Source organism: Aethalodelphis obliquidens, unplaced genomic scaffold (genome assembly GCF_003676395.1).
Source record: "Aethalodelphis obliquidens isolate GAN/ISIS:26980383/991018 unplaced genomic scaffold, ASM367639v1 scaffold7, whole genome shotgun sequence".
Taxonomy (NCBI): Eukaryota; Metazoa; Chordata; class Mammalia; order Artiodactyla; family Delphinidae; genus Aethalodelphis; species Aethalodelphis obliquidens.
In genome coordinates, this window is record NW_020837951.1 from 56,118,706 (window position 1) to 56,190,794 (window position 72,089).

General features: G+C 39.9%; 1 protein-coding gene across 1 annotated transcript; it reads left to right on the forward strand.

Annotated features, from left to right (window-relative positions):
- Positions 1-35,724: 35,724 nt before the first annotated feature.
- TPD52L3 (TPD52 like 3) lies at positions 35,725-36,414 on the forward strand. The gene is given in 1 exon segment (XM_027105965.1): positions 35,725-36,414. A coding segment is annotated over 1 exon segment (690 nt).
- Positions 36,415-72,089: the final 35,675 nt, after the last annotated feature.

Here is a 72,089-nt window from a genome sequence, read left to right on the forward strand (position 1 = left end):
CACGAACCCACGTCCCCTGCATCGGTAGGCGGGCTCTCAACCACTGCGCCACCAGAGAAGCCCTGACCTGAATTTCTTTTAATTTAAATATAACCAAAAAACAAAAGTGCACCACAGGCTGTAGGAGTATTGTTTGAGGAAGTAAATAAATGTACACATACGTGTTCTATGAGTGTTCATGTATGTCTTTCCTGGAAGACAATATAAAATGTACCTGTTAATGTTGGTCACAGCCAGAAAAGCTGGCAAGACTCTAAGATTTCAATCAACTCCAAATTCATGTTCCTATGAATTGTGGTCATCAGTCCTCCCTCAGAGTCCTAATACACGGTTTGAGCCTGCTTACTTTATAGTTAGATTTCTGATAGACCTGTCTACTGACCAGTGATTTCTCTCTTACATTAACTCAAAAATACTCCAATCAGAATAGATATGAACATTTTCCTGGTTTTGTTTATGTGTTTTGTTTTATTTTCCTTCTCTAGAGACCACTACCAATTCTTCTAATGCAATGTTTCTCAAAATAATGGTCCAGGGACCAACAGTCTTGGATTCACCTGGGGTGTTGTTCGAAATATAAATTTTTGCTTCTCCTGTCCCACTGCTAGACCCACTGAATCAGAATCTCCAGGTATAGGGTCCAGCAATCTGCACTGTCATCAAGTACCCTAGGTGATTCTTACGTGTCCTAAAATTTGAGAAATACTAATTTAATTTAATTTTCAATGACATTTTCAAGGATAGAGCTCTTAGCAAGTAATTTTGTTGATCCCTGTCCATCTAACATCCTCTGTACTATCTCTGTCCTTTCTTCCATTTATTCCTCCCAAAAGGAGATGATTCTTGCTCATTCCAATCTCAGGAGGACAGATCTCTAATATCTAGAGAATTGGGCCAATGGAAACATCAGTAACTTTCATGTATAAATCTGTAATATACTACCTGAGACCAAATGTGATTTTTAATATATTAAGCTATACTGAACAAATATTAGCCAGCAATTGTTCATTTGCACACAATCATACTCGGTACTTTTAAACAGAGCCCAAATCCTTTCTCTCCCAAATTTCAAAATAAATACTTCTGAGAATTTGTGGTTATATATATCCTTACTACTCAAAGTGTGGTCCCTATACCACAACACCAGCATTTCCTGGGAGATTGTTAGAAGTAGACTCAAACTCTACCCCATAATTGGAATCATCTGCATTTTAATGTAATTCCCCAGGTGAACTGTATGTACAATAAAGTTTAAGAAGCACTGGTCTAAATCAAAACCACAGTGAGGTAGTACCTCATACCAGGCAGAATGGCTATCATCAAAAAGTCTACAAATAATAAATGCTGAAGAGGGTGTGGAGAAAAGGGAACCCTCCTACACTGTTTGTGGTAATGTAAGTTGGTACAGCCACTATGGAGAACAGTATGGAGGTTCCTTAAAAGACTAAAAATAGAACTACCATATGATACAGCATTCCCACTCCCAGGCATATATCTAGAAAAGATGAAAACTCTAATTCGAAAAGATACATGCACCCCAATACTCATAGCATCACTACTTACAATAGCCAAGACATGGAAACAACCCAAGCACCCATTAACAGATGATTGTTTTAAGAAGATGTGGTATATATTTCCAATAGATGATTACTCAGCCATAAAAAAGAATGAAATATTGCCATTTGCAGCCACATGGATGGACCTAGAGGATATCATAGTACATGAAGTAGGTCAGACAAAGACAAACATATATATCACTTATATGTGGAACCTAAAAATAATACAAATGAATCTATATACAAAACAGAAACAGACTCACAGGCATAGAAAATAAGCTTATGGTTACCAAAAGGGAAAGAGACTGAGGGGAGGGATAAATTAGGAGTATAGGATTAACAGATACAAGCTACTATACATAAAATAGATAAGCAGCATGGATTTACTATATAACACAGGGAACTATATTCAATATCTTATAATACCCTATAATGGAAAATAATCTGAAATATATATCTATATAACTGAATTACTTTGCTGTATACACCAAAATAACACAATACTGTAAATCAACTATACATCAATTTAAAAAAAAAGCACTGCTCTATAAATAGTGGATGTGAACCAGTCAATTAGTAAATGCACAAGTGACTGCAGCCAGGATTTTTGATGAAGCTCACAGAAAAAAAAAAAAAAAGTAATGTGATGGCTTATAGGCATTGTTATGGACCGAATGTTTGTGTCCCCTCCAAATTCATATGTTGAAGCCCTAACCTCCAAAGTGATGATATTTGGGAGGTAATTAGGTTTAGATGAGGTCATGAGGGTGGGGCCATATGATAGGATTGGCATCCTTATTAAGAAGAGACACCAGAGATTTTTCTCTCCGTGGAAGAGAGCCCTGAAAGCCAGGAAGAGAGCTCTCACCAAGAATCAAATCTGCTGGCACCCTGATCTTGGACTTTCCAGCCTCCAGAACTGTGAGAAATAAGTATCTATTGTTTAAGTCACCTGGTCTATGGTATTTTGTTATAGCAGCCCAAGCTAAGACAATGCTCTAAACAGTCTTTTTTTTTTTTTTTTTTTTTTTGCGGTATGCAGACCTCTCACTGTTGTGGCCTCTCCCATTGCGGAGCACAGGCTCTGGACGCGCAGGCTCAGCGGCCATGGCTCACGGGCCCAGCCGCTACGTGGCATGTGGGATCTTCCCGGACCGGGGCACGAACCCGTGTCCCCTGCATCGGCAGGCGGACTCTCAACCACTGTGCCACCAGGGAAGCCCTAAACAGTCATTTTTTAACTTGGAATCTGTTCTCTTTATTTTCAAAAAGTGGGCCCCTAATACTCCTCCTGCCTGTGTAGAAAATCTCAGAGGAACACACAGAAGAGAGGGTGAGAGAGATAGAGGTTGAGAGACAATTTTTTAGAGAGGACTATAAATCTCCATATAGTTATCGAAGGCTCTGTATTAAATGAAGTAGTTGTTCAGGTGGGAAGACTGAGAAATAGCTGGTATCAGTACCCTGATACAAGGAAATGAGCAAATCACCTCCAGGAGAGTCAGACACAGAAAAAGATCAAGGCCAACCTAAATCAGTAAGATGCTACAACAAGATTATAGTAGCATTTCTCTAAATGACAGTTGCAATAGAGATTCCATTACCTAGAGTCACCAAAGCAGATACTGTTGTCTGGATGTTCACAAGTTACATAAACCCCATAGTTACTATCACAATATTTTAGAAAAGCTGAGTCTGTTTGGGAGAACTACCTAGACAGAAGGGACACAATTTTGAGGCTTAAGGCCCAGGGGCTTGATAATTTTGGTCCTAATGGAAAGTGATAATAAAACCACAATTGTAATATCCTTGGCCACTTATTTCTCAAGGTCACTTCTTTCTTAAGAAATGAGGATGAGGGGCTTCCCTGGTGGCACAGTGGTTGAGAGTCCACCTGCCGATGCAGGGGACACGGGTTCATGCCCCGGTCCAGGAGGATCCCACATGCCGCGGAGTAGCTGGGCCCGTGAGCCATGGCCGGTGACCCTGTGCATCTGGAGCCTGTGCTCTGCAATAGGAGAGGCCACAACAGTGAGAGGCCCGCGTACCGCAAAAAAAAGAAAAAAAAAGAAATCAGGATGAAATAAGCTATACAGGAATAAAACATCAATAAATGCCCAATCAGACCATATATTCCATCTGGCTCTTGGAAACAGGGCATCCCCTTCCTATTATTAAGTAGTATCTCTCCTATGCGGATACTTCCTGCTCTGCTCTGCTCAATCTCCCAGGTCTGAATCCACTTTTGCCTTTATCTCTGGCCTAATTTTGTTTCCCTAGTTTGAATTAATCTCCAGCTCTTCACCAGTAGTGTGACTCTGACCTGAGACATTCATGTATATCAGCTAATCAATTACATCTTCTCAAAGAAGGCTCTTCCAGATCCTTCTGAGATGCTCCAATCTGGACTAGTTACCTTCAATGCCTTGGTGCATAACTCTCATTCTGGGATCGTCCCTCATCATCAATCCTGGGAATTCCTTGACCTCATCTGTATCACCTGTTTCAAGTACCCTATGTTTTCCTCTTCCTTATTTTGGTGGAGCATATCCTCCAGTAACTTCCTGGGGAAGGGTGCATGATAGATAAAATATGACACCTTGCATGTATTAAAATGTCTTTATTCTGCCTTCACAGATGATTGATAATTTGGATGGGTGTAGAATTCTAGGTTAAATCTTGAAGGCACTGCTCCACTGCCTTCTAGATTCCAGTATTGTGAAAAATCTGAAGCCACTCTGATTCCTAGCCTCTTGTATTTCACACCTCCCTCTCTCCTTCTTTCTCTCTCCCCAGTCTTCTCTCTGAGTTCTGAAATTTCACAATGAAGTACCTTATGAAATTAGATTGAAACTGATGCCTTTAGTTCTGGGGAATTTTCTTGACTTATTGACACATTTCTCCCCTCCATTTTCTCAGTTCTCTTTTTTGGAATCTAACATTCAGCTGTTAAATCTGCTAGAATGACACTCTAATGTTCTTTTCTTTTCTCTCTTATTTTTCATTTCCCTTATTTTTCGCTCTACATTCAAAGATGTTTTCAATTTCATTGCCTAACCTTTCTATTGAGTTTATCATTTTGGTGATCATATTTTTAGTTTTCAAGAGTTCTTTTTTATTCCTTAAATATTCCTTTTAAAGTGCTCTCTTATTTTAAGATTACAATATCTTCTCTTATCTCTATGAAAATTTAATGATAATTTTAAAACTATTTTTCTTCTTCCTATATTGTCTCTATTTCTTCCAAGTTATTACTTATGTTTGCATGCTTTGGTAGATTCCTTTTGTGTATGCAGCTTTCCTCAAATTTCTGATATTCCTAGGTTGTCTTCTCACAGTTAAGAGAGCAAAACTAAAAAGCTAATTGGGGCTTCCCTTGTGGCGCAGTGGTTAAGAATCTGCCTGCCAATGCAGGGGACATGGGTTTGAGCCCAGGTCCGGGAAGATCCCACATGCTGCGGAGCAACTAAGCCCATGCGCCACAACTACTGAGCCCACGTGCTACAACTACTGAAGCCCACGCACCTAGAGCACATGCTCTGCAACAAGAGAAGCCACTGCAATGAGAAGCTCGCACACTGCAATGAAGAGTAGCCCCCACTCACTGCAACTAGAGAAAGCCCACGCACAGCAACGAAGACCCAACACAGACAAAGATAAATATTTTTTTTAAAGCGCTAATTGGAAGCTCTGAGTACTTGGGTGGCATTTGCCCAGTGAGCTTCATCATTAGATATTTTGGAGGGAACCTCCAATGCCAATATGTGATATAATGTGCCAAAAGTTGTTTGATAGCTAACCTGTCGACCATTCTTCCCTCCACTGTTGCTAACAGAACACTATTTTTCTTTTCTTTAGGGTGGTAAATTTGATCAATTCAAGGCATGAAACATAGTCCCGTGGGAGCAGCTGGACAGTCTATAACATAGCTTCCAAAGGCACAGCAATACTTAGCCATGTGTTAGGCAAGCATCAATACCAAAGGAGTGCATCCAGGGGTAGAGAACAGAGCAGAAGTGGCAGGTATGCTCAAAGCCACATAGGTAGCTATATCATGATTCCAGGCTACATCTATCCATTTACAACAAGACTACAGAAAGTGACAGGGGAGAAGGGGGATTCAAAGGAAGTAGGATGCACCAAAACGTATCAGGTACCAAGCACACTGGGGAGGGAAACTGAGGTAAAAGCTCACCCTACAAATAAAGCCAAAATTAGGGGATGGAAGGGAAAACTACAACTCAGGGATTATCTAGACAGGCAGGGCTCTTGTTGGAAAGCAAGCACTAGGTCGCTGATATTGATTAGACTGCCATCAACTTCAGGACTGGCTCAGGAACTGGTGAGGGCCTGAGTCTAATACATAGGATCCATCATCTGTAGAGCTGGAAAAGATACTGAGTAACAAAAATAAGGCAGTGATAGACAACATAGATGAAAGTAAAATCTAGAGCATCCTAAAGAGGGTAAATAATTCACTAAGGACAACATGGTTAAAGCAAAAGGGAAAGGCTCAGGGCTGGTAATCAGTTATGTGTACCATTATGACCAAACCTACTGTAAAATATGAAAATACTTCCATGCTAGTTTGCAAACAGCAGCTGCAATGAGCCTTCAAAGTGTCCCCCTCCCCTCACCCCTCTCCCTCCCTGATGTCTCCAGTGTCCAGTTCATCTCATGACCCAGCATATAAACAGCCCAGCAGAAGGCCTTCTGGACCCTATTCCAACCACTCGCCATTCTGATTATCAGTGCTCATGCATCATCAGTTATTAAATATTTTGCTATGTTCCTGAGAGGCTTAACCTGAATTGTGAAAATAATAAATATGCACCTGTCTGATGTATTCGACTCCACACAAGTGAACAAGTTCATAAATGTTTCTGTATGAGCAACCAACTGTTTAGTACCTTTTGCATGTGAGTGCAAAGATATTCTAAGAAGTCATGGAAAGAATTTTCATCAATAGAGGCGCCTTCCTCACAGTGATATGGGGCAACTTCAAGGTTATCTGGTCTAAAGAGCTATCTTTTATAATCCTTCTGAGTCTATGAGACATCTGTAGTGTTTACCAACCTAACAAGGCCCAGTAAAACACCTTCAACTTTAAGATACAAATTTAACTCTGGACTTCTGTTAAAACTCCATGTTCTCCAATGATTTCACCAAAATGAGAATAGAAGGAATTACATACTTTTAAGGCATAATCCATAAGGACAAAGAGATGAGAAGAAGAGATAACCACCACAAAAATGAAGAAAGCAGAGGGAAGAGTAGTAACTTACTTGGAAGACCTGAGAAGTTTGAATCCTAAGCTGGTAGTGGAGAAAGTCAAGAATCAAAGCAAATTACATTGCATGACCACCAAAAGGCTCAGAAATTGGCAGGACAAGGTGTCTCTGGAAGTAGAAAAAGGAGGGTGGTCGTATGAAAATGGGACTAAAAACATGAAGACAGGTTGAAAATCCAGTTAAGGAGTTAGAAAACCCTACAACTCGTCTCCTAACTGTGGTCAAGCAACTATGGCAAAGATCATCAAAAAATACTGAAAGTTTACTGTCTAGAAAGGGTAAAACAGAGGATCTATGGATTGAAGGCACAAATGAGAGCAAGGATTTTGTACTAAAACAGGGAGATAATTTTGCAAAACAACAAAGCCACAGACTGACAATGAAGACCTTTTTTATTTTTAAGTTCAACTAGTAATCAAAGTAATATAAATTAAAACAGCAAGATGTAATTTTTTCCCTATTAAATTGGCAAAGACTAATGACATAACCTAGTGTTAATGAGAATGCAGAAAAATAAACTCTTTCACATTCTGCTAGTGGAGGGTAAATTATTATAAATTTTTCTGATAGTTATATATACTAGGTCACTTATTTGTTATTCTGCCTCAGTTATTCTGCTATTGATTCCTTCAAGTATATTTTTCATTTCAGATATTGCATTGCTCATCTCGTTTGTTCTCTAGTTATTCTAGGTCTTTGTTAAACATTTCTTGCATCCTCTTGATCTTTGCTTCCATTCTTTTTCCAAGATCCTGGATTGTCTTCACTATCATTATTCTGAATTATTTTTCCAGAAGGTTGCCTATCTCTACTTCACTTAGTTGTTCTTCTGGGGTTTTTAACTTGTTCCTTCATCTGGTACATATTCCTCTGCCATTTCATTTTGTCTATCTTCCTGTGATTGCGGTTTCCATTTTGCAGGCTACAGGATTGTAATTCTTGCTTCTGCTCTCCACCCTCTGATGGATGAAGCTATCTAAGAGGCTTGTGCAGGCTTCCTGATAGGAGGGACTGGTGGTGGGTGGAGCTAGGGTCTTGTCCCTCTTGTGGGCGGGGATGTGCTTAGTAAGACTTTAATCCGCTTGTCTGCTGATTGGTGAAGCTGTGTTCCCTCCCTGTTGGTTGTTTGGCCTGAGGCTTACCAGCACTGGAGTCTACAGGCCATTGGATGGCGATAATAGTGGCCTCTAGGAGGACTCACGCCAGTGAGTACTTCCCAGAACTGCTGCTGTCAGTGTCTTTGTCCCCACAGTGAGCCACAGCCACCCCCTGCCTCTGCAGGAGACCCTCCAATACCAGCAGGTACATCTGGCCCAGTTTCTTATTGGGTCACTGGTTTTCTCCCCTGGGTCCTGGTGCTCACAGGTCCTTGTGCATGCCCTCCAAAGGTGGAGTTTCTGTTTTCCCCAGTCCTGTGTAATTCCTGCAATCAAACCCTGCTTGCCTTCAAAGCCAGATTCTCTGGGGGCTCCTCCTTCTGTTGCCAGACTCCCAGGCTGAGAAGCCTAATGTGGGGCTCAGAACTTTCACTGCAGTGGGAAAACTTCTGTGGTATATTTGAAAAAGAATAGAAACATGTATATGTATAACTGAATCACTTTGCTGTACACCTGAAACTAACACAACATTGTTAATCAACTATACTCCAATATAAAATAAAAAGTTTTTTAAAAAAGGAAAATATCAATAGTAACACTGGATCCTGGGGTGGGGGGGAGCAGGTAGAGTAGGGTAAGGACAGGAGAATTCTCATTGCATATTTTTTTGTACCTTTTGAATTCTGTATCGTGTGAGTGCTTTACATATTCTCCCATCACCACACATAAAAAAATTTTTTAAACAAAAATGTTTTTAAAAGTATTTTAAATCGTTAAAGAATGTATATTTAATGACATGGAAAATGTTCATGATAAACTGTTAAGATAAAATAATAGGTTATAAAACAGAAATGTATATATAATTCAAAACTAGTAATCATGTATGCATAGGGGGAAAAAAGCCTGACAAGGTATAATCAAAAGCTTTTCTTTTGCAGCTAGAAAGAAATGTTCACTTTAAATGGATATTATACATAGCTATAAAAAAGACATAACAAAATAAACACATAACAACATAAATAAATCTCAGACATAATTTTAAATAAAAGAAGCCACACAAAAAAGTGTTTATTATATTCCATTTACAGGCTGTTCAAGAAGAGGCAAAATTTATGTTAATAGAGGCCAGATTGGTGACTACCTATGTGGGAAGAATGGCTATGATTGGAAAGGGACATGAGATAGTCTTCTAGAATGTCAGAAATATTCCATGTCTTGATCTAGGGGGTGGTTACATATGTGTATACATATGTACAATTACCTTGAGTTATACACTTAAGATTTGGCCACTTTATGTATGTTATATCTCAATTTTAAAAATTAAGTCTAGAAGGATATATTTCCAGACAAATACACACAAAGATACTATGAGAGTTATATATGCCATATCTCAAGAGAAAAATAATGAGGATGTTCCAGAGAACATGCAGTGGTAGAGTAAAGAGGATGGACTTTGGAGTCAGATAGACCTAGGTTTGAATTCCAGCTCTGCCACTTAGCAGCTCTGTGAATTTGGGCAAGTTATTCAACTTCCCTCTGTCTCAGATTCCTCACCTGTAAAAATGGGAACAATAAGAGTACTGACCTCAGAGGATTATTTGAAGAATCAAATGAGATAATGTAGGTGAAGTGCTTAAAAGAGTAAGTGGGTAATTGTAGGTATTCAGTAAAAATTTCTTCTGCTGCTAAAGGTAAATGTAGATATTCTTTTTTTTGATCCAACACAGGAGCATGCCCATGCATGAGCCCGCACTCGCACACACACATGCATGCATGTACACACACGCACAGACACATACACACACACAGATCCTCTACAAATGCCTCTATTCTATTGGACAAAATTACCAAGAAACAAAGCAAAAAGAAGAGAGACTAACAGCCAGGATTATACCATTTCCAGGAAAAATATAAAGTATTAGACAAAAATATTTTAAATTATGCATATTTCAATTTGCATAAAACGTTTTGTGCAGTTTCCAATGAAATTTTCAAAAATCCCAACAGCAAAAGAACATGTTTCAATATTCATCATCAGTATTCAAAATTATCACTTGGGGATGAATAACAAGGTCCTACTGTATAGCACAGAAGACTATATTCAGTATCCTATAATAAACTATAATGGAAAAGAATATTTTAAAAAGAATATATATATATATATACACACACAACTGTATCACTTTGCTGTACAGCAGAAATTAACACAACATTGTAAATCAACTATACTTCAATTTAAAAAAATTTTTTTAAATCATCACCTAAAAAGACGTCCCTGGTGGTCCAGTGGTAAAGAATCCACCTTCCAACACAGGGGACGTGGGTTCGATCCCTGGTCGGGGAACTAGGTTCCCACATGCCGCGGGGCAGCTAAGCCCGTGTGCCACAACTACTGAGCTCATGCGCCTCAACTAGAGAGCCCATGTGCCGTAAACTACAGAGCCCACATGCTCTGGAACCCACGTGCCACAACTACAGAGCCCACGTGCCCTGGAGCCTGCTCGCCACAACTAGAGAAGAGAAAACCCACACACCACAGCTAGAGAGAAGCCCACATGCCAGAATGAAAGATCCCGCGTGCCGCAACAAAGATCCTGCGTGCCACAACTAAGACCTGACGCAGCCAAATAAATAAATAAATAAATAAATAATCACTTAGAATTTCAAATAGAAAACTGAAAAATGCATCAGAAAAGAGACATACAAGTTTGTAAATGCAGTTGTCTTCCCTTATTGGAGCGGTTAAGATCAATCATTAACTATGCAGTGAAAAAAAATAAATCTTCATTTGTAATACTAATAAATGCTGAAACACACCCTGGGATTCTTTTGCCTGGGCCAAACGGAAGAAAACCATAATAACTCTTTTTCATAGATTATTAATCAGAATTGCACTCCTGGCCTGGGAACCAGAAATCTATCTGTGGATCAGTGGTTAAAAGAGCCAGCATTCTGAAGAGAATTTTCAAATTGTAAGTGCATGTAGCACAAGTTTAATAACTGAACTATGCAAACAAATTGATAATAAAATCCTTTGAAGGAGTCTCCTGTAAAGAATTTTCATTGGCAGACAATGAAAATTTTAAAGCAATGTACAATATTTTAGGGATAATTCAAACCCTAAGAAATAAGAAGACAAAGATCTTCCCATGTTCAAAGTTTAAAACCCAGGTTATTTGTGATTTTTGTTTTGTCACTAAACACCAATAGTTTAATTTTCTGAGGGAGAGAGAGACAAGAAGACACATTAATAGAGATGCACAAATCTCATGTTAGTCAATAATATCAATAATAGTCAAGGACTTTCCTGGTGGCACAGTGGTTAAGAATCTGCCTGCCAATGCAGGGGACATGGGTTCGACCACTGGTCTGAGAAGATCCCACATGCCTCAGAGCAACTAAGCCCATGCGCCACAACTGCTGAGCCTGCACTCTAGAGGCCACAAGCCACAACTACTGAGCCCACATGCTGCAACTACTAAAGCCTGCGCACCTAGAGCCAGTGCTCCATAGCAAGAGAAGCCACCGCAATGAGAGGCCCACGCACCACGACGAAGAGTAGCCCCTGCTCACCACAACTAGAGAAATCCCACACACAGCAATGAAGACCCAATGCAACCAAAAATAAATAAATAAAGTTATTAAAAAAAAAAATCAGAACCTACATCCTACTTCCTCTGTGCCAGACACTGCTCTAAGTGCTTTTCGTGTATCTACTAATTTAATAAGGTAGATAGTATCACTAGCCTCACTTTACAAAGATACAAGGAATAGAGGGAGTAAGCAACTTTACCAAGTCACACACTAAGAAATGACAGAACCATGATCTGAATTCAGTCTTCAGACTCCAATATCAACGGTCTCACCACTCAGCCATTTAACTAAAGATATTAAAAAGTATGTAAATTCAGTGATGTCAAGTACCCTTGATATAATGTGATGAGAATGGCACTCTCCTCTGTGGTCATCCTCCCCCAAACATCAGACAACCTCAAATTGATAGACATTCTACAAAACACTTGACTAACACTACTCAAAACTGTCAATGTCATCAAAAACAAGGTAAGTCCAAAAAACTGTCACAGGCCTAGCTAGGACGGCACTAGGACTAAATGTAATGTGGTATTGTGGGTGAAATTCTGGAATAGAAAATGGACATTAACCATAAACAAGACGAAAAGACAACTCTCAGAATGGGAGAAAATATTTGCAAATGAAGCAACTGACAAAGAATTAATCTCCAAAATTTACAAGCAGCTCATGCAGCTCAATATCAAAAAACCAAACAATCCAATCCAAAAATGGGCAGAAGACCTAAATAGACATTTCTCCAAAGAAGATATACAGATTGCCAACAAACACATGAAAGAATGCTCAACATCACTAATCATTAGAGAAATGCAAATCAAAACTACAATGAGATATCATCTCACACTGGTCAGAATGGCCATCATCAAAAAATCTACAAACCATAAATGCTGGAGAGGGTGTGGAGAGAAGGGAACCCTCCTACACTTTTGGTGGGAATGTAAATTGGTACAGCCACTATGGAGGACAATATGGAGGTTCCTTAAGAAACTAAAAATAGAGCTACTGTATGACCCAGCAATTCCACTCCTGAGCATATATCTGGAGAAAACCATGATTCAAAAAGACACATGCACACCAATGTTCACTGCAGCACTGTTTACAATAGCCAGGACATGGAAGCAACCCAAATGTCCATCAACAGAGGAATGGATAAAGAAGATGTGGTAGGGAGAAGGCGGAAGATGGCGGAAGAGTAAGACGCGGAGATCACCTTCCTCCCCACAGATACACCAGAAATACATCTACACGTGGAACAACTCCTACAGAACACCTACTGAAGGCTGGCAGAAGACCTCAGACCTCCCAAAAGGCAAGAAACTCCCCATGTACCTGGGTAGGGCAAAAGAAAAAACAGAGACAAAAGAATAGGGACGGCACCTGCACCAGTGGGAGGGAGCTGTGAAGGAGGAAAAGTTTCCACACTCTAGGAAGCCCCTTCGCGGGCGGAGACTGCGGGAGGTGGAGGGGGGAGCTTCGAAGCTGCGGAGGAGTGCACAGCAACGGGTGCGGAGGGCAAAGCGGGGAGATTCCCGCACAGAGGATCGGTGCCGACAGGCACTCACCAGCCCGAGAGGCTTGTCTGCTCACCCGCCGGGGCGGGCGGGGCTGCGAGCTGAGGCCGGAGCGCAGGGAGAGGACTGGGGTTGGCGGCTTGAACATAGCCTGAAGGGGTTAGTGCACCACAGCTAGCCGGGAGGGAGTCCGGGGAAAAGCCTGCACCTGCAGAAGAGGCAGGAGACTTTTCCTTCCCTCTTTGTTTCCTGGGGCGTGAGGAGAGGGGTTTAAGAACGCTGCTTAAAGGAACTCCAGAGACGGGCGCGAGCCGCGGCTGAAAGCGCGGAATCCAGAGACGGGCGCGAGCCGCGGCTGAAAGCACGGAATCCAGAGACGGGCGCGAGCCGCGGCTGAAAGCGCGGACCCGAGATGGGCGCGAGCCGCGGCTGAAAGCGCGGAATCCAGAGACGGGCGCGAGCCGCGGCTGAAAGCGCGGAATCCAGAGACGGGCGCGAGCCGCGGCTGAAAGCGCGGAATCCAGAGACGGGCGTGAGCCGCGGCTGAAAGCGCGGAATCCAGAGATGGGCGCGAGCCGCGGCTGAAAGCGCGGACCCCAGAGGCGGGCGGGAGAAGTTAAGGCTGCTGCTGCCGCCACCGAGGGGCCTGTGTGCGAGCACAGGTCACTCTCCACACCCCTCTTCCGCGGAGCCTGTGCAGCCCGCCACTGCCGGGTTCCCGGGATCCAGGGACAACTTCCCCGGGAGAGCGCACAGCGCGCCTCAGACTGGCGCAAAGTCACGCCGGCCTTTGCCACCGCAGGCCCGCCCCGCACTCTGTGCACCTCCGTCCCCGCCGGCCTGAGTGCGCCAGAGCCCCCAATCAGCGGCTCTTTTAACCCCATCCTGTCTGAGCAAAAGACAGACGCCCTCCAGCTATCTACACACAGAGGCAGGGCCAAATCCAAAGCTTAGCCCTGGAGCTGTGAGAACAAAGAAGAGAAAGGGAAACCTCTCCCAGCAGCCTCAGAAGCAGCGGATTAAAGCTCCACAATCAACTTGATGTACCCTGCATCTGTGGAATACCTGAATAGACAACCAATCATCCCAAATTAAGGAAGTGGACTTTAGGAGCAAGATCTATGATTTTTTCCCCTTTCCTCTTTTTGTGAATGTGTATGTGTATGCTTCTGTGTGAGATCTTGTCTGTATAGTCTTGCTTCCACCATTTGTCCTAGGGTTCTATCCGTCCATGTTTTTTTTTTTTAATTTTTTTTTTCTTAATAATTAATTTTAATAACCTTATTATACTTTACCTTCTTTCTTTCTTTCTTTCTTTCCGTCCTTCCTTCCCTCCTTTAGACAACGAATCATCCCAAATTGAGGAGGTGGTCTCTGACAGCAAGATTTAGGATTTTTCCCCATTTACCTCTTTTAGTGAGGGTGTATGTGTATGCTTCTGTGTAAGATTTTGTCTGTATAGCTTTGCTTCCAACATTTGTCCTAAGGTTCTTTCCGTCCCTTTTTTTTTTTCTTCTAAATAAGAATTTTTTAATTCAATAACTTTATTATACTTTATTTTATTTTTACTGTATCTTTTTTCTTTCTGTCTTTTTTCCTTCTTTCCCTCCTTCCTTCCTTCCTCCCTCCCTCCCTCCCTCCTTTCCTTCTTGCCTTCTTTCCTTCTTTGCTCCTTTCTTTCTTTCTTCCTTCCTTCCTACCCTCCTTTCCTTCTTTCTTTCCTCATACTTCTACTAATTCCCTCTACTTTTTCTCCCTTTTATCCTGAGCCTGTGGATGAAAAGCTTTTGGTGCTCCAGCCAGGAGGCAGGGCTCTGCCTCTGAGGTAGGACAGCCAACTTCAGGACACTGATCAACAAGAGACCTCCCAGCTCCACATAATATCAAACGGCGAAAATCTCCCAGAGACCTCGATCTTAACACCAGCACCCAGCTTCACTCAACGACCAGCAAGCCACAGTGCTGGAAAACCTATGCCAAACAACTAGCAAAACAGGAACACAACCCCACCCATTAGCAGAGAGGCTGCCTAAAATCATAATAAGGCCACAGACACCCCCAAACACACCACCAGACGTGAACCTGCCCACTAGAGAGACAAGATCCAGCCTCATCCACCACAACACAGCCACTAGTCCCCTCCACCAGGAAGCCTACACAACCCACTGAACCAACCTTAGCCACTGGAGACAGACATCAAAAACAGGAGGAACTACAAACCTGCAGCCTGCGAAAGGAGACCCCAAACACAGTAAGATAAGCAAAATGAGAAGACAGAAAAACACACAGCAGATAAAGGAGCAAGATAAAAATGCACCAGACCTAACAAATGAAGAGGAAATAGGCAGTCTACCTGAAAGAGAATTCAGAATAATGATAGTAAGGTTGATCCGAAATCTTGGAGATAGAATGGACAATAGATTGGACAAAATGCAAGAATCAGTTAACAAGGACCTACAAGAACTAAAGATGAAACAAGCAACGATGAACAACACAATAAATGAAATTAAAAGTACTCTAGATGGGATCAATAGCAGAATAAATGAGGCAGAAGAACGGATAAGTGACCTGGAAGATAAAATAGTGGAAATAACTACTGCAGAGCAGAATAAAGAAAAAAGAATGAAAAGAACTGAGGACAGTCTCAGAGACCTCTGGGACAACATTAAACGCACCAACATTCGAATTATAGGGGTTCCAGAAGAAGAAGAGAAAAAGAAAGGGACTGAGAAAATATTTGAAGAGATTATAGTTGAAAACTTCCCTAATATGGGAAAGGAAATAGTTAATCAAGTCCAGGAAGCACAGAGAGTCCCATACAAGATAAATACAAGGAGAAATACGCCAAGACACATATTAATCAAACTGTCAAAAATTAAATACAAAGAAAGCATATTAAAAGCAGCAAGGGAAAAACAACAAATAACACATAAGGGAATCCCCATAAGGTTAACAGCTGATCTCTCAGCAGAAACCCTACAAGCCAGAAGGGAGTGGCAGGACATACTGAAAGTGATGAAGGAGAAAAACATGCAGCCAAGACTACTCTACCCAGCAAGGATCTCATTCAGATTTGATGGAGAAATTAAAACCTTTACAGACAAGCAAAAGCTGAGAGAGTTCAGCACCACCAAACCAGCTTTACAACAAATGCTAAAGGATCTTCTCTAGGCAAGAAACACAAGAGAAGGAAAAGACCTATAATAACGAACCCAAAACAATTTAGAAAATGGGAATACGAACATACATATCGATAATTACCTTAAATGTAAATGGACTAAATGCTCCCACCAAAAGACACAGATTAGCTGAATGGATACAAAAACAAGACCCTTATATATGCTGTCTACAAGAGACCCACTTCAGACCTAGAGACACATACAGACTGAAAGTAAGGGGATGGAAAAAGATATTCCATGCAAATGGAAGCCAAAAGAAAGCTGGAGTAGCAATTCTCATATCAGACAAAATAGACTTTAAAATAAGGACTATTAAAAGAGACAAAGAAGGACACTACATAATGATCAAGGGATCGATCCAAGAAGAAGATATAACAATTGTAAATATTTATGCACCCAACATAGGAGCACCTCAATACATAAGGCAAATACTAACAGCCATAAAAGGGGAAATTGACAGTAACACACTCACAGTAGGGGACTTTAACACCCCACTTTCACCAATGGACAGATCATCCAAAATGAAAATAAATAAGGAAACACAAGCTTTAAATGATACATTAGGCAAGATGGACTTAATTGATATTTATAGGACACTCCATCCAAAAACAACAGAATACACATTTTTCTCAAGTGCTCATGGAACATTCTCCAGGATAGACCATATCTTAGGTCACAAATCAAGCCTTGGTAAATTTAAGAAAATTGAAATTGTATCAAGTATCTTTTCTGACCACAACGCCATGAGACTAGATATCAATTACAGGAAAAGATCTGTAAAAAATACAAACACATGGAGGCTAAACAATACACTACTTAATAATGAAGAGATCACTGAAGAAATCAAAGAGGAAATCAAAAAATACCTAGAAACAAATGACAATGGAGACACAACGACCCAAAACCTATGGGATGCAGCAAAAGCAGTTCTAAGGGGGAAGTTTATAGCAATACAAGCCCACCTTAAGAAGCAGGAAACATCTCGAATAAACAACCTAACCTTGCACCTCAAGCAATTAGAGAAAGAAGAACAAAAAAACCCCAAAGCTAGCAGAAGGAAAGAAATCATAAAAATCAGATCAGAAATAAATGAAAAAGAAATGAAGGAAACAATAGCAAAGATCAATAAAACTAAAAGCTGGTTCTTTGAGAAGATAAACAAAATAGATAAACCACTAGCCAGACTCATCAAGAAAAAAAGGGAGAAGACTCAAATCAATAGAATTAGAAATGAAAAAGGAGAGGTAACAACTGACACTGCAGAGATAAAAGAGATCATGAGAGATTACTACAAGCACCTCTATGCCAATAAAATGGACAATCTGGAAGAAATGGACAAATTCTTAGAAATGCACAACCTGCCAAGACTGAATCAGGAAGAAATAGAAAATATGAACAGACCAATCACAAGCACTGAAATTGAAACTGTGATTAAAAATCTTCCAACAAACAAAAGCCCAGGACCAGATGGCTTCACAGGCGAATTCTATCAAACATTTAGAGAAGAGCTAACACCTATTCTTCTCAAACTCTTCCAAAATATAGCAGAGGGAGGACCACTCCCTAACTCCTTCTACGAGGCCACCATCACCTTGATACCAAAACCAGACAAGGATGTCACAAAGAAAGAAAACTACAGGCCAATATCACTGATGAACATAGATGCAAAAATCCTCAACAAAATACTAGCAAACAGAATCCAACAGCACATGAAAAGGATCATACACCATGATCAAGTGGGGTTTATTCCAGGAATGCAAGGATTCTTCAATATACGCAAATCTATCAATGTGATAAACCATATTAACAAATTGAAGGAGAAAAACCATATGATCATCTCAATAGATGCAGAGAAAGCTTTTGACAAAATTCAACACCCATTTATGATAAAAACCCTGCAGAAAGTAGGCATAGAGGGAACTTTCCTCAACATAATAAAGGCTATATATGACAAGCCCACAGCAAACATCATCCTCAATGGTGAAAAACTGAAAGCATTTCCACTAAGATCAGGAACAAGACAAGGTTGCCCACTCTCACCACTATTATTCAACATTGTTTTGGAAGTTTTAGCCACAGCAATCAGAGAAGAAAAGGAAATAAAAGGAATCCAAATTGGAAAAGAAGAAGTAAAGCTGTCACTGTTTGCAGATGACATGATCCTATACATAGAGAACCCTAAAGATGCTACCAGAAAACTACTAGAGCTAATCAATGAATTTGGTAAAGTGGCAGGATACAAAATTAATGCACAGAAATCTCTGGCATTCCTATATACTAATGATGAAAAATCTGAAAGTGAAATCAAGAAAACACTCCCATTTACCATTGCAACAAAAAGAATAAAATATCTAGGAATAAACCTACCTAAGGAGACAAAAGACCTGTATGCAGAAAATTATAAGACACTAATGAAAGAAATTAAAGATGATATAAATAGATGGAGAGATATACCATGTTCTTGGATTGGAAGAATCAACATTGTGAAAATGACTCTACTACCGAAAGCAATCTATAGATTCAATGCAATCCCTATCAAACTACCACTGGCATTTTTCACAGAACTAGAACAAAAAATTTCACAATTTGTATGGAAACACAAAAGACCCCGAATAGCCAAAGCAATCTTGAGAACGAAAGAAGGAACTGGAGGAATCAGGCTCCCTGACTTCAGACTATACTACAAAGCTACAGTCATCAAGACGGTATGGTACTGGCACAAAAACAGAAAGATAGATCAATGGAACAGGATAGAAAGCCCAGAGATAAACCCATGCACATATGGACAACTTATCTTTGATAAAGGTGGCAGTAATGTACAATGGAGAAAGGACAGCCTCTTCAATAAGTGGTGCTGGGAAAACTGGACAGGTACATGTAAAAGTATGAGATTAGATCACTCCCTAACACCATACACAAAAATAAGCTCAAAATGGATTAAAGACCTAAATGTAAGGCCAGAAACTATCAAACTCTTAGAGGAAAACATAGGCAGAACACTCTATGACATAAATCAAAGCAAGATCCTTTCTGACCCACCTCCTAGAGTAATGGAAATAAAAACAAAAATAAACAAATGGGACCTAATGAAACTTCAAAGCTTTTGCACAGCAAAGGAAACCATAAACAAGACAAAAAGACAACCCTCAGAATGGGAGAAAATATTTGCAAATGAAGCAACCAACAAAGGATTAATCTCCAAAATTTACAAGCAGCTCATGCAGCTCAATAACAAGAAAACAAACAACCCAATCCAAAAATGGGCAGAAGACCTAAATAGACATTTCTCCAAAGAAGATATACAGACTGCCAACAAACACATGAAAGAATGCTCAACATCATTAATCATTAGAGAAATGCAAATCAAAACTACAATGAGATATCATCTCACACCAGTCAGAATGGCCATCATCAAAAAATCTAGAAACAATAAATGCTGGAGAGGGTGTGGAGAAAAGGGAACACTCTTGCACTGCTGGTGGGAATGTGAATTGGTACAGCCACTATGGAGAACAGTATGGAGGTTCCTTAAAAAACTACAAATAGAACTACCATATGACCCAGCAATCCCACTACTGGGCATATACCCTGAGGAAACCAAAATTCAAAAAGAGTCATGTACCAAAATGTTCATTGCAGCTCTATTTACAATAGCCCGGAGATGGAAACAACCTAAGTGCCCGTCATCGGATGAATGGATAAAGAAGATGTGGCACATATATACAATGGAATATTACTCAGCCATAAAAAGAAACGAAATAGAGCTATTTGTAATGAGGTGGATAGACCTAGAGTCTGTCATACAGAGTGAAGTAAGTCAGAAAGAAAAAGACAAATACCGTATGCTAACACATATATATGGAATTTAAGAAAAAAATGTCATGAAGAACCTAGAGGTAAAGCAGGAATAAAGACGCAGACCTCTTAGAGAATGGACTTGAGGTTATGGGGAGGGGGAAGGGTGAGCTGTGACAGGGCGAGAAAGAGTCATGGGCATATACACACTAACAAACGCAGTAAGGTAGATAGCTAGTGGGAAGCAGCCGCATGGCACAGGGATATTGGCTCGGTGCTTTGTGACAGCCTGGAGGGGTGGGATGGGGAGGGTGGGAGGGAGGGAGACGCAACAGGGAAGACATATGGGAACATATGTTTATGTATGACTGATTCACTTTGTTATAAAGCAGAAACTAACACACCATTGTAAAGCAATTATACCCCAATAAAGATGTTAAAAAAAAAATAAAAAATAAATAAAAAATAAAAAATAAAATAAAAAAAAAAAAAAAAAAGAAGATGTGGTAAAGGGACTTCCCTGGCAGTCCAGTGGTTAAGACTCTATGCTTCCACTGCAGGGGGCATGGGTTCGATCCCTGGTTGGGGAACTAAGATCCTGCATGCCGCACAGCACAGCAAAAATCACAAAACAAAAAGAAAAAAAGAAAAAAAAATGTGGTACATATTTACAATGGAATATTACTCAGCCATAAAAAAGAATGAAATAATGCCATTTGCAGCAACATGGGTAGACCTAGAGATTGCCATACTGAGTGAAGTAAGTCAGACAGAGAAAGACAAATATCATATGATATTGCTTATACATGGAATCTAAAAAAAAAGGGTACAAATGAACTTATCTACAAATCAGAAATAGAGTTACAGATGTAGGAAACAAACTTATGGTTACCAGGGGGTAAGGTGGGGAGGGATAAATTGGGAGATTGGGACTGACATATACATACTACTATATATAAAATAGATAACTATTAAGGACATACTGTACAGCACAGGGAACTCTACTCAGTACTCTGTAATGGCCTATATGGGAAAAAAATCTAAAAAAGAGTGGATATATGTATATGTATGACTGATTCACTTTACTGTACACCTGAAACTAACACAGCATTGTAACTCAACTATACTCCAATAAAAATTTTTGAAAAATTACAAAAACATTAAAAAATGTGTGTTACAAATAAAAACAGTCTGCATAAGCCCTTCTTTAAAAAATGTAAAACTAGTAAAAAATCAACAGGTTATTTCTTTAAAAGTATATAACCAAATATATGATTTTTACTTACCATCTCCACTCATCCCTTGAGGCACTTCTTGGTGAGATATCCAATAGATAAGCAGCTGTGCCAGAAAAACATAAAGAGGGAAAAAAATGAGAGGTTTTCTTTCCCATGCCAGAGAGCTAATTCCAGGCAAAGAGGGTGGCTTTTATCTTGTTGCCCTTGGAGAAAGTCCTCTGGAATCTAGCCAAAAGACCTGAAGGCAAATGAAAATAATCTTTATTTTTCCATCTCTCTTTCACCAACAAGGATGTGATTTGTGCCCTACCCCCAACCTAAGGACATTTTTTAACAATGGTTATTTCCATGTTTCCTGTTCATTGGAGTTACTAGTATAGAAAACAGACCTTTCATACAGTCTTTCCAGGCACCAAGTGCAATATGCAGTTTTATTCAGTAATATATTGGATACTCCAGAAAACCAACTCAGACTAAACCCTGAGATGACAGCAGGAAGTCCCCTCTGTTAACTCAAGGAGAAGGCCCAAACCAGAAGGTAATGGAAGAAGGCGTTTTAAAATTATTATTATTATTTTATTCTTGGCTGCATTGGGTCTTCGTTGCTGTGCGCAGGCTTTCTCTAGTTGTGGCAAGCAGGGGCTACTCTTCACTGCGGTGTGCGGGCTTCTCATTGCGGTGGCTTCTCTTTTGCGGAGCACGGGCTCTAGGCACGCGGGCTTCAGTAGTTGTGGCACGCAGGCTCAGTAGTTGGGGTTCATGGGCTTAGCTGCTCCACGTCATGTGGGATCTTCCTGGACCGGGGCTTGAACCCGTGTCCCCTGCATTGGCAGGAGGATTCTTAACCACTCTACCACCAGGGAAGCCCCTGGAAGAAGACTTTTGCAACCAGACGACTCCTGATAGGTGGGCAAGAGTTACCCATGAAATAAGCATTCCAGGCAGAAAGAGAAACATGTGCAAAGGCCTAGGGGCAAGCGGACACAGTGAATTTGAAGTTTTCAGAACTGCAGTAATTTAGCCCTGGAGTACAAAGTATATGATGAGAAGTGGAAGAAATGAGGCTGGAAAGATAACACATCAAATATGTTTCAGGATATATTTCAGGAAAGAAGAGTCTATTGTGAACAAATATGAAGTCACATGTGCAAGAAAACATTAAGTGTATATGCAGGAATAGACTTCAGACAGGTTTCTGGCCTGGGGTGGTATACCAGGGAAACTCACCTTCAAGTCACTCAGTGTCTTAGCAAAGAACTTTCATAGATAGAATGTTTAAATATGTTGTGTTATATACATACTAAGAACTACTATACAGCAGTGAAAATGAATAAATTATAGCAATACCACCAACATGGATGAATCTTAAAAACAGTGGGCAAGTCACAGAAGAATACATAAGGTATGATTCCATTTATACAACATTCAAAAATAGTGACAGATGTTAACTAGATTTATTATAGTGATCATTTCACAATAAAGTTGACCCTTGAACAACACAGGGGTTAGGGATGCCAATCCCCTCAGAGCTGAAAATCTACATATAATGTACAGTTGGCCCAATATATCCATGGTTCCACAACTATGGATTTAACCAACTGTGGATCATGTAGTACTAAAGTACGTATTTACTGAAAAAAATCCATGTATAAATGGACCTGTGCAGTCCAAACCTCTGTTGTTCAAGGGTCAACAAATATACAAATATCAAATCATTATAGTATACCCCCTAAACTATTATGTGTCAATTATACCTCAATAAAAATAAAGTTCAAAAACTGGCAAAACTAAATAATACATTATCTATAGACACAAAAGAGGTAAAAACTTATGAAGAAAAAAAGGAATGATCACCCCAAAATTTCGAATAGAGGTTAACTGGGTGGAAGGAAATAGAATGAGAAGGACACATATCATGCTTCAAAAACACTGGAAACACATTTTGTTAGTTGAGTGGTGAGTACATAGTTATTTACATTTATAATTTTTTAAAGTACATATATATACTTTTACATGCATATTTATATTTCAGAAGTAAGAAAGATAATAAAGAGTTTGAGTTTAAAAAAATGAAGCAGCCCTAGGTTTATACAGTAATAACCCAAATTTGCTACTTAATAACTGTGTGGCAAGTTATTTTCTGTGCATCTCAGTTTCTTGATCTGCAGAAATGGGAAACTGAGTCTCACAGAGATTAATAGTATTTCTAATACCTACCTCTCAAGATTATTATGAGGATTAAATGAAATAACATATGTGAAAGCACTTAGAACAATTCCTGGCACATAATAAGTAATCAATTAACATTAGGTATCTCCATTACTTTTATTATTTTTTTAACTTCTTTATTGGGGTGTAATTGCTTTACAATGGTGTGTTAGTTTCTGCTTTATAACAAAGTGAATCAGTTATACATATACATATGTTCCCATATCTCTTCCCTATTGCATCTCCCTCCCTCTCACCCTCCCTATCCCACCCCTCCAGGTGGTCACAAAGCACCGAGCTGATCTCCCTGTGCTATGAGGCTGCTTCCCACTAGCTATCTTACGTTTGGTCGTGTATGTATGTCCATGCCACTCTCTCACTTTGTCACAGCTTACCCTTCCTCCTCCCCATAACCTCAAGTCCATTCTCTAGTAGGTCTGTGTCTTTATTCCCGTCTTAGCCCTAGGTTCTTCATGACATTTTTTTTTCTTAGATTCCATAAATATGTGTTAGCATACGGTATTTGTCTTTCTCTTTCTGACTTACTTCACTCTGTATGACAGACTCTAGGTCCATCCACCTCACCACAAATAACTCAATTTCGTTTCTTTTTATGGCTGAGTAATATTCCATTGTATATATGTGCCACATCTTCTTTATCCATTCATCCGATGATGGATACTTAGGTTGTTTCCATCTCCTGGCTATTGTAAATAAAGCTGCAATGAACATTTTGGTACATGACTCTTTTTGAATTATGGTTTTCTCAGGGTATATGCCCAGTAGTGGGATTGCTGGGTCATATGGTAATTCTACTTTTGGTTTTTTAAGGAACCTCCATACTGTTCTCCATAGTGGCTGTACCAATTCACATTCCCACCACAGTGCAAGAGCGTTCCCTTTTCTCCACACCCTCTCCAGCATTTATTGTTTCTAGATTTTTGGATGATGGCCATTCTGACTGGTGTAACATGATATCTCATTGTAGTTTTGATTTGCATTTCTCTAATGATGTTGGGTATTCTTTCATGTGTTTGTTGGCAATCTGTATATCTTCCTTGGAGAAATGTCTATTTAGGTCTTCTGTCCATTTTTGGATTGGGTTGTTTGTTTTTTTGTTATTGAGCTGCATGAGCTGCTTGTAAATTTTGGAGATTAATCCTTTGTCAGTTGCTTCATTTGCAAATATTTTCTCCCATTCTGAGGGCTGTCTTTTGGTCCTGTTTATGGTTTCTTTCACTGTGCAAAAGCTTTTAAGTTTCATTAGGTCACATGGGTTTATTTTTGTTTTTATTTCCATTTCTCTAGGAGGTGGGTCAAAAAGGATCTTGCCGTGATTTATGTCATAGAGTATTCTGCCTATGTTTTCCTCTAAGAGTTTGAGAGTTCCTGGCTTTACATTTAGGTCTTTAATCCATTTTGAGCTTATTTTTGTGTATGGTGTTAGGGAGTATTCTAATCTCATATTTTACATGTACCTGCTCAGTTTTCCCAGGACCACTTACTGAAGAGGCTGTCCTTTCTCCACTGTACATTCCTGCCTCCTTTATCAAAGATAAGGTGACCATATGTGCGTGGGTTTATCTCTGGGCTTTCTATCCTGTTCCATTGATCTATAGTACTGTTTTTGTGCCAGTACCATACAGATTACTCTAGCTTCGTCATATAGTCTGAAGTCAGGGAGCCTGATTCCTCCAGCTCCGTTTTTTGTTCTCAAGATTGCTTTGGCTATTCGGGGTCTTTTGTGTTTCCATACAGATTGTGAAATTTTTTGTTCTAGTTCTGTGGAAAATGCCATTGGTAGTTTGAGAGAGATTGCAAGAATCTGTAGATTGCTTTGGGTAGTAGAGTCATTTTCACAATCTTGATTCTTCCAACCCAAGAAGATGGTATATCTCTCCATCTATTTGTATCATCCTTAATTTCTTTCATCAGTGTCTTATAATTTTCTGCATCCAGGTCTTTTGTCTCCTTAGGTAGGTTTATTCCTAGATATTTTTTCTTTTTGTTGCAGTGGTAAATGGGAGTGTTTTCTTGATTTCACTTTCCAATTTTTCATCATTAGTGTATAAGAATGCCAGAGATTTCTGTGCATTAATTTTCTATCCTGCTACTTTACCAAATTCATTGATTAGCTCTAGTAGTTTTCTGGTAGCTTCTTTAGGATTCTCTATGTATACTATCATGTCATCTGCAAACAGTGACAGCTTTACTTCTTCTTTTCAAATTTGGATTCCTTTTATTTCCTTTTCTTCTCTGATTGCTGTGGCTAAAACTTCCAAAACTATGTTGAATAAGAGTGGTGAGAGTGGGCAACCTTGTTTTGTTCCTGATCTTAGTGGAAATAGTTTCTGTTTTTCACCATTGAGGACAATGTTGGTTGTGGGTTTGTCATATATGGCCTTATTATGTTGAGGAAAGTTCCCTCTATGCCTACTTTCTGCAGGGTTTTTATCATAAATGGGTGTTGAATTTTGTCGAAAGCTTTCTCTGCATCTATTGAGATGATCATATGGTTTTTCTCTTTCAATTTGTTAATAGGGTGTATCACGTTGATTGATTTGCGTATATTGAAGAATCCTTGCATTCCTGGAATAAACCCCACTTGATCATGGTGTATGATCCTTTTCATGTGCTGTTGAATTCTGTTTTCTAGTATTTTGTAGAGGATTTTTGCATCTGTGTTCATCAGTGATATTGGCCTGTAATGTTCTTTCTTTGTGACATCTTTGTCTGGTTTTGGTATCAGGGTGATAGTGGCCTCGTAGAACGAGTTTGGGAGTGTTCCTTCCTCTGCTATATTTTGGAAGAGTTTGAGAAGGATAGGTGTTAGCTCTTCTCTAAATGTTTGTTAGAATTTCCCTGTGAAGCCATCTGGTCCTGGGCTTTTGTTTGTTGGAAGATTTTTAATCACAGTTTCAACTTCAGTGCTTGTGATTGGTCTGTTCATATTTTCTATTTCTTCCTGATTCAGTCTTGGCAGGTTGTGCATTTCTAAGAATTTGTCCACTTCTTGCAGGTTGTCCATTTTATCGTCATAGAGTTGCTTGTAGTAATCTCTCATGATTTTTTGTATTTCTGCAGTGTCAGTAGTTACTTCTCCTTTTTCATTTCTAATTCTATTGATTTGAGTCTTCTCCCTTTTTTTCTTGATGAGTCTGGCTAATGGTTTATCAATTTTGTTTATCTTCTCAAAGAACCAGCTTTTAGTTTTATTGATCTTTGCTATTGTTTCCTTCATTTCTTTTTCATTTATTGCTGATCAGATCTTTATGATTTCTTTCCTTCTGCTAACTTTCGGGTTTTTTTGTTCTTCTTTCTCTAATTGCTTTAGGTGCAAAGTTAGGTTGTTTATTCGAGATGTTTCCTGTTTCTTAAGGTAGGATTGTATTGCTATAAACTTCCCACTTAGAACTGCTTTTGGTGCATCCCATAGGTTTGGGGTCGTCGTGTCTCCATTGTCATTTGTTTCTAGGTATATTTTTATTTCCTCTTTGATTTCTTCAGTGATCACTTCGTTATTAAGTAGTGTATTGTTTAGCCTCCATGTGTTTGTATTTTTTACAGATTTTTCCTGTTACTGATATCTAGTCTCATAGCATTGTGGTCGGAAAAGATACTTGATAGAATTTCCATTTTCTTAAATTTACCAAGGCTTGATTTGTGACCCAAGATATGATCTATCCTGAAGAATGTTCCATGAGTACTTGAGAAAAATGCGTATTCTGTTATTTTTGGATGGAATGTCCTATAATTATCAATTAAGTCCATCTTGTTTAATGTATCATTTAAAGCTTGTGTTTCCTTATTTATTTTCATTTTGGATGATCTGTCCATTGGTGAAAGTGGGGTGTTAAAGTCCCCTACTGTGAGTGTGTTACTGTCAATTTCCCCTTTTATGGCTGTTAGTATTTGCCTTATGTATTGAGGTGCTCCTATGTTGGGTGCATAAATATTTACAATTGTTATATCTTCTTCTTGGATCGATCCCTTGATCATTATGTAGTGTCCTTCTTTGTCTCTTGTAATAATCTTTATTTTAAAGTCTACTTTGTCTGATATGAGAATTGCTACTCCAGCTTTCTTTTGGTTTCCATTTGCATGGAATATCTTTTTCCATCCCCTCACTTTCATTCTGTACATCTCCCTAGGTCTGAAGTGGGTCTCTTGTAGAGAGCATATATATGGGTGTTGTTTTTATATCCATTCAGCCAGTCTGTGTCTTTTGGTGGGAGCATTTAATCCATTTACATTTAAGGTAATTATCAATATGTATGTTCCTATTCCCATTTTCTTAATTGTTTTGGGTTTGTTATTGTAGGTCTTTTCCTTCTCTTGTATTTCTTGCCTAGAGAAGTTCCTTTAGCATTTGTTGTAAAGCTGGTTTGGTGGTGCTGAACCTTCTCAGCTTTTGCTTGTCTGTAAGGGTTTTAATTTCTCCATCAAATCTGAATGAGATCCTTGCTGGGTAGAGTATTCTTGGTTGTAGGTTTTTCTCCTTCATCACTTTAAATGTGTCCTGTCACTCCCTTCTGGCTTGCAGAGTTTCTGCTGAAAGATCAGCTGTTAACCTTATGGGGATTCCCTTGTATGTGTTTTTTTGATTTTCCCTTGCTGCTTGTAATGTTTTTTCTTTGTATTTAATTTTTGTTAGTTTGATTAATATGTGTCTTGGCGTGTTTCTCCTTGTATTTTTCCTGTATGGGACTCTGTGCTTCCTGGCCTTGATTGACTATTTCCTTTCCCATGTTAGGGAAGTTTTCAACTATAATCTCTTCAGTTATTTTCTCAGACCCTTTCTTTTTCTCTTCTTCTTCTGGGACCCCTATAATCTGAATGTTGGTGCATTTAGTGTTGTCCCAGAGGTCTCTGAGACTGTCCTGAATTCTTTTCATTCTTTTTTCTTTATTCTGCTCTGCAGTAGTTATTTCCACTATTTTATCTTCCAGGTCACTTCTCCGTTCTTCTGCCTCAGTTATTCTGCTATTGATCCCTTCTAGAGTATTTTTAATTTCATTTATTGTGTTGTTCATCATTGCTTGTTTCCTCTTTAAGTCTTCTGGGTCCATGTTACATGTTTCTTGCATTTTCTCTATTCTATTTCCAAGATTTTGGATCATCTTTACTATCATTATTCTTCACTATTTTTCAGGTAGACTGCCTATTTCCTCTTCATTTGTTAGGTCTGGTGGGTTTTTATCTTGCTCCTTCATCTGCTGTGTGTTTTTCTCTTCTCATTTTGCTTATCTTACTGTGTTTGGGGTCTCCTTTTTGCAGGCTGCAGGTTCGTAGTTCCCGTTGTTTTTGGTGTCTTCCCCCAGTGGCTACGGTTGGTTCAGTGGGTTGTGTAGGCTTCCTGGTGGAGGGGACTAGTGCCTGTGTTCTGGTGGATGAGCCTGGATCTTGTCTTTTTGGTGGGCAGGTCCACATCTGGTGGTGTGTTTTGGGGTGTCTGTGGCCTTATTATGATTTTAGGCAGCCTCTCTGCTAATGGGTGGGGTTGTGTTCCTGTATTGCTACTTGTTTGGCATAGGATGTCCAGCACTGTAGCTTGCTGGTCGTTGAGTGAAGCTGGGTGCTGGTGTTGAGATGGAGATCTCTGGGAGATTTTTGCCGTTTGATATTACGTGGAGCTGGGAGGTCTCTTGTGAACCAGTGTCCTGAAGTTGGCTCTCCCACCTCAGAGGCAGTGCACTGACTCCTGGTTGCAGCACCAAGAGCCTTTCAACCACACGGCTCAGAATAAAAGGGAGAAAAAGTAGAAAGAAAGAAAGAGGATAAAATAAAATAAAGTTATTAAAATAAAAAATAATTATTAGGAAAAAAAATTTTTTAAGTAAAAAAACAAACAAACAAAAAAGGGATGGACAGAACCCTAGGACAAATGGTGAAAGCAAAGCTATACAGACAAAATCTCACACAGAAGCATACACATACACACTCACAAAAAGAGGAAAAGGGGAAAAAATAATATATCTTGCTCTCAAAGTCCACCTCCGCAATTTGGGAAGATTCGTTGTCTATTCAGGTATTCCACAGTTGCAGGGTACGTCAAGTTGATTGTGGAGATTTAATCCGCTGCTCCTGAGTCTGCTGGGAGAAATTTCCCTTTCTCTTCTTTGTTCGCACAGCTCCCGGGGTTCAGCTTTGGATTTGGCCCCACCTCTGCATGTACGTCGCCGGAGGGTGTCTGTTCTTTGCTCAGACAGGACAGGGTTAAAGGAGCAGCTGATTCGGGGGATGTGGCTCACTCAGGCCGGGGGTGGGGGGTGGGGGGGGCCATTATTTTTATTATTGTAGCAGATATTTAATAAATGCTAATTTCCCTTCTGCCTTTTCTTTCAGAAAAAGAGGAACCAGTACAAATGAAGGTCCATTTTTAACCCCCGTAGAAGAATCAAGCAGAGCTATTAGTGTTTATAGTTTGCTGCATTACTACTGTATTTCTTCACTTCTAATATTCACATTTTATGGAGTTTTAATGTTTCTAAAATTGGGATTGCATGATTTAATCAGTGTGTGCTTTAATACAGGTTCTTCCTCCTAGAAACCTCTTATTAAAATGAAGATGTGTCTTACAATTGATTGTGTCTCAGAATCGAGGAAATAAAGTAATTATGCTGTTGCCATAGCACGCATGACAGATTTAAGACAAGAATAGCTAAGTAACTACAGAGTAGAGTCCAAGCCGTAGGTTTTATGTGTTACAACAAATTCACCACAATGGTCATAATCTTTAAAAGACTGTGAGTTTTCTATTAGCAGCTTGATTGCCCTCAGGTCTCTGCAGCCACCAGCTACAAGTGAGTCAAACTGCTTTGGCCCCCACATTTTGCTAGTTCTAAACCCTCAGAGCCAAGCTTCAGGGCTTAAGCACACCACCACCCCAAGCCACCAAGTCTCCCCAGTCACTTCTTGGAGTCCTCTATGCTCAGGACCAGCCCTTAAATGTGCTTCTAATCTGTTCTCTCTGTCGATGTCCAGTGTGTGCCCAGTCCCTTGAGGGAAAGTGTATCTCCTAGTACTCAAAATCTGAACATTCTCCAGATAAATTTTCCTGCTTAATTAAGGGTCAAGTAATCTGGGTCCCTTACAGACATTTTAAGAGCAGTCTACGCCTTTGTTGAAACTGCATGTAATTCAGGAAGTGTGTTGGCTGGGGAGGAGGGTGATAGTGAGAAGCAAGTGTCAAAATGTCTTTTTACAACCCCCTGTTCCCTTTTAAGGAATCCTCCTAATTTCTAGATCCTGACTAGAGAAACACACCGAACCCTGAGTTCCTTAGCAGAGCACAGACAACCTACTTCTATCAGCCCATAATTGACCAAGTCTTTACTGACTCATATGCCAGCTTCACCTACATTCTTCTCTTATATGACTCCCTACTGTTGTCCCCAGGACTTACCATCCAACCTGCTATCCTCCAACACGTAAGGAGAAAAAACAAAATCAAAACTTCTGGGAAGGGATAATCTGTTTCCCCCACTTTCCTCAGCCAAATGAGAAAGGGGAACGAGAACACCTTCTGTTGTGAAATTCCCCCTAAAGTCTCCTCATACTGCCCTTTATTTAGTTTAGTTCTTGGGCTTCTTTGCCATTCATCTTCAGCATTATGAGGGCAGTTTCTGGTTCAGAGTCTGAGAAAATTCTTGGAACCACTAGTGTTTCTGCAAGCATCAAAAGAAAAGTCCATTCTCTGGAACAAAGTAGTGTTTAAAGAGCCCTTACTACCCTTTGTAGGTCTTTATATATACAGCCTTCATGTTTCCAACAGGAAGAATCTTCATTTTTAATCTAGGGAAGTTCCTATATCTTTTGATCATTTTCTTTTCCCTTCTCTTCGCCCCTCCACTCCCCTGTCATTCCTCTTCTTCTACCTCTGAGGATCCATACGTAAAACTCCTCCTAACAAGCCCCTTCATCCCATACATATCATCTCATGCAAATGCGGAGAGGAGAACATTAGTTCTTCAGATTCAACCAGATTTTGAATTTTAATTTGATTGCCCCAAGGATTCCCGCTACAATTAAATACACCACCAAAGAGAGTGAATAACTCTCCAACTTAAAATAAGCTCCAATTTAATATCCTGATAGTATGTTTGGGCTTCATAGAAGAAAATCCTACACTATAATATACCTCACTATTTTTTTAAGTTAATTAGTTCATGTAGAAGGGCTGCTAAAAGGAAATGTCACCCTGGTTCTAAACGAAGACCAACTCAACTACTGAAATGTGAGGACTGTTACCCATAACCTGTGCATCTGTAAACCGCAGCAAATATTCCAGTTCATGCTGCAGAATATCTATGGGGAAGGTGACTCACTGCATATATTACAGATGGAGCTGGGCTATGATGTGAGACAGTTATGAAAATAACTTGCAAACTGAAATCAAATATAATATTATGGCTTTCCACAAGAAAAGCCTAACTACCAATTTTCTCCTCCTACTCTTGAAACATTCTTACTGGATTAGGTTTTCAACTATGTGCCTTATTTTCAGGCCCAATTAAACATTTAAACATTTTTCCTGTTTTTCAGCTAAAATGAACAAAATGTTCATGGTAGTAGGTCTGTCATCATAGAAATAAAGTCCTACAGATCTCACTATGGTTAAATCTAGCAGTGCAAATGACCGGACTACAGGGTGAGTTGTCAGTTCTTTAGAAGCAATCTGAACCACGAATGTGGATTATTTTACAAGAGCTGATATAATCAGGAAGCTCTGCATTGACGTTCCATAACAAAAGAAGTCAAGTGGTTAAAACTGCTGACACTGGTACAAGTCCCTAATCATTTCTAGACTCAAGTATCAATTACTACAATCTCGCTCCTTCCATCCCCAAACAACCCAGACCTGGTGAGTGGTATGACTTTGCTTTTACATTCAAGTTTCAATAATTTATTTCTAAAACATAACATACAGGCTTCTAAACATTAAGAGAAAAAAAACATTTTGTTGTATCATTTACCTTTACATTTACAAAGGATTGGTATAAATCCATCATCCTTACTAGAAAAATAATTCAAAGTTTATTCTTTGCTAAAAACGGGTCAATATGGGAATAAAGACACAGACCTACTAAAGAATGGACTTGAGGATATGGGGAGGGGGAAGGGTAAGCTGTGACAAAGCGAGAAAGTGGCATGGACATATATATACTACCAAACGTAAAATAGATAGCTAGTGGGAAGCAGCCGCATAACACAGGGAGATCAGCTCAGTGGTTTGTGACCACCTAGAGGGGTAGGATAGGGAGGGTGGGAGGGAGGGAGACGCAAGAGGGAAGAGATATGGGAACATATGTATATGTATAACTGATTCACTTTGTTATAAAGCAGAAACTAACACACCATTGTGGAGCAATTATACTCCAATAAAGATGTTAAAAAAAATGGGTCAATAACGTCTTCCTTGGGAAAAAAATATAGCAATCCATTGTGGGATTAAAAATAATTTTCAATCTCTTTCTTCAGAGGTTACTGAATCAAATATTTTGGCTGTTTTTAGTACACAAATAGCATCAAAAAGCTTTCAGTTTCAGATGAACAGGTTTGTGAGCCTTTCTGTGGAATACTGATTATTTCATTGTCTAATCTAGAGAGCTGAGGTTCTAAAATCATGGGGCAATAGTTTGGTATTTTACATCTTAAAAAGATAGTTTATTCAAACAGTTGGTTAGATTCACTATAAATTAAGTAAAATTTCATTTGATAGATCTACGTTTTCAAAACCTATGTGTTGTTTTGTATGTGGTTATGCATAAGCCTAATAAAATGGACTGTTCCACTGTGTAACTTATTTTTCCAGGCCTACTCAGGAGGTCAGAATATTACTAGCTAGGAGGCCCCTTTCCAGAGGCTATGTTTTTGTTTGTTTTGTTTTTTGGGTTTTTAAAAACATCTTTATTGGAGTACAATTGCTTTACAATGGTGTGTTAGTTTCTGCTTTATAACAAAGTGAATCAACTATACATATACATATATCCCCATATCTCCTCCCTCTTGCATCTCCCTCCCATCCTTCCTATCCCACCCCTCTAGATGGTCACAAAGCACCGAGCTGATCTCCCTATGCTATGCAGCTGCTTCCCACTAGCTAGTTATTTTACATTTGGTAGTGTATATATGTCCATGCCACACTCTCACTTCATCTCAGCTTACCCTTCCCCCTCCCCATGTCCTCAAGTCCATTCTCTATATCTGCGTCTTTATTCCTGTCCTGACCCTAGGTTCTTCAGAACCATTTTTTTTTTTAATCCCATATATACGTGTTAGCATATGGTATTTGTTTTTCTCTTTCTGACTTACTTTACTCTGTATGACAGACTCTAGGTCCATCCACCTCACTACAAATAACTCAATTTCATTTCTTTTTATGGACAATATTCAGAGGCCATGTTTTGATTTGGGATATGGAAACGAAGTTGCTCAGATAGGTCAGGTAAATTTTGCTATGAGGGAAATCATTACCCTACCAAAAAGAATCACAGCTTAACAAAAGATTTCATACTTTGAACTGAAGGGTGAGGAAACATAGAAATAAGAAAATAGGTAGTGAGGTTGGTGGCTGAAACAATTCAGAGAAGGAAAATCAAGTGCAAGCTCAAATCTGGTTATCTGGAATCTCAACTTGGAATAGACAAATGTATGCTCCGTGTAATTCAGGAGTTTCTTTACCCTTCATCCTCAGTTTTAAAAGAAGAGCACTGGTTCAGGGTCAGAACATTCCTGAAACCACTAGCGATTCTGCAGGCGACTGAGGAAGAGTTCAGCCTCTGGAACAAAACAGTTTCTAGGCAGTCCTTACTGCCCTTTTCAGGCCTTTATACACACAGCCAAATCCCTCATTAGCCTTCATGTTTCCAACAAGGACAATCCTCATTTTTTAATCCAAGGAGGCACATACTTCAAAGTAAGACAATAATAAACACTACTGAGCTATGTGAAAGGATTATTAAGTATAAATCCAAAAGTTTGAAGTTGGTTTGGATGCCCAGCTAGATGTTTCATTATAGCTACATAGACATGAGTATGGCAAACAGCTGAAATTTGCTGAGGATCATATCAGGTTCCACAAGATCATGCTTGCAAGAACTACCAGAATATCCAACAAAACCACTAGAAACTAAGACTTGCTCAAGGCCATTCCCTGGTAACGGGCAGCCAGGCAATGAGCTAAATGATACCTGACCACCTGCCGTTACTGGGTTGAAGTCCTGATTTTTCCACTGTATAAATTACCAGCTCTGAATAGAAGTAGGGGACATGGTACATCGGCATCCTAACAGAGCCTGTTCAACTACTACTACTTTTCTGTGCAGACCACCTCCCACAACTGATAACCATGTATATGGACACACATGCCTTCAGAAATGTAAGGGGATGCTTGGAAAAGAAAGAAAATGCAACTGCAACATTGAAAACCCATGCACTGTCTATTTGCATATATCTTATTTCTTCTCTCTTAAATTCTCATAGTACAGTAGCGTTTGCTTTACTTAAGCTTAAACTTGACACAACTATTATAGATTTACTCATTCTCCCTCCCTTTCCCTCCCCAAAATAACAGACAATTGTGACTGGTCAAACTCACTTTCTAAGTTCCACTATCCCAAGCCTTTGGCACTGTTGATACTTCATGCCATGGGAGCACTGTTGGACTTAAGAGTTTCGAGGGGCCTTCATATACACCTTATGAGTGGTGCCAGGAGTTTCTCAGGCCCCTTTGGGAACCTGGGAAGGGAAAATTGGGAGGGTACAAGACCAGGAGTCCTAGACTCCCTTCCCCACTTTGAGGCAGCTTTTATTTATTGTATGTATGAGGCTTTGTCATAAATTTCTGTTAGCACAAAAAGTTCAACTGATTTTCAAGGTTTTAAAAATGGCTGCTGTGGTGGAAAGAGGTCCGTAAGGGGAGTCAGACTTGGTTTGAAGGGCAGGACCAGTCACCTCTGAGGCAGGAGGGAAAATATTTCTCCTCCCTGACAACTGTGGAAGCACCTACCTCACAGGGACGTTGTGATTTCTAAACCACTATGAGCATTGGACGTACACAGACTGAGTCCAAGTTCTGTCCTCCGAGCCCTTCGGGCCAGAAGTCCCACCTCCGCCTCCACGACCCCAACCCAACCTACCCTAACCCCCAGCCACACTCCCAACCCCACCCGGAAGTGGACCTGGTAAACCAAGGCATCTATTCCGCAGCCAGGACACTGACCCACTGGCCACAGCGTCCATTCCACTGGCCAAGTTATGGATCCGTCCCACCCCACCCTACAGTCTGACCCCGAAGGCCTAGACTTCGACTCTGCTGGCCAAGACTACCTTTCCTCTGGCCATAAGTTCGACTATCTCTACCAAGAATTGGACCTGGACTCCCTTCATGAAGAACTTCTTTCTCAGTCTATGCCAGGCGCCATGATAGAGACCTCTGCGGCCACGTATGAATCCCACCAGACTGCCAAACCAGAGGATCTCACAGAGGCAGAGAAAAAGGGGCTCAAATCTGAGCTTGGTAAATTGCAGGCAGAAATCGTAACCCTACACTGTGCGCTGGCAGCCAAAGAGAGACGCTGCATGGAGCTCAAGAGGAAGTTGTACCTGACGGCCTTGGTGGGGCTGAGGCAGAATCTGTCCAAGAGCTGGCACGATGCTCAGGTCTCCAAAGCCTACATGAAACAAAAGACGTCAGCTGCCCTGTCCACCATGGGCTCTGCCATCTGCAGGAAGCTTGGAGACATGAAGAAATCGGCCACATTCAGATCCTTTGAAGGTCTTAAGGGAACAGTCAAGTCCAGAGTCGCAGATGGCAGAGAGCTAGGCAGTGACTGCCTTCCTTCTTCAGCGGGGAGTGGGGATGATCTGCTCTCAGTTTCAGGGAGTGGGAGTGATCCAGTTCTGTGAAGTAGGGATGACCTACTCCCCTTTCTGGAGTCAGAGTGAGCTCCTTGGTAAATTTGCCTGGCCACTTGATCAGTGCAAGAACTCCCTTCCCTCATCCCAATTGCACCTCTGCCCATCAAAAACAACAACCAAACAACAATGGTAAAGTTAATTCAGGAAATGGACAGAGTCTGGTTTTGAGAAAAGTAGCTCCCATTTGTACATACATATTTGCTGCTGTTGAGATAAAGAATCCAACGTTTTGTACACTAAGTTATTTTACACTAAAGTTTATATGTGAAATGTATCACTATACTAGCCTTCCTGGGGTTGCATTTAAATAGACAGGACAATGGTTCCAGAGGGATTTTAGGCCAAAGCCAAAACTCCTTTTTTGGAAAAACCAGTGCATCAAAAGGCCAAAGTAAGTTTCTATTTAGAACTGGTAAAAGGTATGAAATAATCTGCAATTTTATCCTCTCCCCATTTCCTTCCTTTCTTTCCTAAATCCTAGAAAGAAGCTTGAAAGCTCTACCTGGCCTACGATTTTTATCTTAAAAAGATGATCAAGAAAAATGTTGTTTTTCTCTGAGACCCTCAGAAAGAGGGAAAAATATTAATAGACTAACTGGTACATAATACTATGACTTTTATGAAATGATTTTTTTGACTCCTAATTAAGCAAAATAACTTTAGCTTCAATTTAGGAGATTGTCAACTACTTTGGACTCAAGCTGTAATTGCAACTTTATTTTGCCCTGTGCTTTGTTTGTAATCTTTTTATACATCAAAATGAGAGTTTTATAATTGAATCCTTGGGGCCATGTGTCTCTGCCACAGCAGCATGCTACCTAAAAGAAAGAAAATTGCTTCTCCGTTCTGCGGCAATTCCTAGTTAGTTATCACCTTCAGCTGGGGGACTGAAGGGAAAATAGGATAGCCAAATTCAAGAAAGATAAACCCCTGTCTTAAGTGACATTTAAAACAGAATGTCTATCCCCTGCAATTCTGGCCAGTATGCCTTTGAACGGACCTAACTGACTGTACATCACTGGTCACCTTGACTCCAAGTTTATCCTTGTTTATAGCTAACCCCAACGGAGAAGGAAACAGAACCCAACCCTCAGGGGATATCAAGATAGTAGGAGCCTGTAGGAACAGTAACCTGGTTTGGGTTTGTTTGAACTTTCTCATATCTGATTTTCACAGGAGCTATGTTTTGGATTTTTTGGGTTTTTGTTTTTTTCTATTTTCAACATGCCAGGACCTGGCAGCTTCTTTCGTTCCTCCAGTAACATGCAGGTTAAAAGTTTGTGTCTTATATTGGCTTTTAGCAGGGGGACTAGAATCTTTATTTTCTTGAGTATATATATTGATAATGTCTCACTATCTAAAGATAGTCCCTACAGCCTAAGAAAGTGATCCTGTTTTGTTGATTTTTGAACGCTCCCCCTATATTCCTTTGGTTTTCCTACAAGCAAAACCAAATACCACTATAAATGCAAAAGCACTTGGTAAACTATAAAGTCATTGATGTAAAGTCCACATATTTCTGAGGACAACGTTTTGCTTGGATTAAAATAAGATGTTCAACTATTTTACATGTTGTGTTTTAATTTGTTGTAGTTTTATGTGCTGAAGAACTAGAGAGAAACTTGCATCATTCATGAAGCCAAAGTAGCCCAACAGGCAAAGGCTTTGACTCCATATTGCAGAAAGCCTTGTGTTAGAGAAAATCTCCAGCTGATATGATGAGACAAACCCAGAATATGTTCTATTTTATGTAGTAATTCAAACAAATGCTGTAACAGTTTCCCCCAATAAATCCTCAACCCCCTGAGAGCAGTGAAGAACACAACTATTTTTGTTTATCATTGTATTCCCATGCCTGGCTTACAGTAGATGTTCAATAAACACTTGTTGAATTAATGAAGGAATCAATATCACATACTTCAGACATCAAACCTTGAATCCAAGAGATTATCAACAACATGAACTTGTTGACAAGTTTCTCCTGCTTTTAAAGCATTTCACTTCCCCATTCAGAGATAATTTGAGATCCTACTATGTGTCAGGCACTGTGCCAGGCTCTGAAACCACAGAAATCAATTAGACATGGCCCATGCTCTCTAGAAACAGATTTTCAATCATTACAACTCATTGCAGTAGGTGCTAAAATAGAAGACATCTGTAAAGAATGGGTGTTCAACTATGCCTTGGTAGTCAGAAAAGAATTCAGAGAGGCATAAAGTCTTAGAGGACTAGTAGGAATTTGCCAGACATACAAGAGTAGAACATTCCAGACAATATACAGAGGAACTAAGTCATGAAGGAATGTAATAGAATGGCATGTTCCAGGAAATATCAATAAGTCATTGTGGCTAGAGAGAGAGGGGAAGTGGTGAGAGACGAGGATGGAGAAATAAGCAGGGGCAAGATCATAAATAGTCTTCTTTATATGCTATCTGACATTAGTATTTAATCCTGTAGGAAATGAGGAGGCTTTGAAGGTACTTAAATCAAATTCATGTTTTAGATGTATCATTCTAGTCACCATAGACGTGGATTGAGAAGTATTGAAGAGATAGAATCTCCAAAACTTAGAAAGCAACTGCACAGGAGAGAGGGAAGGACAGATTTGCAAGTAGATAAAGATGTAAAATTGAAAAGACTTGATACTGACAATGCTGGAGCTGCACATTCATTTTGCTTTGGCTCTTCTATTGGATTCCAGCATACCTGCATCAACAGCCATGGATACCAAATAAAATGCCTTCATGAGCATGTGGACTTTGGGTCAAAGGTTTCCTCCAGATTTTCTTTCTTCCACTTGCTTCTACCCTTCGCATGCATTGCTGACCCTCATTCCCTAGCCTGTTCACCTTTATAATTTGATCACTTCTGCTCATCTAGCCCTATTTGGATTTTGTAGCCTAGCCTCAGTCTATTTTATTTTAACTAGGCCACTTCAGGATGCAATTTCCAATAGTTCTCAGAATATGTGAACCCTCAAAAATGCCCCATCTGGCTCAACCCCTGAGAACCACTGGTTGGGAGTAATGTTGGAACAAAATTCCCTGAGGCTCTCAGTTTTCTTGGTCTTCCATTGCTCATATGAGTGAAGGGGCTGGAGTGGAAGGTAGAGACAAGGTTGAAAGTTCCAACTCCCACAGATGACACTCTCCACACAGCTGGCAAGAATGCGAGTAGAGTACCAAGCCCTTGTTCGTTAGCATCATACATACCCCAGCATACTGCAAGCATCACTCCCAGAGAAATTCACCTGCACTTCTGGAAACTACTTCATTCTAACCTTCAGATTTGAGAGAAAATATATCACATACCTACTCTCATGAATTGCATGGACTGCAGAGAGCTGAGCAGTGATCCAGAATTGTGTAGGTCTTCTGATAGTGCTAGGCAATGTGCTTGATGGCCTTACCCATCAAGGGCACAATGATGCCATTTGTTGCTTCTGCTAAGGAATGAGGTCAGTCGCACCTGGGCCATGGAATTTCAGTTCTTGTCCATGAATTCCAATGTAAGAAAATTGATGAGTGCCCCTCTATCAAAATTACTGGGGCCGCAGTTACCATCTGAGACCATGTCCCACTCCTTCTGACCAGATCTATTGATAGGAGGCTTGATGATGCCACGACTTCCAGTGCCTAGAGCCTCATTCACATAAGGCAAGTGAAAAGTGGAAGAATGCCTTCAAAATGATGCACCTTGACCAGCTACTATGAGACACTACCATGGCACTTGGTCATCTCTCAGAAATTACTAAGCAAGTCCCTAAAACAGTCAGAAATGTCTGACAAATTCCTGAGAGTTCACCAGGTAATTTAAAAGTTCCTTCCCTGTTTATCTATACTATCACCCAAATAAATGACCACCTGGAAGCTGAAGGTTTGGGTCACCTCTACCCCAATCCTGGCTACCTTGCCTCAGACCCATGGCATTAAAACTTGCAGTTAATTGGAGAAAAAAATGTTACCTAAGTTAGAGGAATAATTCATAGACTTGGCTAAGCCAAACTTTCTTTCTAGAACATTATAACTAAGAGATTAAAAGTCTCAGTTGGGTTGAAACTGGTCTCTACAGTCATATAGATATAGATTTTTCATGTTTTAACTTCATGGTATGGCTTCAAATATCCTAATATTGACTTAGAAACTTGTATTGTAACTGAGGCCACCCACACTTCCAACCAACTAGCTACAAATCTTCAGGGTTCTTACTACTCCTTCAGACACCATAATTCACTGGAATGACTCACAGAACTCAGGAAAGCCCTGTACTTATGATTACAGTTTTATTATAAAGGATACAAATCAAGATTGACCAAATGACGAAGCACAAAGAATGAGATCTCAGAGGAAACCTGAAACTTCTATGTCCTCAGGATGCATCATCCTGCCAGCACATCAATGTATGATTACCAAACTAGCAAGCTCAGGTGTCCAGATTCAGGTGTCCAGAGTTTTTATTGGGGTTTCATTACATAGGTATGATTAATTGAATTATTGGCCAAATGATTGAACTCAGTCTCCAGCTGCCTTCTCCAGAGGTTGGGAGGTCAGGTTAATATAAAGTGACTCAAATCCCCAAACCTTAATCACATGGTTGGGTCTTTCCAGCACTGCCAGCCCCCATCCTGAAACTATCCAGGGACCCACCATGAATAACAAAGACACTCTTATCACTCAGGGAATTCCAAGGATTTAGAGTCTCCTTACAAGGAATCAGGGACAAAGACCACCCAACTTTTTTATTATACAGAAAAGCAAGCAACAGGAAGCTGCCCTACAAAATGGTCCCTCGATCTCCACAAACACAAGCAAAAGGCACTATGCCTCCATGCCAGCCTGTAAACACTTCTTACAGACAATTTGGCTGGTCAATGTTCCTTATCACCACAAAAATCTCATATAATAATTCATAGCATTGCTTCATTACCCAACATATACCATTCCATAACTCTTATAGCTTCCAGACTGTTATTTACCCCAAAATTCCTGATTATTAGTAACACCCTAGTGGTTGGTACCTAGAAAAGCCAGAGACTACCAATGGAGGTGTATAAAATACCTTCAAATCCAATGACTATTGGATTGAGGCTGTACTGGAGATGAAACATCTGCTCCAAGACAGATGAAACATATGTCTTCCTTAGCATATTCAAAATCTTTATCCACCCTATGGAAGCTGATATCTAATTATTCCCATCTCTGCATATTCATCCTGCCTTCCCTTGGTCCTTGCTGAGCCTAGTCCATCTAGACCTTTACCCACTTTTACATATTATCTCCCAGTCCCCAAAACAGAAATATTAGACACCTGCTGGTTGGCACCTTGGCTCCCTCTCCCATGGTACTTAATACCATGGAGATTTTATGGAGCTAGAAAAATGGTAGTGGGAATCAGCCTCCCACTGCAAAATTATCCTAGACCCTGGTCAGGGCCTTTCATGAAGCTTTCCTGAGTGGGTTGGGTGGGGAGTTTAGGGGAGTGGGGTGAGGCGTTGCAGCAGCCATACTGAACACCATCTCATTTCTTTCTGGCCTGCTGTCACACTGAACTCTCCTTCTTCCTCTGTACTCTGCCCTGCCTCTGTCTGACTCCAAACCTTTGGTTCTCTACACCCCAAACTTTGAACCTACCTCGGGCCCTGTGAATTTTTTATTCAAATCAAGTGTTCCCATCAAATGGCTCTTATCTTTTCCTAATGGACTTAGTTTGCCCTTTGATTTGTGACTCTACGCTGCTGTCTGTGAAAGCCTGATAAGCCCATCTGAACCTTACAGGAGAGGAGACAAGCAACCCACACATTTGGAGTTACCAAAGATTGGCTAGTTGGTAATGTATATAATTTCCAGGAAGGCAAACATTTATAATAATAAGAGCTAACATTTATCTGCTACTTACTATGGACCAGAAACTATTCTAACACATTTCAGGCTTTAATTCATTTAATCCTTACTATAGCTCTTTGAGGTAGATTCTTTATTATTCCAGTTTTACAGATTAGGAAACCAAGACTCAAAGAAGTAAAGTAACTTTCCAAAAGATACACAGCTAGTAAGTGCAGAGCCACATGCAAACTAGGAAGAGAAGTCTCACCAGAAATCAACCCTACCAGCACCTTGCTGTTGGACTTCCAGCCTCCAGAACTATGAGAAAACAAATGTCTGCTATTAAAGCCCCCCAGTCTGTAGTATTTTTTTTATGACAGCCCTACCAGACTAATATAATCTCCTTCAAATTTTTACTCAAAAGTCACCCCTTTTGGCCACCCTATGTACACTTTTAACCACCATCTCCTCATTTCTGGGTTTAGAACCATATATCACAGATTATATTTTTGCAATTTGTTTACTTTCTGCCTCTTCAACTAGAATGTAAATTCTATAAGTGCAGAGATTTTTGTCAGTTTTGTTCACTAGTATATCCCCAGCATCTAATGCAGTGTCTGACACATAGTAAGTGTTCAATAGATAAATGAAAGGAGGGAAGAAAGTCCAGGAGCTGACTGGCTTGGTCCTCCTCATATCCCACCAAACTCTATAGGACAGAATGGAGTCAGGGTTGGGACAATAAGTGAAACCTGGTCTGTATGTAGAATTGGGTCAGCATGATTGGCAAATATCAACTTCAACAAACAATCAGAGTAACCAGAGTCAGAAAATCAAACTAGGTCCAAACCAAGGAGATGTCTGAAGTCATTAAAAACTTAAGGGTATCTAGGCAGCCAGTGACTAACTCTGCCCTATACCTGGTTGTTAAGGCTTGTGGCTTTTACTTCTGATTATTTCACCTGTTCAGATACCTGCATTCAAAGGCTTCTCACTCTTATTTTACCACTCTTGTCCTTAGCTCAGGCAGAATTGGTGGTGATCTGAGGAATGATATGCAAGTTTACTCAGTGCCTTCAAAAGTTTCCTTCCCTGGGCTTCCCTGGTGGCGCAGTGGTTGAGAGTCCATCTGCCAATGCAGGGGACGCAGGTTCGTGCTCCGGTCCAGGAAGATCCCATATGCCGCAGAGTGGCTGGGCCCGTGAGCCATGGCCGCTGAGCCTGCGCGTCAGGAGCCTGTGCTCCACAACGGAAGAGGCCACAGCAGTGAGAGGCCCGCGTACCACAAAAAAAAAAAAAAAAAAAGTTTCCTTCCCTTATAAAGCTTGAGAGTCCTAGAAAAGGAAATGCTTATAGTGTTCCCCCAGGTAGCAGCTAGGAGTCTCTCCAGGGTCCACCAGGGGTCCCTTGCTTCATCCTAGCTTCCTCCACTGTCTATCTTTCATTGCTGGCCACTTGGATTTCACCTCTCTCCTCGGTCTTTTTTGATGGCATCTTAGTTTTGTTTTCATCCCTGGATGCTGCCTCTTGAATTAATTTAAGCACTTTATTCAGAAGTCTCTTAACAGTTGAACCCAGGATCTCGGGATCCTACTCCTGCATGAGTGGATTGAGAGCAAAGCAATAAAGACAAACTCTGCGACACTCCCCTTCTCCCAGCCACCTCCCCTCTACTTACAGCTTCTTCTCAACACTAGGGGGTGCTACTCACACTGTCATTTTACCCTATTTTGTGCTACACAAACCCCACAGTCATGCTCTTCATCCCTAAACTTCCATCAGTCACATCTAGTGATGAAACATTTATCATTAAAGCCTAAATCTATGACTCCCACTGAAATATGGATAAACCTTGCACCAGTTCCTTATGTAGAAAAAGACTTACCATTAACTAGGGTTTTGACCTTAACCTATAGAACCTACTTGCAACACTGAGAAGAAGGTCGGGGGAAAATTTTTTTGTTAATGTCATAGAATATCTGACTCCATGTATTCTGTGTATTCACTTCAGGACCAGGCAAGTACAGGGGACTCCTTGTTCTGATCCAAAATGAGAAGAGAGATATCCTTCTCTGAAGGAAGAGGTTGTTTGTGGCAGTAGAGGGAGAAGGAAGAGGATCAATAATTGGGATCAGTGGATGAAAAGAAAGAAAAAAAGGAAGGTCACACATGCCGAGGACTGAGGGGGTGGAGGGAGTGCAGGCATGGTGGGATTTGAGGGCCACCTGCACCTAGGAGCCTTGGGTAGGTATCACTGGTCAGCTGGGGTGCTGTGGGCTGGGAGTGTGGCACGTTGTTCCGAGGTGGTGGTGGTTGTGGGAACAGAGGAGGAGCAAGCGCCTTGCTGAGTTCTTTGGGCCAAGCGGCTGTGGTGGTTGTTGCCATGGAGACATCGAGCAGTCAGAACAAGTCTGTTTTGGTTTGTATTGTAAATACCTGGGGGCGGAGACAAGATGGTGGAATAGAAGGATGTGACCTCACCGCCTCTTAAGAAAACACCAAAATCACAACTAACTGCTGATCAACCATTGACAAAAAAACGCTGGAACCTACCAAAAAAGGTATCCTACAACCAAAGACAAAGAAGAAGCCAAAATGAGACAGGGGCAAACAGCAGAAGCAAGAACTACAACGCTGCAACCCATGGAATGGAAACTGCAATCACAGAAAGCTAGACAAAACAAGATGGCAGAGGAATATGTCCCAGATTAAGGAACAAGATAAAAGCCCAGAAAAACAACTAAGTGAAGTGGAGATAGGCAATCTACCTGAAAAAGAATTCAGAGTAATGATAGTAAAGATGTTCCAAGATCTCAGAAAAAGAATGGAGGCACAAATTAAGAAGTTACAAGAAATGTTTAACAAAGACCTAGAAGAACTAAAGAACAAACAGAGATGAACAGTACAATAACTGAAATGAAAAATTCGCTAAAAGTAATCAATAGCAGAATTAGTGAGGCAGAAGAACAGACAAGTGAGCCAGAAGACAGAATGGTGGAAATGACTGCCATGGAACAGAACAAAGAAAATGAATGAAAATAAATAAGGACTTCCCTGGGTGGTGCAATGGTTAAGAATATGCCTGCCAATGCAGGGGATACAGGTTCGAGCCCTGGTCCAGGAAGATCCCACACGCTGTGGAGCAACTAAGCCCGTGCACCACAACTACTGAGCCTGCAATCTAGAGCCCACAAGCCACAATTACTGAGCTCAAGTGCCACAACTACTGAAGCCCATGCACCTAGAGCACGTGCTCCAGAGCAAGAGAAGCCACCGCAATGAGAAGCCTGCACACTGCAACAAAGAGTAGCCCCCACTCACCGCAACTAGAGAAAGCCCGCACACAACAACAAAGACCAAACACAGCCAAAAATAAGATATAAATTAATTAATTAATTTTTAAAAAAGAGATTCAAATTTTTTAAAAAAGAGAAGAAAGACAGTCTGAGTGACCTCTAGGACAACACTAAACACACCAACATTCGCATTATAGAGGTCCCAGAAGGAGAATATATAGAGAGAAAGGACCTGAGAAAATATTTGAAGAGATAATAGCTGAAAACTTCCCTAACATGAGAAAGGAAATAGTCACTCAAATCCAGGAGGCACAGAGTCCCAGGCAGGATACACCTAAGGAGGAACACACTGAGACACACAGTAATCAAACTGACAAAAATTAAAGACAAAGAAAAAATAAAAAGCAACAAGAGAAAGGCAACAAATAATGTACAAGGGAACTCCCATAAGATTATCAGCTGATTTCTCAACAAAAACTCTGCAGGCCAGAAGCGAGTGGCACAATATATTTAAAATGGTGAAAGGGAAGAACCTACAACAAAGAATACTCTACCCAGCAAGGCTCTCATTCAGATTTGACAGAGAAATCAAAAGCATTACAGACAAGCAAAAGCTAGGTGAATTCAGCACCACAAGACCAGCTTTGTGACAAATACTAAAGGAACTTCTCTAGGCTGAAAAGAAAAGGCCACAACTAGCAACAAGAAGATGACAAATGGAAAGCTCACTGGTAAAGGCAAACATACAGTAGAGGTAGGAAATCATCCACACACAAATATGATATCAAAACCAGCAATCATAGCTGTATTTACAATAGCCAGGACATGGAAGAAACCTAAGTGTCCATCGACAGATGAATGGATAAAGAAGATGTGGTACATGCATACAATGGAATATTACTCAGCCATTAAAAGAAATTAAATTGAGTTATTTGTAATGAGGTGCATGGACCTAGAGTCTGTCATACAGAGTGAAGTAAGTCAGAAAGAGAAAAACAAATACCACATGCTAACACATATATATGGATACTAAAAAAAAAAAAAAAAAGGGTTCTTCAGAACCTAGGGGCAGGACAGGAATAAAGACACAGACATAGAGAATGGACTTGAGGATATGGGTAGGGGGAAGGGTAAGCTGGGACGAAGTGAGAGAGTGGCATGGACATATATACACTACAAACTGTAAAATACAAAGCTAGTGGGAAGCAGCTGCATAGCACAGGGAGATCAGCTCAGTGCTTTGTGACCACCTAGAGGGGTGGGATGGGGAGGGTGGGAGGGAGACCCAAGAGGAAGGAGATATGGGGATGTGTGTATATGTATAGCTGATTCACTTTGTTATAAAGCAGAAGCTAACACACCATTGTGGAGCAATTATACTCCAATAAAGATGTTTAAAAAAGAAAAAAGAAAACAGCAATCATGAGGAGAGTACAAATGCAAGATATTGGAAATGCATTTGAAATTAAAAGACTAACAACTTAAAACAATCTTATCTATATATAGACTGCTATATCAAAACCTCATGGTAACCACAAATCAAAAATCTATAATATATATACACACAAAATAGAAAAAGGAATCTGAACATAACACTAAATATGGTCACCAAACCACAAGAGAAGAGAACAAAAGAGGAAGGGAAGAAATAACACCTACAAAAACAAATCCAAAACAGTTAACAAAGTGGCAATAAGAATATACATATCAATAATTACCTTAAATGTAAATGGATTAAATGCTCCAACCAAAAGATATAGACTGGCTGAATGGATACAAAAACAAGACCTGTTTATATGCCGCCTACAAGAGCGCCATTTCAGATCTAGAGATACTTACAGACTGAAAGTGAGGGGATGGAAAAAGTTATTCCATGCAAATAGAAATCAAAAGAAAGCTGGAGTAGTAATACTCATATGAGACAAAATAGATTTTAAACTAAAGATTGTTACAAGAGACAAGAAAGGACACTACCTAATGATGAAGTGATCAACCCAAGAAGAAGGTACAACAGTTGTAAATATACATGGACCTAACATAGGAGCAACTCAATATATAAGGCAAATACTAACAGCCATAAAAGGAGAAATTAACAGTAACACAGTAATAGTGGGGGACTTTAACACCCCACTTTCATCAATGAACAGATCATCCAGACAGAAAATCAATAAGGAAACACAGGCCTTAAATGACACATTAGATCAGATGTACTTAATTGATATTTATAGAGCATTCCATCCAAAAGGAGCAGAATATACATTCTTCTCAGTGCACATAGAACATTTTCCAGGATTGATCTGGGCCACAAAATGAGGCTCAGAATATTTAAGAAAACTGAAATCATATCAAGCATCTTTTCTGACTACAACATTATGAGATTAGAAATCAACTACAAGAAAAAAAACTAAAAAACACAAACATGTGGAGGCTAAACAATATGCTACTAAAAAACCAATGGATCACTGAAGTAATCAAAGAGAAAATCAAAAAATACCTAGAGACAAATGAAAATGAAAGCATGATGATCCAAAACCTATGGAATGCAGCAAATGCAGTTCTAAGAGGGAAGTAGCAGTATAGCAATACAATCTGACCTCAGGAAACAAGAAAAATTCTCATATAAAGAACCTAACCTTACACCTAAAGCAACTAGAGAAAGAAGAACAAAGAAAACCCAAAGTTAGTAGAAGGAAAGAAATCATAAGGATCAGAGCAGAAATAAATAAAATAGAGATGAAGAAAACAATAGAAAAGATCAATGAAACTAAAATCTGGTTCTTTGAAAAGATAAACAAAATTGATAAACCTTTAGCCATACTCATCAAGAAAAAAATGGAGAGGGCTCAAATCAATAAAATTAGAAATAAAAAAGGAGAAGTTACGGGCTTCCCTGGTGGCGCAGTGGTTGAAAGTCCGCCTGCCGATGCAGGGGACGCGGGTTCATGCGCCGGTCTGGGAAGATCCCACATGCCGCAGAGCAGCTAGGCCCGTGAGCCATGGCCGCTCGGCCTGCGCGTCCGGAGCCTGTGCTCCGCAACGGGAGAGGCCACAACAGTGAGAGGCCTGCGTACCGCAAAAAAAAAAAAAAAAAAAAGGAGAAGTTACAACGGACACTATAGAAATATTTATAAAGGATCATAAGAGACTACTACAAGTAACTATATGCCAATAAAAGGGACAACCTGAAGAAATGGACAAATTCTTAGAAAGGTACATTCTCCCAAGACTGAACCAGGAAGAAATAGAAATTATGAACAGACCATTCACAAGTACTGAAATTGAAACTGTGATTTTAAAACTCCCAACAAACAAAAGTTCAGGACCAGGGAATTCCCTGATGGCACAGTGGTTGAGAGTCCACCTGCCAATGCAGAGGACACAGGTTCAATCCCTGGTCCGGCAGGATCCCATATGCCGTGGAGCAGCCAGGCCCGTGCATCACAACTACCGAGCCTGTGCTCTAGAGCCTGCAAGCCACAACTACTGAGCCCACGCACCACAACTACTGAAGAACACGTGCCCTAGAGCCTACACGCCGCAACTACTGCAGCCTGCGCACTCCAGGGCCCATGTGTCACAACTACTGAGTCCACATGCTGCAACTACTGAAGCCCGTGCACCTAGAGCATGTGATTTGCAACAAGAGAAGCTACCACAATGAGAAGCCCATGCACTGCAACAAAGAGTAGCCCCCGCTCGCCGCAACTAGAGAAAGCCCGCACACAGCAATGAAGACCCAACACAGCCAAAAAAAAAAGTCCAGGACCAGATGGCTTCAAAGGCAAATTTTATCAAATATTTAGAGAAGAGTTAACACCTATCCTTCTGAAACTATTCCAAAACATGGCAGTGGAAGGAACACTCCCAAACTCATTCTGTGAGGCCACCATCACCCTGATAGCAAAACCAGATAAAGATACCACAAAAAAACAAAAAATACAGGCCAATAACACTGAGGAACATAGACACAAAAATCCTCAACAAAATGCCAGCAAACCAAATCCAACAATATATTAAAAGGATCATACACTATGATCAAGTGGGATTGATACCAGGGACTCAAGGTTTTTTCAATATCTGCAAATCAGTCAGTGTGATACACCACATCAACAAATTGAAGAATAAAATATGATCATCTCAATAGATGCAGAAAAAGCTTTTAACAAAATTCAACACCCATTTATGATTAAAAACTCTCCAGGGGACTTCCCTGGTGGCGCAGTGGTTGAGAGTCCACCTGCCGATGCAGGGGACACGGGTTCGTGCCCCAGTCCGGGAAGATCCCACATGCCGCAGAGCGGCTGGGCCCGTGAGCCATGGCCGCTGAGTCTGCACGTCCGGAGTCTGTGCTCCACAACGGGAGAAGCCACAACAGTGAGAGGCCCGCGTAACGCAAAAAACAAACAAACAAACAAAACTCTCCAGGAAGTGCGCATAGAGGGAACATACCTCAACATAATAAAACCCATTTATGAAAAACCTACAGCTAACATCATACTCAATGGTGAAAAGCTGAAAGCATTTCCTCTAAGATCAGGAACAAGACAAGGGTGTCCATTCTCACCACTTTTATTCAACATAGTTTTGGAATTCCTAGCTACAGCAGTCAGAGAAGCAAGAGAAAAAAAAGGAATCCAAATTGGAAAAGAAGTCAAACTATCACTGTTTGCAGATGACATGATACTATACATAGAAAATCCTAAAGATGCTACCAGAAATCTACTAGATCTCATCAATGAATTCGGTAAAGTTGCAAGTTACAAAATTAATACACAGAAATCTGTTGAATTTCTATACACTAACAAGGAAAGATCAGAAAGAAAAATTCAAGAAACAATCCCATTCACCATTGCATCAAAAAGAAAAAAATACCTAGGAATAAACCTACCTAAGAAGGCAAATACCTGTACTCCAAAAACTAAGAGACACTGATGAAAGAAATTGAAGATGACACAAACAGATGGAAAGATATACCATGTTCTTGGATTGGAAGAATGAATATTGTCAAAATGACTATACCACCCAAGGCAATCTACAGATTCAATGCAATCCCTATCAAGTGGCATATTTCACAAAACTAGAAAAAAAAAACCTTAAAATTTGTATGGAGACACAAAAGACCTCAAATAGGCACAGCAATTTTGAGAAAGAAAAATCGAGCTGGAGGAATCAGGCTCCCCTGACTTCAGACTATATTACAAAGCTACAGTCATCAAAACAGTATCATACCGGCACAAAAACAGAAATATAGATCAATGGAACAGGATAGAAAGCCCAGAAATAAACCCACACACCTATGGTCAATTAATCTATGACAAAGGGGGCAAGAACATACAATGGAGAAAAGACAGTCTCTTCAATAAATGGTGTTGGGAAAACTGGATAGCTACATGTAAAAAAATGAAATTAGAACATTCTTTAACATCATACACAAAAAAACCCACAAAATGTTTAATCCATTTTGACCTAAATGTAAGACCTGATACTATAAAACTCTTAGAGGAAAACATAGGAAGAACACTCTTTGACATAAATCACAGCAATATCTTTTTCAATCCATCTCCCAGAGTAATGGAAATAAAAACAAAAATAAACAAATGGGACCTAATTAAGCTCAAAAGCTTTTTCACAGCAAAGGAAACCACAAACAAAACGAAAAGACAAATCTCAAAATGGGAGAAAATATTTGCAAATGATGCAACCTACAAGGGATTAATCTCCAAAATATACAAATAACTCATGCAGCTCAATATCAAAAAAACAAATAACCCAACCAAAAAAATGGGCAGAAGACCTAGACATTTTTCCAAGGAAGACCAACAGATGGCCAAGAGGCACATGAAAGGATGCTCGCATTGACATCACATTATTAGAGAAATACTAATCAAACTACAATGACCTCACACTAGTCAGAATGGCTATCATCAAAAAGTCTACAAACAATAAATGCTGGAAAGGGTGTGGAGAAAGGGGAACTCTCCTACACTGTTGTTGGGAAGGTAAATTGGTACAACCACTATGGAGAACAGTATGGAGGTTCCTCAAAAAACTAAAAATAGAGTGCCATATGATCCAGCAATCCCACTCCTGGACATATATCCGGAGAAAATGATGGTTTGAAAAGACACATGCACCCCAATGTTCACTGCAGTGCTGTCTACAATAGCCAAGACTTGGAAGCAACCTAAACATCCATCAACAGAGGAATGGATAAAGAAGATGTGATATATATATATACAACGGAATTTACTCAGCCATTAAAAAGAATGAAATAATGCCATTTGCAGCAAAATGGATGGACCTAGAAATTGTCATACTGAGTGAAGTGAGACAGAGGAAGAGAAATATCGTATGATATAGCTTATATGCGGAATCTAAAAGGAAATGATACAAATGAATGTATTTACAAAACAGAAATAGACTCACAGCCTTAGAGAATGAACTTATGGTTACCAGGAGGGTGGAGGGAAGGGATAGTTAGGGAGTTCGGGACTGACATGTACACACTGCTATATTTAAAAAGGATAACCAACAAGGACCTACTGTATAGCACAGGGAACTCTGCTCAATGTTATGTGGCAGCCTCAATGGGAGAGGAGTCTGGGGGAGAATGGATACATGTATATGTATGGCTGAGTCACTTTGCTGTGCACCTGAAACTATCACAGCATTGTTATTTGGCTATACTCCAATATAAAATAAAAGGTTAAAAAAAATAGATAACCAGCAAGGACCTACTGTACAGCATAGGGAACTCTGCTAAATATTCTGTAATAAACTAAATGGGAAAAGAATTCGAAAAAGAATAGATACACGTATGTGTATAACTGAATCACTTTGCTGTACACCTGAAACTAACACAACATTGTTAATCAACTATACTCCAATATAAAATAAAATTTTTTTAAAAAAAGAAAGTAAAAGAAAATTGTGTCAGGAGCTACTCTGAAGCTAAGCAAGGGAAAATTCTCAGCTTCTCACATCATTCTCTGGTCCCCAGACTCTGAAAGCCTCCAGCTCCACACCTCATTACCCTCCTCCCAATCATCTCTTAGGGAGATTCACTGCCCTAGGCAACAGAGGCTCAGAAATGGGGGATGGGAAGGAGGGAAGATGCTCCATTCCTGGCATGCTTAGTTGGACCCCTGAACATATTTCGCTGTAAAAATACTGCTTGTTGAATGGCCACGTCTTATAGTTCTGTTGGAACTCCACTTCAAAGCATTATAGGTTAAATATAGCTAACCACCATGTACAACATGGTTTCTATGGAGAATGCATTCTGAGTTCCACATAACTCACTTCTACAAACAAACCACTGGAATTCTGGCATTCCAACAGGGGGACTGCCTGTGCAACTCTCAAATGAGAGAGGAAGATATATTAATGTGTTTTGGGACTGTTGGCTTCATCAGACAAGGAAAGACTGTGTGTCTTTTTTGCTTGAGAGGCTTCTTATATTGCCTCCTGATCATTCTAGAGATAAAGAAATACAAGAGAACAAGTAAAATATAAGAGAACGAGTAAAAGTCGGAAGGAGGTATAATTTTAGCTTCTTTGGGCATTTTGATCATGAAAACTACTAAAGCAAATTGGATAAAAGTAAGCTCAGAAAATTAAGTTTACCTAAATTCAGATTATTAAACTGTACTTTAGCCACTTTAGTATAATTATGGGGGGGTGGAATTGGGGGAAAGTGGAGAAAATGACTCATGCAGTCTTCTTACTGAAGCTGAAAGTCTAGTAAACTCTGAAAAGATGCCATTGCTAAGTGAGCTATAGCTCACTGTTTATGTGCAAGCTTAGACACCAAATCATATTTATCCTTTTTGGGGGCCCTTAGCAAAACAAGACATTTAACTTCTAGTACCTGGAAATATTTCTACATTGCAAGTTTTTTTCTGGGAAAAAAAAAAAACATGATTTGAAAATAGCAAGAGACAAAACAGGCTTTTTAAAATGATTCTTAAGTAATTAACATTTTTACATATAAGATATGTCTGGCAAATATTTAAAGAGCATTCGTAAGTGTCTGGACAGTGATTTTTTTTAAAAGTCCAATAAACCTTGATATCATTCATCTGAGCACTTCCTATGTGCTAAGGACTTTACTTCTATTATGTTCTTTAATCCTCACTAAAGTCCTTTAAGGAAGAAAGTAACTCTCCCATTTCATAAATGAGAAACTTAAGGCGGAGAGACTAAAGAACTTGCCCAAGTCTTCGAAGCCTGCAAATGGCAGAGTGGACACTTGAATCCAGGTGCATCTAACTCAAAGCCAGGCTCTCAGCTACTCTGCTGCCTCCCAAATGGCAGAAGTCCAGCTGCCACTATTAAACATTAGCCATTATTACCAAGGATTGCCCAGGGGCATCTTTATAGGGCAAGTATCATGTGCAAAACACTCCCAAAGGGTTTCTCTGCAGGAAAGAGTGTACTTGCCAGAGGAAGATGTTTTTGAATATTATTGCCAGTAACAAATCCTTAAAATTAATCTATACTTTTTGTGCAATTAACGATCTTTAAGCAAGTACCTATTTAGAAATAGACCATGAATAATGCAATCTGCATAAAAATAAGCACAATGTCTTATAGGGATATAGGTGTCCTGCTTGGGGAAGCTGGCAAACAGAGGGGGGACAGGCAAACACAGGTGCACACATGTGTGCACACACATGCGTCCACCTTGAGGAGTGGTTCTGTTATCACCCAAGAGAAAGAGGGAGTCATGGTATGTTCTAGTTCCATCTCTAGCCTTATACAGAGGCTTGTTAATATTGGAAGGCTCAAGCCTGGTGACCTGAACTAGTTCGTTGCATAATCCACTCTTGAGGCTGTCGCTAAACTGTGGTGGAAGTTTGGATCATTTCCCCCAGGATAGCCCATAAAGCTCTAGAGCTGTCAATTCTTTCTCCTGGCAGATGAACAATGCCTATCAGTTCTTGTGGGTGGAACTTCATTGCTCCCTCCTCCCCCCGGACATGACTGCTGGGCTTCTAAAGTTATCACCCTCCACATCTCCTAAAATGCAGTATGTCGGAAATGCAACCAGTTTGCACTCAACAGCATTCCCCACCCCAACCCCCCACCAATTCCCAACCAAAGCTCTGGATATTCATGAATCATTATGACTGCTTAATCTCAGAGAGTTTTACTCAATTCCCTCTAAATCCCTCTGGATGGGTGAACAGGGACGGGCTTAGCTGCCCACAGCAGCTGCTAGACCCAGTATCTGTGAAAGCAAGGTCTGTATCTACATCCCAACCTCCAATGACTGAAAGGACCCAGCAGAAATCTGTCCTCAGGACTCTAAATTTTCCTTCTGTAGTGTCATATTCCCCAGGCCTAGGGAGTAAAGGAAAGCAGAGCCGTTGCCTTTTTTCCAGGGCAAACAAGCAGGTGCTCTGAATCCAGCGGTTCATAGCAAAATGTTCAATTTCTCCTTGTTTGGGAGGAAAGGTTGTTCTAGCTAGGGCAGAAGCTAGATTCCAAGTGGTCAGAACTGGAACAGTGTTTTCCATGTGGCATCAGGAGGTCAGATGGGCCAGCTAAATCACAATCCAGTAGGGAAAGCTTACATTGGAAAGTTGGCAAGACAAGGAGCTAATACATAACCCAAAGGCCGCAGGTTAGGATTTCAGAACAAGGACTTGAGAATCAGACAAAATGTGGTTCAGTTTACAGGGAGGTAGAGAGCAAAGAAAGGTGTCCAAGGGGACTGCTGTAAAGAACCTTAGAGTGTTTGTAAGTGAAACCAAAAGGATACATGGGCAGCTTCACAGCAAAGTGTGCACCCTTCTACCTCCTGCCCAGTCTTCAGGTGAGTTGGAACAGGTCCTCTTTCCAGTTCCAGGCCCAGGGGTATGCATCATACTATACAAAAGCTCCTTCCACAGAGCTGCAATATCACCTTGGCTCCATCTGAATATTTTGGTCTTCTTTGACCTCTGCTTGACCACAGACTAGCTGATATCTCATGTCCCTTCTTTCAGAAGATCTTCTGTCCAAAAGCTTTGCAGTTATGCCTCAGACAAGGTCCCAATCAACTATCACTTAAGGCTCCACAGACCTGACTGCAGTCTGACTGGCAAACAAGATACCAATAAAACAAAAATCCCATGCCGCAGAGCAGCTAAGCCCGTGCGCCGCAACTACTGAGCTTGCACTCAAGCTTGTTGTGGCCCGCGAGCCACAACAACTGAGCCCACGTGCCACAACTACTGAAGCCCTCGTGTCTAGAGCTCATGCTCCGCAACAAAGAGAAGCCACCAAAATGAGAAGCCCATGTACAGCAACGAAGAGTAGCCCCCACTCACCGCAACTAGAGAAAGCCTGCACGCAGCAATGAAGACCCAACACAGCCAAAAAATAATGAAATTAATAAATTGATATTTAAAAAAAATCCAAAAGCCTTTTCATGGTCTTCAGAGCTTAGATCATCAATCTCAGCTTATTACCACAGCTTCCCATGCTTACCTCCTTCTAGCTTCACTAGTCTTTTTGTTCCTTGATCATTCCAAGCTCCCTTTCCACCCCTAGACCCAGGCCCTGCCCTGAATCCTGTACTTTATAGGGTCCCATCTAGCCTTCCTTCATTTATGTCCTTCCCTATAGGGCAAGGTCCACAAGACAAGGGACATGCCCACCAAGACCCAGTACCTCCCTATTAGATCACCCTATTAGATCATACTTGGGATTCCTAGGACAACAGAAGGTTCTAACCAAACAGCCTCAAGCCTGCCCCTAGAGCTTACAAGGACCTTTTCCCTATGTTCATTCTCCTGAAGGAACCACTCCCACTGGTATGTACATCTCTAGACTCTGTGTTACACAGCATGTTATGGAATACAGTGACACAGAAAGTAATTATTGAACAAAGAAATAAAATTACTCAACATATTTGGTTAGGTCTTCCCTAACCAAAGAAAAGAAGAGTTAAATTAAATGCAGTGCCTTCAGCTGTGCCTTGCCTGAATGTCAACTCAATTAAAGCTTAGTTAAACCAGAAAGCCAGGGAAACTCAAAGCTCAAGTTACCCCCAAGAAAACTTTCGTTCTTGCCTCTTTTGATGAAAAGCCAGGAACTTGCTCCTAGTCTTCCAATATACACAGTGCTTCAAGGTTTGAGGATTAAACCCAGCATTTCACAAGGCTGTTGCCGAACTAATGCTGCAACACAAACTATCATTCACACTAAAGACCGTCTTTTAAAAATATTTTCCAAATCAGAATGTCAATCATATTTGGATTCTGGTGCAAAGATTAGAATAATTAGTACCTGCAATCTTGAAATAATTGCTCATGGACACTGGCTTGCTGACACAAACTAAATGATAAATGTAAATTAAAATGACCAGATGCTACGTGGCTATTCAGAAGGCCTATATAGAGAAGAGCAGCTGTCTTTCAAAACTTATCTCTGCTTACCTACATATTTATGTTTCCCTTTCGGTTAAACCACTTGGAGTGTGTGGAGGGCCATTTTCTTAACTCAGATTTATTAGAAAACAACATGAAGCAAAACTTTCTGCTAATTCTTCATTGGAGGCAAGGCAGTCCCAGGTAGGCAAAAGTGAATGGAAAAAGGCAAGTGAGGCAAGGAAGGAGAAAAAGGTAAATATTGGTTTGGTCAACCCAATACAATCTTTTTCGTATTTACTGAGCTGGCCATACCTTTAAAAGAGACTTAACAAGTTGTTTGGTAATGTAGGATATCTCCAGAAAGGCATTTTTGGAATTACTTCATCTTGGAATCTTTGAAGGGCAAGAAATGTATTTTTCAGCTTTTTTTCCATCTCCTCTTTCCCATAGGGCATTACTTCAATGCTGTTCCTGCCATGTAAAGACAAAGAGATTTTGATACTTCCTACTGGTGGGAATTGGAAGAAAAGCATTTATTAACTGATACTTGCATGGCAAATGCCAGAGGATAAATCGATGTGCTTCTGTAAAGATAACCATATCCTGCCCACCAGCCATGACTGGGACTGTCACCAGACTGGATGCATGGTGACCCACCATCATCCATCTGGTTTTGAGAGAACATAGAGGTGAACTGAAAGGGAATATGATGGGGACCGACATCCCCACATCCTTCAAGTCCAATAGTAGCACTAATTGCTGCAATCCTTTCTCAGGTGAGGCACTGTTTCTAATTTACATTCTTGAATGGGGGTGGGAACGGTCAGTTTCTGCCACTTCCACTTGGCCTTTCTAAAAATAATGGCCCTTAATCTACATAGTGCAGGGAACCCATGTAAGAGTTCTGATATCTATTCCAGCTAATACCTATTCCATTTATACACTCAAGGACTAGGGAACTAACTACAGACTACCGGGCAGGTCTGCTGACTCACTGGTCCTACTGTGAATTGGACTTGGGCTAATACCCCACTTATCATCTGGCTATCATAACTTCCATTCTAACTAGAAGACCAGGATGGTATTTTGGGTCTCCTAATATCAGTGCCAGAGCCACCTCAGACCTCATATCTAACAGATTTGAAAAGCCTGAGTATTGCCCTTTCCTCTGGCGCAGTTACTCTGGTAAATGACCAAAGGTCCCCTTAGGGAAGGATCAGAAAAATATATTTCATATATACTATGGTGGCATTGCCAGACTCTTCCTCAAGGGAACCTGGTCTCCCCTTCAGTAAATGGATTCTGGGTCTATAAACCAATTTAGTTCTAGAAACTGGGTGATTTTTTCATTGTAGCATTGATGTCAGCTTTCCAGCTCTCAATTTTCTATTATACAAATCAAGCAATGCCCTGGTCAGTTCTCCATCTATCTTATCTCTAAAATCACCATAGATCCATGTAGGCCAAGGCACTCTAATTGCTACTCTGATTTTGATTCCCATTGCAGTAATTATGTCCATTGTGCCTCTGAGAATTGTCCTGCCACTGGTCTCTGTCATTCTGAAATCCCATCAACCTCACTGATATTAGGCAGCCTAACTTCCATGCCACGTACGCAGGCATGGCCTGCAGAGAACAGGCACCGCCAAGCTTCCTAAAGAAACTGGCATACCTAGCACTAGTATATTTCTTACTGCCTTAGAGGTGGGAATGAGCTCTGGGTCCTTCAGGAAACATAATCAGTGATAGATTCTCAGGCTGTACATGGTAAATCCATTCTAACATTCCTGCTTCCCTAATGCATACGTCCTTTTTGCTTAATGTAATGCCAAGTTGACTAGCAACATCACCTCACATACTCTAGGCCACTGTCATGACCAAGTTTCAAGGCACCAACTTGACAGTGTGCTTAAACTAGCTCTAAGTCCTAGAGCATTGAATCCTTAATCATGGGAGAATACCCCCACATCGGTGAATTCTCCCCTAACCAGCCCTATATTATTCCCCCCATCTAATATCCCCCAAACCCACTCTTACACATATTCCCTTGTTTCCTGCTGATATATAGTGGCCAGATCCTGTCATTTGTTTGATAGGTAGTCTATTTCTCCCCTAAGCAGAGACTATACCTTTCCTCTCAGGCTGTGTTGAAATATAATCCTGGTTACTTGTCTGGAGCCAATAAGGTATAATAGAGGCAGTTTTGAAGAGAACAAGCATCATCTTGTTAGGCCATTGCACAGCCTCTAGGAAAGGGGAGGCTGCTTTCCTCTGTCAAAGAAAGCAGGTAGATTCCACTGGCCTGGGAACATTCCAGGGAATTTTTTAGTTCAGGGTTCTTAGGTTTATCCACTCAAATATCCTCATTACACAGGTCTTTCTGCCCTCTAGCATATTCATGGAAGCTACAAATTTAATTTCCTTTACATCTCTACTATCTTTATAATTATAATCTGGATCTGATTTTCAACCCATTCTACCCTGAGACCAGACTGCCAGTGACATCTCTGGTTTTCAGAGAATCCTTTAAGTTAGCAATTAGCTGCCCCGAGTCTATCATTTTCTTTTAATAAGATTTCCACTGCCACCAAAAGCAGCCACCCCACATAACAAGTCTTATAATTACCAATTTCCACATAATGATCTCACAATGCCTTGCCTTCTGCCTCCCAATTAATCACAGGTGAAGTTTCATTAATTGTGATCCCACTGCCAGGGGTCATTATTACCGCAGTTACCACTGGGCAATAGGGTCTCAATTGCTTTTAGTCGAGTAGGCAATCCAACTCCAAAATTCCATCCTGCGAGTTTGCTTTTTACGGCTAATCCTGGAATCTATTTTCTTAGCTTCAATTCCCTAAAACACAGAGCCTGAGGCAAAGCTTTTGTGCTACTGTTTTATTGGGAGTGCAATTCCAGGGAAGCAAGAGGAAAAATGAGAAGTCAGCCAGAGAAGGAGAGAAGGCAAATACAAAGTAGAGCATTACTAAGTTGACCACAGCTTCATAAGGCATACAGTGGATTGTCCAGTGGTCATGGGACCTCTCTAGAAAAGCCATAAGAACCACTGTGTCTTGAAATCACCTGTTAGGGAGAAGAAAGGTAGGCAATTTATCCACTGATTCCTTCCTGTTTCCTACTGTATTTAGACAGGTTTGCCTCATATAGCATTAATGCCCCTGCATTTCTACATTCCCTCTGGACATCCACTGGTTCCAGATGGATCAGACAGGCCATAGAGTTACTGTGATAAGCAGCCAAGAACAATGGAACATAATGGATCTGAGAAGACATATAACCTAGGTCTTATGTACCCATAGCATAAATAGGGGAAAATGTCATCTCACAGCTAGAGCCATTCAGAGTCATTGTTAAAACTCTCAAAGAGAAACAAAGCTGGATGCTAGTTAAAGGCAGTAAAGACAGATTTACTCAGTAACTATGCTGTAGTTAAGGGAGTCCAGTGTAAACCAAGCTCAATTTTGATCCATGTAGAGGTGACTGGGCATTTTAAAGGGAGAATAAGGAAGTAGACAAAGAGAATACATAGGAGCTCAACAGAGTCAGGGAAGAGGGAAATTACAAAAAGTGGGTAGGGAGGTTGGTCAGTATGATTAGGCCATCTGAGTTTTCTAACTGGTTCTTATTGAAGTTAGTTACCCTCCCACAGAGACTGGGAGACAGGGGCCCTATCTTCAGATGTTGACTGAAACAGTAAATTCTTTTGGCATTTTGAGCTTTCCCAGGTAGGTACTTAAGGGGGAGGGGCTTGAACATCCCAGGTATATGGCCTTGAGCTGTTAGAAACCATGCTTTGTTTGTTCAGGTCTCTTAGTGTGGAAGGCAGTGAATGAAATTGTTTGTGCTGAGGGTCTGCAGTCCCTATAGGCCAAGTTTAAGGCCTAATTGAAAAGAGGGCTCAAAGGAACCTAAATTTGGTAAAGGAAACAGTCTTTGTCAGTACATCCAACTAAGGACTATGATACATATCCCTATCTGACATCAGCCAGTTCTGTAGGCTAGAACATCCCATACTATAGATGCAAAAGCAAGTCTTAAAAAGGTGGTACATTTTACTGCAACACTTTTGTCTTTTATTTCAACCATTTTTTAACTTCCTGAGGGATGATGACAATGTTAAATGAGAAGATGCATATAAGAAAGCGTTCAATAAATGTTAGTTCCCTTACCTGTTAAACTTTACCAAGAGAACTTCTTTGCTCCCAAGGGTGATTTCCTCACCAGATGACCTCTTCAGTGGAGCCCTGGCCTTTCAGACAGATGCTCATGTACATTTATTTCCACACTTCTCTAAGAAGGTTGGGGCCTTTAACAGTTCAGGCCTGACTCACAGATGGAAGCCTCAGCCACCTTAAAATAAGACCCCTACTAGAGCTGCACATAGTCTCTTCAGATTTCAACTCTGTCCTGACCTCTGGGCATTCTCTTCTGACATCCACTGGCTCCAGCAGGCCAGCCCTGGCTCTCCAAGCTAACTCAGTGTCCTAGAGCCCTAGTTAGGAAAAAAAGTTCAGAAACCCCAGTAAGAAAATTATCTTCCTTTGCAGTTGAGTACCAAGCGTGACAAAACAGCAAGAAAACCTGATAAACATCCCCTCACCCCCGACTCTGCTCTATAAGACACTGGTTAGATACACTGCAATTAGTCAAGATTAATTAAGCTCCTAAACCTCCAGAGGTGTTAATGACATAACTCTGGTTTCCTATGGTACAGAAAGAAATGGGTATTTTGTTGTTGTTGTTGTTGCTGCCGCTGTTTTAGGGGAAAACAGGCATTACCTCCTATTTATTATAAATTCCTGTTTTAGTATCATTGACTTATTAGAGATATAATTTTTAAAGAGCAGTTTCCTTCATTTAACTGGCTGTTAGTTTATTTAAATTCAGTTTAATGGCAAAGCCACCTGCGTAAAAAATGAGGGGTTGCCCCTCTGAAATTGTTTAATACAGATACACAGTCAAAAATCAGAGTAACCTCTGAATCCTAACCCAACTCTGAAAAACCTACCTGGTGTGCTTCAGAGGATCTACCCCCTACTGTTAAGATGCATTTGGACTTTTCAAACATCTAGCTTCAATTTTTTAAAAGAAATCTGAATATTAGATTGTGAAAATCTCTATCACAGAAAACCTAGACCAAGAGAATTATTTTCCGAAGAGTCATTTCTCTAGTAATAATACATTGGATCAAGGAGGGAAAATAACCTAGATGGGTTATTTTGTTATCTTAACCAAATTTTGTTAGAAGACTGTGGGCAAATGAGAATCATAGAATCTCATCCTTAAGTTAAATATTTTGACTAATCACCTGCCTAACAAATGCTTGGTTGGTATTTTGCAGGTTCTTGGGACTTGTCCCAAATCAGAATCTATTAGAATAGTGTGTAAAGAATCTGCATTTTTTTTTTTTTTTTTTTTTTTGCGGTACGCGGGCCTCTCACTGTTGCGGCCTCTCCCGTCGCGGAGCACAGGCTCTGGACGTGCAGGCTCAGCAGCCATGGCTCACGGGCCCAGCCGCTCCGTGGCATGTGGGATCCTCCCAGGCCAGGGCACGAACCCGTGTCCCCTGCATCGGCAGGCGGACTCTCAACTACTGCGCCACCAGGGAAGCGCCATGCATTTTTAACAGGCTATCCAAGTCATTCTTATGGCCATTGAAGTTTGAGAACTAGGGTAGAAGGAGGTAAGCACTCTCATACACTGCTGATAAGAGGGCAAATCAATAGAACTTTGTTGGAAGGCAGTTTAGTAGAAACTCTCTCAACCAACCCTGGATTAACTATGTTATTAGATAAACTGCACTCTATTCTTTCTATAAAACACACTGCTGGCCAGGACCCATCAAGTCCTTGATACCAGTATACTAGTCTTTGATCTGCCCTTACCATTCTGAACTATCTGCTTACCAAAAGTCAGTGTTTTTTATAAAAAAAAAAACAACTTTTATGCCAATTATACTTTTTTTAAAAGATTTATTTATTTTTGACCCCGTTGGGTCTTTAGCTGCTATGCGGGCTAAAGACCCAACAACCCTCTAGTTGTAGCAAGCGGGCTTCTCTCTAGTTGTGACGTGTGGGTTTTCTCTCTCTAGTTGTGGTGCAGGCTCCAGGGTGCATGGGCTCTATAGTTTGTGGCACGCAGGCTCTCTAGTTGAGGTGCGCGAGCTCAGTAGTTGTGGCGGATGGGCTTAGTTGCCTGGTGGCACGTGGGATCTTAGTTCCCTGACCAGGGATCGAACTGCGTCCCCTGTATTGTAAGGTGTTTTCTTTACCGCTGGACCACCAGGGAAGTCCCTGTACTTGTTTTATAATTATGTTATTTGATCAATATTATGTAAAAGAAAAGAAGAGTTCTTTCAGGGAAAACTAATTTGAATGATTTGGACAGATTCTAAAGGCACACATACAAACGTTGTCAAATTAGGAGTAACGGAACGGAATACTACTCAGCCATAAAAAAGAATGAAATTTTGCCATTTGCAACAACATGGACAGACTGGAGGGTATTACGCTAAGTGAAATAAGTCAGACAAATAAAGACAAATACTATATGATATCACTCATATGTGAAATCTAAAAACTAAAACAAACTAGTGAATATAACAAAAAAGAAGCTGACTCATCGATATAGAGAACTAGTGGTTACCAGTGGGAAAAGGGAAGGGGGGAGGGGCAATATAGGGGTAGGGGATTAAGAGGTACAAACTATTTATTATGTATAAAATAAGTTACAAGAATATATTGTACAATACAGGGAAAATGTCAATATTATATAATAACTATAAATGGGGTATAACTTTAAAAAATTGTTAATCACTATATTGTAGACCTATAACTTATATAATACTGTACATCAACTATGTTTCAATTAAAAAATTAAATTAAATTAAAAAGAAAATGGGGTTATGGATAATAAACAATTAAAATGAGATAAAGTTTTTTTATACAAAATTCACTTTTCTTTACTACCAGAACTTGTTTAAAAAACAACAGTCTAATGTCTTTAATTGACAATTGAGAAGTTTAAGCTATTTGTTAGAGAACATCTATGTCTAATTACAAAGGTTATTAAAATCAATTGAGAAAAAAAGGAAAACTACAAATCCTAAATAATTCATTTGGAGGTCATTTATCCAAGAAACATTACATGAAACTTTAATCAAGGGTCCCATTGTCAAAACAATAACAACAACAAATTCCTTATATCTGTGAGTCTGTTTCTGTTTCGCATATAGATTCATTTGTATGATTTTTACATTCCACATATAAATGATATCATATAGTATTTGTCTTTATCTGGCTTACTTCACTAAGTATAATATTCTCCATGTTGCTGTAAATGTATTTCATTCTTTTTTATGGCTAATATTCTATTACATATATATAATAATATACACACACATTCTTTTTTTTTGAATTTTATTTTATGTTTTTGTACAGCAGGTTCTTATTAGTTATCTATTTTATACATATTACTGTATATATGTCAATCCCAATCTCCCAATTCGTACCACCACCACCACCACTTCCCCCCACCACACGTATTCCCCCCTTGGTGTCCATACGTTTGTCCTCTACATCTGTGTCTCTATTGCTGCAAACAGGTTCATCTGTACCATTTTTCTAGATTCCACATATACGCATTAATATACAATACTTGTTTTACTCTTTCCGACTTACTTCACTCTGTATGACAGTCTCTAGGTCCATCTACATCTCTAAAAATGACCCAATTTCATTCCTTTTTATGGCTAAGTAATATTTCATTGTATACATGTACCACATTTTCTTTATCCATTTGTCTGTCAATGGGCATTTAGGTTGCTTCCATGACCTGGCTATTGTAAATAGTGCTGCAGTGAATATTGGGGTGCATGTGTCTTTTCGAATTATGGTTTTCTTTGGGTATATGCCCAGTAGTGGGATTGCTGGGTCATATGGTAATTCTATTTTTAGTCTTTTAAGGAACCTCCATGCTGTTCTCCATAGTGGATGTATCAATTTACATTCCCAACAACATTTCAAGACAGTTCCGTTTTCTCCACATCCTCTCCAGCATTTGTTGTTTGTAGATTTTCTGATGATGGCCATTCTGACCGGTGTGAGGTGATACCTCATTGTAGTTTTTTTGGTTTTTTTGTTTTTTTTGGGTACACGGGCCTCTCACTGCTGTGGCCTCTCCCGTTGCGGAGCACAGGCTCTGGACGCACAGGCTCAGCAGCCATGGCTCACAGGCTCAGCCGCTCCCCGGCATGTGGGATCTTCCTGGGCCGGGACATGAACCTGTGTCCCCTGCATTGGCAGTTGGACTCTCAACCACTGCGCCACCAAGGAAGCCCTCTCGTTGTAGTTTTGATTTGCGTTTCTCTAATAATTAGTGATGTTGAGCAGCTTTTCATGTGCCTCTTGGCCATCTGTGTGTCTTGTTTGGAGAAATGTCTATTTAGGTCTTCTGCCCATTTTTGGATTGGTTTGTTTGGTTTTTTAATATTGAGCTGCATGAGCTGTTTATATTTTTTGGAGATTAATCTTTTGTCCATTAATTCATTTGCAAATATTTTCTCCCATTCTGAGGGTTGTCTTTTTGTCTTGTTTATGGTTTCCTTTGCTGTGCAAAAGCTTTGAAGTTACATTACATCCCATTTGTTTATTTTTGTTTTTATTTCCACTACTCCAGGAGATGGGTCAAAAAATATCTTGCTGTGTTTTATATCAAAGAGTGTTCTTCCTATGTTTACCTATAAGAGTTTTATAGTGTCGATCTTACATTTAGTCCTTTAATCCATTCTGGGTTTATTTTTGTGTATGGTGTTAGGGAGTGTTCTAATTTCATTCTTTTACATGTACCTGTCCAGTTTTCCCAGCACCACTTATTGAAGAGGCTGTCTTTTCTCCATTGTATATCCTTGCCTCCTTTGTCATAGATTACTTGACCATAGGTGTGTGGGTTTATCTCTGGGCTTTCTATCCCGTTCCATTGATCTATATTTCTATCTTTGTGCCAGTACAATATTGTCTTGATTACTGTAGCTTTGTAGTATAGTCTGAAGTCAGGGAGTCTGATTCCTCCAGATCTGTTTTTTTTTTTTTTTTCTCAAGATTGCTTTGGCTATTCGGGGTCTTTTGTGTCTCCATACAAATTTTAAGATTTTTTTGTTCTAGTTCTGTAAAAAATGCCACTGGTAATTTGATAGGGATTGCACTGAATCTGTAGATTGCTTTGGGTAGTATAGTCATTTTCACAATATTGATTCTTCCAATCCGAGAACATGGTATATCTCTCCATCTGTTTGTGTCATCTTTGATTTCTTTCATCAGTGTCTTATAGTTTTCTGAGTACAGGTCTTTTACCACCTTAGGTAGGTTTATTCCTAGGTATTTTATTCTTTTTGTTGTAATGGTGAATGGGATTGTTTCCTTAATTTCTCTTTCTGATCTTTCGTTGTTAGTGTATAGGAATGCAAGAGATTTCTGTGCATGAATTTTGTATCCTGCTCTATACCAAATTCATTGATTAGCTCTAGTAGTTTTCTGGTGGCATCTTTAGGATTATCTGTGTATAGTATCATGTAATCATCAAACAGTGACAGTTTTACTTCTTCTTTTCCAATTTGTATTCATTTTATTTCTTTTTCTTCTCTGATTGCTGTGACTAGGACCTCCAAAACTACGTTGAATAATACTGCGGAGAGTGCACATCCTTGTCTTGTTCCTGATCTTAGAGGAAATGCTTTCAGTTTTTCACCATTGAGAATGATGTTGGCTGTGGGGTTGTCGTATATGGCCTTTATTATGTTGAGGTATGTTCCCTCTATGCCGTCTTTCTGGAGAGTTATTTCCTAAATGGGTGTTGAATTTTGTCAAAAGATTATCTGCATCTATTGAGATGATCATATAGTTTTTATTCTTCAATTTGTTAATATGGTGTATCATATTGATAGATTTGCATATATTGAAGAATCCTTGCATCCCTGGGATAAATCCCACTTGATCATGGTGTATGATCCTTTTAATGTGTTGTTGGATTCTGTTTGTTAGTATTTTGTTGAGGATTTCTGCATCTATATTCATCAGTGATATTGGTCAGTAATTTTCTTTTTTTGTAGTATCTCTGTCTGGTTTTGGTATCACGGTGATGGTGGCCTTGTAGAATGATTTTGGGAGTGTTCCTTCCTCTGCATTTTTTTGGAAGATTTTCAGAAGGATGGGTGTCAGCTCTTCTCTAATTGTTTGATAGAATTCACCTGTGAAGCCATCTGGTCCGGGACTTTTGTTTGTTGGAAGGCTTTTAATCACAGTTTCAATTTCATTACTTGTCATTGGTCTATTCATAGTTTCTATTTCTTCCTGTTTAAGTCTTAGAAGGTTGTACTTTTCTAAGAATTCATCCATTTCTTCTAGGTTGTCCATTTTATTGGCATAGAGTTGCTTGTAGTAGTCTCTTATGATGCTCTGTATTTCTGTGGTGTCCGTGATAACTTCTTTTTCAATTCTGACTTTCCTGGTTTGAGTCCTCTTCCTCTTTTTCTTGATAAGTCTGGCTAAAGGTTTATCAACTTTGTCGGTCTTCTCAAGGAACCAGCTTGTAGTTTTATTGATCCCTGCTACTGTTTTCTTTGTTTCTATTTCACTTATTTTTGCTCTCATCTTTATGATTTCTTTCCTTCTGCTAACTTTGGATTTGTTTGTTCTTCTTTCTCTAGTTACTTTAGGTGTAAGGTTAGATTGTTTATTTGAGATTTTTCTTGTTTCTTGAGGTAGGCTTGTATTGCTATAAACTTCCCTCTTAGAACTGCTTTTGCTTCATCCCATAGGTTTTGGATAGTGGTGTTTTCGTTGTAATTTGTCTCTAGGTATTTTTTGATTTCCTCTTTGATCAGTGATCTCTTGGTTATTTAGTAACGTATTGTTTAGCCTCCATGTGTTTTTTTTTCCATTTTTTTCCCGTAATTGATTTCTAATCTCATAACACTGTGGTTGGAAAAGATGCTTGATATGATTTCAAATTTCTTAAGTTTACCGAGGCTTGATTTGTTACCCAAGTTGTGACCTATCCTAGAGAATGTTCCATGTGCACTTGCGAAGAAAGTGTAATCTGCTGTTTTTGGATGGAATGTCCTATAAATATCTATTTAATCTATCTGTTCTATTGTGTCATTTAAAGCTTGTGTTTCCTTATTAATTTTGTTTGGGTGATCTGTCCATTGGTGTAAGTGAGATGTTAAAGTCCCCCACTATTATTGTGTTACTGTCAATTTCCTGTTTTATAGCTGTTAGTAGTTGCTTTATGTATTGAGGTGCTCCTATGTTGGGTGCATAGATATTTATAATTGTTATATCTTCTTCTTGGATTGATCCCTTGATCATTACATAGTGTCCTTCCTTGTCTCTTGTAACATTCTTTATTTTAAAGTCTATTTTATCTGATATGAGTATTGCTACTCCAGCTTTCTTTTGATTTCCTCTGCATGGAATATCTTTTTCCATCCCCTCACTTTTAGTCTGTATATGTTCCTAGGTCTGCAGTGGGTCTTTTGTAGACAGCATATATATGGGTCTTGTTTTTGTATCCACTCAGCGAGCCTGTGTCTTTTGGTTGGACCATTTAATCCATTCACATTTAAGGTGATTATCGATTTGTATGTTCCTATTACCATTTTCTTAATTGTTTTGTGTTTGTTTTTGTAGGTCCTTTTCTTCTCTTGTGTTTCCCACTGAGAGAAGTTCCTTAGTATTTGTTGTAGAGCTGGTTTGGTGGTGCTGAATTCTCTTAGCTTTTGCTTGTCTGTAAAGCTTTTGATTTCTCTGTTCAATCTGAATGAGATCGTTGCCAGGTAGAATAATCTTGCTTGTAGGTTCTTTCCTCTCAGCACTTTAAATATATCATGCCACTCCCTTCTGGCTTGTAGGGTTTCTGCTGAGAAATCAGTTGTTAACGTTATGGGAGTTCCCTTGTTTATTATTTCTTGTTTTTCCCTTGTTGGTTTTAATAATTTATCTTTAATTTTTGTCAATTTGATTACTATGTGACTCAGCGTGTTTCTCCTTGGGTTTATCCTGCCTGGGACTCTTTGTGCTTCCTGGACTTGGGTGGCTATTTCTTTTCCCATGTTAGGGAAGGTTTTTAATATAATCTCTTCAAATATTTTCTCAGGTCCTTTCTCTCTCTCTTCTCCTTCTGGGACCTCTATAATGCGAATGTTGGTGTGTTTAATGCTCTCCCAGAGGTCTCTTAGGCTGTCTTCACTTCTTTTAATTCTTTTTTCTTTATTCTGTTCCATGGCAGTGAATTCCACCATTCTGTCTTCCAGGTCACTTATCCATTCTTCTGCCTCAGTTATTCTGCTATTGATTCCTTCTAGTGTATTTTTCATTTCAGTTATTGTATTGTTCATCTCTGTTTGTTTGTTCTTTAATTCTTCTAGGTGTTTGTTCTTTAATTCTTCTAGGTCTTTGTTAAACATTTCTTGCATCCTCTCGATCTTTGCCTCCATTCTTTTTCTGAGGTCCTGGATGATCTTCACTATCATTATTCTGAATTCTTTTTCTGGAAAGTTGCCTATTTCCACTTTGTTTAGTTGTTTTTCTGGGGTTTTATCTTGTTCCTTCATCTGGTACATAGTCCTCTGCCCTTTCATTTTGTCTATCTTTCTGTGAATATGGTTTTTGTTCCACAGGCTGAAGAATTGTAGTTTTTCTTGCTTCTGCTCTCTGCCCTCTGGTGGATGAGGCTATCTAAGAGGCTTGTGCAAGCTTCATGATATATACGACATCTTCTTCAGCCAATCATCTGTTGATGGGCCCTTGTGTTGTTTCCATGTATTGGCTATTGTAAATAGTGCTGCTATATCTTTTCAAATTAGAGTTTTCATCTGTTTGTATATATACCTGGGAGTGGGATTGCTGGATCATATGGCAACTGTATTTTTAGTGTTTTAAGGAACCTACTATACTATTTTCCATTGTGGCTGTACCAATTTACATTCCCACCAACAGTGTGGGTAGGTTCCCTTTTCTCCACACCCTCTATGGCATTTATTATTTGTAGTTTTTTTTGTTTTTGTTTTTGTTTTGCAGTACGCAGGCCTCTCACTGCTGTGGCCTCTCCCGCTGTGGAGCACAGGCACCGGACACACAGGCTCAGTGGCCATGGCTCACGGGCCCAGCTGCTCCACGGCATGTGGGATCTTCCCGGACCGGGGCACAAACCCGTGTCCCCTGCATCGGCAGGCGGACTCTCAACCACTGCGCCACCAGGGAAGTCCCTGTAGACTTTTTGATGACAGCCATTCTGACAGGTATGAGGTGATATCTCATTGTGGTTTCGATTTGCATTTCTCTAATAATTAGAGGTGTTGAGCCTCTCTTCATGTGCCTGTTGGCCACCTGTATGTCTTCCTTGGAGAAATACCTATTTAGGTCTTCTGCCCATTTTTTGATTGGGTCATTTGTTTTTTTCAATGTTGAGTTATATTTAGTGTTTGTATATTTTGGATATTATCCCTTTGTCAGTCACATCATTTGCAAACATTGTTTCTCAGTCCATAGGTTGTCTTTTCATTTTGTTTGTGGTTTCCTTTCCTATGCAAAAGCTTTTAAGTTTGATTATGTCCCATTTGTTTATTTTTGTTTTTATTGCTTTTGCCTTGGGAGACTGACTGAAGAATATATTGCTATGATTTATGTCAAAGAATGTTATGTCTATGTTCTCCTCTAGGAGTATTATGGTTTCAGGTCTTACATTTAGGTCTTTAAACCATTTTGAGTTTATTTTAGTATATGGTGCAAGGGAGTGTTCTAATTTCATTGATTTGCAGGTAGCTGTCCAACTTTTCCTACAACACTTGTTGAAGAGACGGTCTTTTCTCCATTGTATCGTCTTGCCTACTTTATCATAGATTAATTGACCATAGGTGCATGGGTTTATTTCTGGACTCTCTATTCTATTCCATTCATCTACATGTCTAGGGAAGGATTATGCCTCCAGCTTTGTTCTTTTTCCTCAGGATTGCTTTGGCAATTCTGAGCCTTTTGTGGTTCCATATAAATTTTAGGATTATTTCTTCTAGTTCTGTGAAAGATGTCATGAGTATTTTGATAGGGATTGCATTAAATCTGTAGACTGCTTTGGGTAGTATGGCCATTTCAACAATATTAATTCTTCCAATCCAAGAGCATGGGATATCTTTCCATTTCTCTGAATCATCTTCAATTTTCTTTATCAATGTTTCATAGTTGTCAGTATATAGGTCTTTCATCTCCTAGGTTAAGAATATTCCTTGGTATTTTTTTGATGTGACTTTAAATGGGATTTTTTTAAACTTTCTGATATTTCATTATTAGCGTAAAGAAATGTAAAAAATTTCTGCATTTTAATCTTGTATCCTGCTACCTTGTTGAATTCATTTATTAGTTCTAATACTTTTTGCATGGAGACTTTAGGGTTCTCTATATAGAGTGTCATGTCATCTACAAATAGTGACAATTACCTCTTCCCTTCCAATTTGGATACCTCTTATTTCTTTTTCTTGTCTGATTGCTGTGGCTAGGGCTTCTAATACTGTGTTGGAAAGAACTGGTGAGTATGGGCATCCTTGCTTGTTCCTGAATTTAGCAGTAAGGCTTTCAGCTTTTCACCACTGAGTATTATGTTGGCTATGAGTTTGTCATAAATGGCTTTTATTATATTGAGATATGTTCCCTCTATGCCCACTTAGGTGAGAGTTTTTATCATGAGTGTATGTTGAATTTTGTCAAAGGCTTTTTCTGCATCTATTGAGATGATCATGTGATTTTGTCTTTCCTTCTGTTAATGTGCTGTATCACATTGATTCATTTGCATATGTTGAACCACCCTTGTGACCCTGGAATGACTCTGACTTGATCATGGTGTGTGATCCTTTTTTGTACTGTTGGATTTTGTTTGCTAATATTTTGTTAAGAATTTTTGCATCTATAGTCATCAAAGATATTGGCCTGTAATTTTCTTTTTTATAGTATCGTTGTCTGGTTTTGGTATCAGGGTGATGGTGGCTTCATAGAAGGAATTTGGGACTGTTTCCTCCTCTTCAGTCTTTTGGAATAGTTTGAGAAGGATAGGTATAAGTTCTTCTTTGTATGTTTCATAGAATTCTCCAGTGAAGCCATTTGGTCCTGAAGTTTTGTTTGCAGGGAGTTTTTTGTCTTTTTGTTGTTGTTGTTAAT